This window comes from Ursus maritimus, unplaced genomic scaffold (genome assembly GCF_017311325.1).
Source record: "Ursus maritimus isolate PB19 unplaced genomic scaffold, ASM1731132v1 scaffold_3, whole genome shotgun sequence".
NCBI classification, from domain to species: domain Eukaryota; kingdom Metazoa; phylum Chordata; class Mammalia; order Carnivora; family Ursidae; genus Ursus; species Ursus maritimus.
Genome location: NW_024425563.1, coordinates 6,600,051 through 6,667,743, shown reverse-complemented (window position 1 = coordinate 6,667,743; position 67,693 = coordinate 6,600,051). Strand labels below are relative to the sequence as shown.

The window sequence follows — 67,693 nt, the reverse complement described above, 5'->3', positions numbered from 1 at the left end:
TCCTCCGCACTAGGGCGGCCTTCTCCGCGCGCGTGTCGCAGAGAGGAGCGAACGCACGGCTCCAAGCCCCGCGGGGCCTCCTTGCCCACCCCCCACTGGCCGAGCCGCCCTCTGCCCAGTGGCCGCTCGGTTGATGCTGGGGTGGGTGACCCGCTCAGAGTAGTGAAGTAAAGGTGCTCGCTGTTTTCCCACACCTCTGTCGGGAGTTTCGGAGAGGCCCAGCGTGTTCTAAGGCTGGATGAGACCAGAGTAGAAGCTAAGGGGTAGGGGTCACCCAGAGGCAGGGTGAAGCTTTGGCCCTGACTAGATAGACTCCTCCTTCCCAAGAAAGGGCAGAGAAGAAAAAGAGAAGGCATCTGGCATATTTCCTGCCCGCTTAAAGTTGCTAGCTTATCTACTTCGTGTAGTAGCAGTAGCATCGCCTGTAAGCATATTCCATAAACTTCCTTCAGGCTTGGGGCAGAAGGCTGTGACCTGGAAGAAGAGGTGGGAGAACGTGCTTGACGCTAGAGTTAAGTGGGTTGACAGGATTGCTAGAGCCCAGAGGCAGTGTCAAAAGACCAGCTTGGTTGTAGGCATTTGACTGGGAGACAGTGGCCGCCTCTTGTGACTAAGATCTTTCTGGATGTTTTTTTGTTGCCCACTTCCAGTTCTTGAGGATTGCTTCTTTGGCATGGAGAGAGTTCCTTCCACATATTTTCAAGTGTGTATTGAGTCTCTCCTTAAAAAAAAAAAAAAAAAAAAAAAAAAAGTTAATCAACATGTGGTCAATGGTTACTGTGGGGGAGTTGGTGGAATACAGGATAAACATGAAGTGGCCACATTTCCCTGAGGAGATCTCCCACAGATTTGACTTCAATGACTAGGACAAGCCTGGAAGGGTTGTCCCATAGACAAAAGAGGGAAAGGATGATGAGGTTATTTTCACACTGTAGCTTCTCCTGAAAAGGCTGGGAAGGACTGAGTTAACAGAAGAAGTTACTCTTTGCTTAAGCCTCTCTTCCACACACCCTCCCCTCCACAAGCTACAGTGATGCATTTAACAGTTGAAACAACCAAAGTAAACAGTCTAAGACAAATAAAGCTCAGCTGAACCTAAGATTGAAGGGAACTGTGTGCCAGCCTCATGTTAAGCACCACAGGGGATATCAAAGAAGTAAAGGAAATGGCCCTTATGCTTTAGTAATATCCCCTGTTTAGTTTTGAATGAACCTAGTCTGGGGAGCACAATGTAATGGGGAAGAAGGATCATAAACAAGTGGCATTGAAAATTGGACTTAGTAATTTGAGGTTGATTTCAAGCTATTCCATTTAGTTGTGGGCTTTCTTAGCTTTTGTTACCACATTTTATTTTATTTTTTGTTTTTGAGAGAGAGAGAGACAGAGCAAGCGGGGGAGGGGCAAAGGCAGAGGGAGAGAGAATCTTAAGCGGGCTCCATGCCCAGAGCCTGATGCAGGGCTAGATCTCACGACCCTGAGACCATGACCTGAGCTGAAATCAAGTCAGTTGTTTAATTGAGCCACCCAGGCACCCCTAGGCTTTCTTGGCTTTTAATGGGAGAAGAAAGAAATGCAAACATTTTGGGAGGTAGGGGAGAGATTTGATGTCCTGTTCAGGCCCAACCACTAATTGAAAACCCCGGGGACTGGAACTTTGACTCTTGATTCTAATCTTGATTGCAGGGTGTCTCAAAAAGATGCTCACCCTTCCCAGTGCGTGAGTTTTCTAACCTGGGAACTTAGAAGGTTATCCAAAGGTGAAATAAAGTGATTGCAAAACAAACTGGCAGTGTTAGATATCTTGCAAATGAGTGGCAGCAAGTAGGCTGGGTGGAATGCCTGTGCTGTTCTAAAGTTCCATTGGGAGTATATATATACATGTTTGGCTCAGGCCTGGGAGCCTGGGGGTCCACTTGAGGTAGTAGCTTGGTCTATTATGAGTATCTTCCTTTGGTGCTATTTTGTGATATTTATTAACTAAAAGCAGTCTTGGCCTGTTGGACTGGGTGTGGGGGGTATCTTGCTTGCCATTGGCAGAATAATGGATAAGAGTCAAAGACTTGCCCCCATCACTCTATCCCATTATCCTGTTTTATTTTCCTCCCAGTCCTTCTCACTATATAAGATTCTCATTTATTTATTCACATGTGTGCTGACTTTACTCTCTGCTATATCCCCAGCTAGAATAGTGGAGCTGCATCTGGCATTTCATAAGTTCTCAGTATTTTGGGGATGAGTGACTCAAAATAGAATCATTCCAGGAGCCCTTCTGCTACAGGGTGTGAATGCACTGAAGAACACCGCAGTCTGACGCCTCCTGTGCCCTCTGGGAGACATTTGATTTTTGGTGCTGCCAGCTAGGAGTATTTATTGTGTATGTATTTGCCGCCTCGGCATTTCTGGTTCCTACCCCTCTGTCTTTTCCATGGAAGTGATCATTCTGATCTCATTTTTCTCTGGACCCAGTTCTGTTATTGCACTTATATCATTGATGACTGTCACCTCCTGATGGATTTTAATTTCCCTGACAATATCGATTTTATTTTGCATGTCTTAGGATCACCATGCACCAAGCACAGAAGAAACAAATAATGAATGAAATAATTAAGCACCTATGAAAAACTTTCTGCATAATGTGGTAGGGGGAAGGGGTAGGTGATGGTGAAGGAGGTTATAAAATAAGCCAGTCAGCATAGGCTTCCTGGATACCTCCAGTTCCATGAGGGATGCAAAGGCTTCCTTGCTCAGGGGAAGGAGAAATGCTTAGACCAGGTAGTTAGGAAATCCCTCATGAAAGAGATGGAATGTGGATAGGACCCTGACAGTTGGATAGACTAAGTAGATAGGAGGAAATAGAGTCAGAGAATCTAAAGTTGGGTGTGTAGAGGGAGGAAAGGTGCAAAATATGTTAAATGATTGCAATTAATCTAATCTGTCTGCAGGAGAGATTCCAGGTGGGGCATTACATAGAGCTAAAGTTAGGAAGGTGGGTTAGGTTCAGATCCAGGGAACTTGGTGCCGGGCAAAGTCAGAGTTCTGCCCTATAGACAGTGGGAATCACTAAAATAGAACATCCAGAGATATTCTTTGCTTTATGTATAGATAAGAAATTTGTCTTATTCAAGATTGGTGTTTTCTTTACATTGAGGTCACTTGGAATCAAAAGGCTCTTGCCATAATATTGGTTAAAAGAGAAATACCAGAGTTAGGGCAGTCACTCTTGTTGGGAAGACACTTCTTTATCCTCTAAGGATTCAGTCCTGCCCATACTCTCCATCCTTGGGCATGCTGAAGCTAAAGTGATGGATCTCTTGGCTTTCATTATAAGCCCACCTGTTCCCTCAGTAGGAAAGGGGGAGGGGTGGGCATGAATAGGGAGTCCTGCTTGTCCTTGGTCACAAGTTTAACCTGTCCAAGTCGGAACAGCTTGCTCGCTAGTCCTGGTGTACAGTAATCATCCTGGAATCTGCCTTCAGTATAATCTCGAATGTTCTCTTCCCCCTTCCCCATGTTGGCTCCCTTAGATCATTTCTTATGTGTACCCCTTTCCTGTTTGACTGCCTTGTCTGTTGGAGCCCATCTTCCAGCAGGATTGTGGAAATATAATCACATTTTGCTTTGGAAGACACTCTGAGAGCAAATAGTTATTTAAAACATACACGTTTGGCAGGACAGTTCTATTTTTTTAACATTTTATTATTGAAATATAGTTGCCATATGATGTTATATTTGTTTCAGGTGTACAACATAGTGATTGGAGAATTCTATATATTACTCAGTGCTCACTGCAAGTGAGGTCACCATCTGCCACTGTACAACATCATTAAATATTGACTATATTCCCCATTCTGTATTGTTCACCCCGTGTAACTGGAAGTTTCTACCTCTTAATCCCTTTCACTTATTTCTCCCACCACCATCCCTCCTTCCCTCTGGCAACCATCAGTTTGTTCTCTGTGTTTATGAGTCTCTTTCAGTTTTTCTGTTAATTTGTTTTGTTTCTTAGATTCCTTATATAGTTAAAATCATATTCTATTTGTCTTTTTTGTCCGACTTATTTCACTTAGCATAATGCCCTCTAGGGTCCATCCATGTTGTCACAAATGGCAGGATCTCATTCTTTTTTATGGCTGATATGTATATATATACACACACACACACACACACACACACACACACACACACTTACATACATACATACATACATCTTCTTCATCCATTCATCTATCAATGGATCAATGGACACGGGTTGATTCCATATCTTGGCTATTGTAAATAATGCTTCAATAAGCATAGGGGTGCATATATATTTTTGAATTAATATTTTTGCTTTCTTTTTTTCTTAAGATTTTATTTTTTGACTGAGAGTACAGCAGGGGGAGGGGCAGAGAGAGGGAGAAGCAGGCTCCCTGCTCACAAATGTGGGGCTTGATTCCAAGACCCTGGGATCATGACCTGAGCCGAAGGCAGATGCTTAACTGACTGAGCCACCCAGGTGCCCCAGTACTTTTGCTTTCTTTGGGTTAATACCCAGTAGTGGAATTATGGATCATACAGTATTTCTATTTTTAATTTTTTGAGGACCCCCCCATACTGTTTTCCACAAGAGCTGCACCAATTGTACATGCCCACCAACAGTGCATGAGTGTTCTCTTTTCTCATCCTCACCAGTACTTGTTATTTCTTGTCCTTTTTTTTTTTTAAGATTTTTTAAATTTTTGAGTAATCTCTACACCCAATGTGGGGCTCGAACTCACAACCCCAAGATCAAGTCGCATGCTCTACTGGTTGAGCCAGCCAAGTCCCCGTGTTATTTCCTGTCTTTTTGATACTAGCCATTCTGACTGGTGTGAGGTGATATCTCATTGTGGTTTGATTTGCATTTCCCTGATGATTTTTGCATGTGCCTGTTGGCCATCTGTATGTCTTTTTTGGAAAAATGTCTATCCAAATCCTCTGTGCATTTTTTTAAAGAGTTTATTTATTTATTCGACAGAGATAGAGACAGCCAGCAAGAGAGGGAACACAAGCAGGGGGAGTGGGAGAGGAAGAAGCAGGCTTCCAGTGGAGGAGCCTGATGTGGGGCTCGATCCCACAACGCCGGGATCACACCCTGAGCCGAAGGCAGACGCCCAACCGCTGTGCCACCCAGGCGCCCTTCTCTGTGCATTTTTTAATTAGATTTTTTTTCTGGTGTTTACTAGTGTTAAGTTCTTTATATATTTTGGATATTAACCAGATATATCATTTACAAGATCTTCTCCCATTCAGCAGGTTGCTTTTTGTTTTGTTGATGGTTTCCTTCACTGTGCAAAAGCTTTTTTTGGTTATGGTCCCAGTAGTTTATTTTTGCTTTTATTTCCCTTGCCTGAGGAGACATCTGTAAATATGTTACTAAGGTTGATGTCCAAGAGATTACTGCGCATGTCTTGTCTTAGGAGTTTTATATGATTTCAGTTCTTGCGTTTAGGTCTTCCATCCATTTTGAAGATTTTCATGTATGGTGTAAGAAAGTTGTTTAGTTTCACTCTTTTGCATGTAGTTGTCCGGTTTTCCCAGCACCATTTATTGAAAAGTCTGCCTTTTCCCCATTGTTTATACTTGCCTCCTTTGTCATAAGTTAATTGACCGTGTATGAGAAGGTTTATTTCTGGGCTGTCTGTCCTGTTCTGTTGATCTATGTGTCTATTCTTTGTGCCAGTACCATACTGTTTAGATTACTATAGCCTTGTAGTATATCTTGAAGTCTGGGATTGTGATACCTCCAACTTTAGTCTTTTTTCTCAAGATTGCTTTGGTTATTCGAGGTCTTTTGTGGTTCCATACAAATTTTAGCATTATTTTTTCTAGTTCTGTGAAAAGTGCTGTTGGTTTCTTGATATGGATTACACTGAATCTGTAGATTGCTTTGGGTAATATGGACATTTTAACAATATTAATTCTTTCAATCCAAGAGCACGGTTTATCTTTCCATTTGTGTGTGTGTGTGTGTGTGTGTGTGTGTGTGTGATCTTTATTTCTTTCATCAATGTTGTACAGTTTTCTGTTCCTAGTATTTTATTATTTTTGGTTCAATTGTAAACGGAATTGTTTCCATAATTTCTCTTTCTGCTACTTTGTTATTAGTGTAGAGAAATGCAGTGGATTTCTGTATATTAATTTTGTATCCTGCAGCTTTACAGAATGCATTTATTAGTTCTAATAACTTTTTGGTGCAGTCTCTAGGGTTTTCTATATGTAGTATCATGTCATCTGCAAATAGTGACAGCTTTACTTCTTCCTTACCAATCTGGATGCCTTTTATTTTGTTTTCTTGTCTGATTGCTGTGGCTAAGACTTCCAGTACTACGTTGAACAATGGTGGTGAAAGTGGACATCCTTGTCTTGTTTCTGATCTTAGAGGAAAAGCTTTCAGTTTTTCATCATTGAGTATGATGTCAACTCCGGGTTTTTCATATGTGGCCTTTATTATGTTGAGGTATGTTCCCTCTAAACCTACTTTGTTGAGAGTTTTTATTGTGAATGGATGTTTATTTTGTCAAATGCTTTTTATGCATCTATTCTGATGATATGACTTTTATACTTCCTTTTTTTAATGTGATGGATCACATTGATTGATTTGTGAATATTTAACCATCCTTGCATCTCTGGAATAAATCCCACTTGATTGTGGTGAATTATATTTTTTAATGTATTGTTGAATTTGGTTTGCTAATATTTGTTGAGGATTTTTGCCTATGTTGATCAGGGATATTGGCCTGTAGTTTTGTTTTTTTGTGGTGTCTTTGTCTGGTTTTGGTTAGTGCTGCCCTCATAGAATGAACTGGGAGGTTTTCCTTCCTTTTCTATTTCTTAGAATTTTGAGAAGAATAGGTATTAACTCTTCTTTAAACATTTGGCAGAATTCACCTGTGAAGCCATCTGGTCCTGGAATTTCATTTTTCGGGAGTGGGTTTTTTTTTTTTTTAAGATTTATTTATTTATTCATTTATTTGAGAGAGAGAGAGAGAGGAGAGCGATTGAGAGAGAATATGAGTTGGAGGGAAAGGGTGGAGGGAGAGGGAGAAGCAGACTCCCCACCAAGTGGGGAGCCCTCTGTGGGGCTTGATCCCAGGACCCTGGGATCATGACCCAAGCCGAAGGCAGATGCCCAACTGACTGAGCCACTGGGTGCCCTGGGAGTTTTTAAATTACAGAATAAATTTCATTACTAGTAATCAGTCTATTCAAATTTTCTGTTTCTTCCTGATTCAGTTTTGGAAGATTGTATGTTTCTAGAAATTTATCCATTTCTTCTAGGTTTTTCAATTGTTGACATATAATTTTTCATAGTATTCTCTTATAATCCTTTCTATTTCTGTGGTATCCTTTGTTATTTCCCCTCTTTCATTTCTGATTTTATTTATTTGAGTCTTCTCTCTTTTTTTCTTGATGAGTTTGGCTGAAGGTTTATCAATTTTGTTTATCTTTTCAAAGAACCAGCTCTTGGTTTCATTGATCTTTTCTACTTTTTTTTTTTTTTGGTCTCTATTTCACTTATTTCTACTCTAGTCTTTATAATTTCATTTCTTTGGGCTTTGTTTATTCTTCTTTTTCTAGTTCCTTTAGATATAAGGTTAGATCATTTGAGATTTTTCTTGTTTCTTGAGGTAGGCCTGTATCGCTATAAACTTCCCTCTTAGACTGCTTTTGCTATGTCCCAAAGATTTTGGATCATTGTGTTTCCAAACCATTTTTATTTTTAAAACTGTTCATTCATACATATTTATAGACAAAAAACTGGAAGTTTACATACTGAATGTCAATAGTAATTCTTGTTTTAGTAAGGGGGTTGTGGGTGATCTTAAAACATTTTTTCTGTTCACTGTCTTAATTCTGCAGTGAACATGTATTGACTCATAAGAAAAGTACTCAGATTGTTTTTTTTAAGCATACAACTCAACAGTGACTGATAAGAATTATCTGTATTGTTTTTCTCAAGAAGCTTCTACTGTTGAAGTTAAAATAAGTTATTTCATGTGCTTGAAATCTGACCATAAAGGTACAAGGCAATTTTAGACAAATATACTAGAACTTGTCATAGATGGAAACGAATGTGTCCCTTTCACAATTGTCACTCTGGAAGGACTTCTACTTACCCCAAGATACTGATTCCCAAGATGTTGTTTTGCTTTGGTGGTGGGGAATTTATTTTTTGTTAATAATTTGTCTGTTGCTGGGTGAGGATGTGATTTTCTTGGATCTGCTTAGTTATTACTTTTTCATCTGCTTTTCTGTTTCCAAAATTGTATTGCTTTTGTCCCCTTGTTTTGTTTCCCACCCTAGTGGGGGTTTTGCTTTGGAGTGTTTTGGTGGGGGGGTGTCTTATAAATTCACAAGGAGGATGCACAATTCAGTGTACTTGTTTAATCTGCCATCTTACTTCAGTACTCCCCAAATATTTCCTGAACCCCGTACCCCTTTTTGGCAGAACAGAGCCACTTTACAAGCCCCATGGGGTATAGTTCTCCACTCTAAAGCTTTGCCTATCTTGATCGCTGATTTCATTGACAGACATAGTTCTGAATGACTTTCAACTGTTTCTAGGAATCAGATACAAACTCCTTACCAGGTTCAAGATTTTGCACAAGAATGTGCCGTAAGTTGTTGCTGAGGCCCTGGCTGAGAAGTCCTGGGGCAGGCAAAGAGCATGTTAGGGAAAGGATAATGGAATTCCTGAGTCAGCCTTCTTGATGACTCCTGTTTCGGTGCATGGCCCTTCCTAGAAGAGAGTCTCATTCCCACTGTGATTTGGACCCAGAAGGAGAGAGAGGTGGGGTGTAGGTCTTATATGGAGATGGACAATGCCCCTCCCCCAATCTGATAGGTTCCCAGAGTACAGGTGCCCTCAGGCGATCATGAACACAGGTGTGAAAGTCTAATATAAGGAGGAAGTTGGTGCTTAGCTGGTGTCATTTTTTCCTCCAGGCTCCTGTGACATTTGATGACATCACCGTATACTTGCTTCAGGAGGAATGGATGCTGCTGAGCCAGCAACAGAAGGAGATCTGTGGTTCTGACAAGCTGGTGGCACCACTAGGTATGGGCTCCTATTCACTTCCCCACCACCTGAATCTAGATCAGCATTCCAGACTGTATCCAACTGCGACATATTTGAGAATTTTCTGGACTCCTACCATTTTTTTCAGACCTGTTTACATTATTTATCTGCTCAGTCCCATATGTAACTTAACTGCATGTGGATTCATATCCTACCATTTCTCTTCTCCCCTTCAGTTGGCCTAGAGAAGTGGGGGAAGTCGGGCATGTCAAGGCTGGACCTTGATGTCTCACCATATCGTAGGGTGCCAGGTGGGAAGCCTCGCCTGTGGGTTTTGTTTCAGGTGCCCATAGGGCCCTGGAGGTCATGAATGGTGGTAGAAAGAGCATCATCTGATCTATGGGAATCTGCTCTGGGTCCCAGCCTCCACCATGTGACACTGGTGTGCCTTCGACCAAACTCTTTAACTTTTTTTTTTTTAAGATTTTATTTATTTAGAGAGAGAGTGCACACGCGCGCATGCACGTGAGCATGGAAGGAGAGGGAGCGAGAACCTCCAGCCGACTCCGTGCTGAGTGCAGAGCCTGATGCCAGGCTGGATCCCACAACCCTGAGATCATGACCTGAGCCGAAACAGAGTCAGACACTTAACTGACTGAGCCCCCCAGGGCCCCCCAACCCTCTCACTTTTTAAGCCTTGGTTTCCTTCAGAGGGCTGTCATAGAGCCTTAATGAGCTAAAACAACTTCAAACTTGGGACCCCTGTAGGTTTTTTTAATCTTTTCTGTTTTCTGAATGTCTTTTCTCTGCTTCTGGGTGAACTTTCGGTACCATGGACAGAGGTGATCATTGTTAAGCATGTGGGTACAACAGTTGTACTATTTTCTCACCTGCTGTGCCTTTCTCTTCTTGTCATCTTGGCCCCTGTCCAAGGCTAATGGGAGCCACAGTCTCAGCTCTCTGTGGGTGGAAGGATTGCAGCTGGGTTGGGTCTTCTCCCATGCCTGCCAAAACCAGTTTGAAAACTTCTGGTTCTTTTTTTTTTTTTTTTTTTTTTAAAGATTTTATTTATTTATTCGACAGAGATAGAGACAGCCAGCGAGAGAGGGAACACAAGCAGGGGGAATGGGAGAGGAAGAAGCAGGCTCATAGTGGAGGAGCCTGATGTGGGGCTCGATCCCGGAACGCCGGGATCACGCCCTGAGCCGAAGGCAGACGCTTAACCGCTGTGCCACCCAGGCGCCCCTGAAAACTTCTGGTTCTTTTAAACCAGAAATTGCAGAGTATTTAAAAATATTTTTTAAAAAAAATTTTTAAGTTTATTTAAGTAATCTCTACACCTAACATGGGGCTTGAACTCACAACCCCGAGATCAAGAGCCTCATGCTCTTCCAAATGAGCCAGCCAGGTGCCGTGGTTTCTTTATAATATTTAATAAGTTGTCAATATTTAATCCCTGGGAGCTTTCACATGGAATTATTTCTGGTTTTTCTTGAAAAATAGGACAGTCTGGCAGTACTGACCCTGCGTTCCACATGGTGGCCTCCCCCTTGTGGGGGAGCAGTGACTGCCCACACACATAGGCAGGTCACCACAGCCTCTCACCTGGCCCGGTTTCCTCAGTTACGTTATCGGTCTGACCCCTCTCAGCATTTGGGTTTATGAGCCTCTGTTCTGAACCAGTAGTTTTCCTACCTTTTTAGCTTCAAAAGGGGCACAGAGCCTTGCTTGTGCCCCTCATTGCATTCACTCAGACCCCCATTCTTTTGGAGGCCTCATGGATATCTGAGTTTCTCTGTCTGAGTTTCCAAACCACTATGCTAAAGCATCGAGATTCCTCCCTGTGTCCTTGACCAATTATCTTACAGTGCGGAGAGGATGTCCCAGGTAGACCCTTCCTTAATGTTGTGGTGTGACCTGGATCCAAGACTTCATAAGTGCTTCTCTCTGTTCCTGACTCAGGACCAACTATTGCCACCCCAGAGCTGTTCTATAAGTTTGAGCAAGGGCCAGAGCCATGGCTAGGCAATGTCCAGGGCCAGAGGAATGTCCTGAGCCACCAGCCAGGTAAGTGTGGGTCTGCACGGGAGGAGGGGTGCTAGCTGGAGAGAGGGAGCAGAAAGATGGGCACCAGGACTCCTGTCTCATCCTTGGCCTCTCCCTGTTCTCTGCCAACTCACACACGAATGCTGTCCTTCCCCAGCCACCACCTTATCTGAAATATGCACACACACCCCCAACATCGTTCTCCAACCTCTCCATCTCCCTTTATTTTATTTCTTCCTGAGAGTATATGTTGATTTATCTCTATATGCTAAGTTCCATGAAGGCATGACTTTGTCTTATTGACTCCTGTGGTCCCAGTGCTGAGAACAATGCCTGGTGCGCAGCGGTTACACAATAATCACTGAGTGAATGAACAGATATCTGCTAAGTTCTAGGGATTTATCTTGGCTTTTCTCCCCTGAGAAGCCTGTCCTGTTGAGGGACTGCCTTGGCTAGAGCCGAGCCAGATGACATCTTGTCCTTGGATGAGATGGTTGAGTGAAGCAGCCCCCACTGTAGAAGAAAAGGGAGGCAGAACGAGCTCTAATAGGAGCCGACTCACAGGCATCTGCTCTCCCCCGTGATCTGTCTCAGAGGGACCACAGGGAGCCTGAGACTTCAGAGATACTAATTTATTTTGTTTTCCAATGCTTGGCTCATTTTAAAAAATATTTTATTAATTTATTTGACACAGAAAGAGAAAGAGAGAGAGCAAGAGAGCGTGTGCACAAGCAGGGGGAGCAGCAGGCAGAGGGAGAGGGAGAAGCAGGCTTTCCACCGAGCGGGGAGCCTGACGCGGGGCTCCATCCCAGGACCCTGGGATCATGACCCAAGCCCAAGGCAGACGCTTAACCGGCTCCTAATTTTGACCCGGCTTTCTCTTTATCAGCCACTTTGGCTACAATTGGAGTAAATACTGTTGAGTCCCTGGCCACTGAGCATCTGCACTTACGTTGGTGCATGAGAAATGGCCCTGGAGGAGTTTAAAGCCACCTACCCTGCATTTCAACTAAGGAGTGAATAAAGAAACTTCTAGTTTAGTTTGAGGAAGAAAAATCTTAGTGAGTTCATGAGAGTTGTTGCCTCTTTGGAAGGGCTGTGGTGTGAGAGAGGACTTGTGTTTCTCTGGAGTGCTGAAGCAGCTACCCTGAGTGGAAGAAACTTAAAAGTGGATCGCAGCTTAAGGCAAACTCTGGGGACCAAAACCGTCTACACAGGAGGTAGATCGTACGCTTGCCCCAAACCATGTGAGCAAAGTGCAGATGTCTGTCTGGCAGGGGTACCGGAGAGGAGATTCCTGCTGAGGTTGGAGTTGCAGGATTTGGCTTTAATTATCTTCTTTAACCAACATTTTATTAAGTTCAGTGTTCTTACCCGTAAATAAGCTGGAACTCCTGGAGATGGTGCTGCTATCTTAGGTTGCAGAGATGAAACTGCAGAGGTCTCTTTTTGGCCAGGCGTATCTGCCCTTTAATCTTCAAAAAGGGAGAGATGCTTAAAGCTCACTTGATTTTCTTCTGGCTCAGGTGAGGTGGGCCTGGGGAGCTGGGGGTCTGAAAGAAGAGAATCCAAGTAGAGCCTGGGCCACTCTTGCATGTGATTTCCAGCTTTCATATTTGCTACACCGAGAGGCCTGTGAGGTGCAGTGGCTCTAACTATAGGATTTCAGAGCAGATGCCATCAGTCTCTTTTCTCTAAAGGGAAAAACAAGATGGGCTGCATGGAAGAAAGGGACTCTCGAAGTCCAGCCAGAGAAGCCAGACTGGACCTGCCCCCGCAGAAGAAAGCCTGTCTTTCTCACTTATGCACAGAGCATGGCAACACTGAGGTAGACTGTACAGGAAAAAGCAAAAAACCCTTGAAACCCCGCTCTATCCAGAAGTCTTGGTTTACACAGTTCCCGTGGCTGGTCATGAATGAGGAGCAGACGGCTCTCTTTTGCTCTGCTTGCCGTGAATACCCATCTGTGAGGGACAAACGGTCAAGATTAATAGAAGGTTATACAGGACCATTCAAGGTGGAGACTCTCAAATACCACGCCAAGAGCAAAGCTCACCTGTTCTGCGTCAATGCCTTGGCAGCACGGGACCCCATGTGGGCGGCCCGTTTCCAGAGCGTCCGAGGGGAATCTGGAGATGTCCTGGCCAGCCCGAAGCACCTCTTCACGGCAGACTACCCCATATTGTACCCCCCAGGGCCTCTGGGAGCCTATGATAACATGGCTCAGCTCCTGCCCAGCCCAAGAGCTGAACTGGAGGACCCGGGGGGGAATGGAGCAATTCCTACATTGTATCTAGACTGCATTTCTGAGTTGAGGCAAAAAGAAATTGTTGATGATGTCCACAGCTCCTCAAATGGGAACATTTTGTGTGATGACACTGCTGAACCCTGCAGCCAGGTAATGTGTTTGTAATAATCGCTGGGTCTCAAGGGGAAGGATTTCGTACTAGCAACAGCACATGTCACATGACGATGATGGGAAAATTATAATAGCCATACCCGCTGCGACCATTATAATGTTCCAGACCCTAACATGCTTACGGTGCACTAGGCGTTATGTGCTTTACTAGTGTTATCTCATTTATTTATTTAAAGATTTTCTTTCTTTATTTTAGAGAGAGAGCACGCAGGGGGAGGAGCAGAGGGAGAGAGAGAGAGAGAATCTCAAGCAGACTCCACACTGAGCATGGAGCCCCATTCAGGGCTCGACCTCACCACTCTGAGGTCATGACCTGAGCCGAAACCAAGAGTCCTTGCTTAACCAACTGCCCCACCCAGGCGACCTGTGTTATCTCATTTATTTAACACAACAGCCCTATTATTTTCATCTCCTTTCACAGATAACAAAACATAATTAGTGGGACAGAACGCTCCAGCTTCTGATATAAAGGAAACCTCTAAGTTTAGGACGATAATCTTTATCCAGAATCCAAAACAGTCACAAAACTCAGTAAATAATACGCGACCACGAAACAACCACAGAGCTCTTAATTAATTTCTAAAATGTTTTCAGCTTTAGCTTCAGAATCATGCAGCACTGCTACACACTGCACAATTTCCTCAGACACGTTGTTTTATGTAATGTTTTTGATGCCACTCTGAGGCCGTTGGAGCAACTCGGACAAAGTCTCTTGTTGGGAGGGCACAGACTATCAGGGGAACAGACGTGGCCAGAGCCCCCAGCTGGCCCCGCCCCTCCACTCCCTGCGCACGCGCACAGCAGGCCGGAGGCTCTAGCGCTCGCTCGAGGGTACCTTGTAAGTTCTTAGTTCCTCGCAAAGTTGGTCGTAAGGAACCTGTGTGAACTGGAATTTGGAGTAACGAGATCCTTCACCATTTCTCAACTATTTCGTATAAACAGGATTTTACTACAAACCATTTTGAGTGCCCCTCTGGTATTCCCATGAGAATAGCTCAGCTGTTCCTCTTCCCTCGTAAGGGCCCAGCTAAAGTTAGTAAGCTTGAATTTTTCCAGGAGCTAGAAAAGTGACGAAGCTCATTTCTCTTCATGTTCATGTTCCTTCTACTTTTTAGTATTAGAAGCTAATAAATTGGTCTAACCGTTTATAATTTGAATTCCTTTAGCAATAAGGCGTGTGTCAACCGAGTAACTGAATACAAGCATCTTTCGTTCTTCTGCACTACTGCTTCTTCCTTCCTCTCCCAGTGGGCAGTCTTCGCAGGTGCTAGAGGCAGACGGTCACCGTTGTAGGCACAGATGAGTAGAAGACACCCCCTTAGGACTGCGTAGGGCAAGGTGCAGTCATAATGCTCTGCCAGGACCCCTGTTCTTCAGCGCATTTTTATTTCCTCCTAAGAGACCTAGGATCAGACTGAGGCTCATTTTTTTTTTTACCTACTAACTCTGGGCCTCACAAATTTGCTTCTTTGACTTTCGGTGGATACATTAATTCCTCAGAGTTACATCTGGGCCTCTTGGCAAGCCTCCCAAGAGAAATTAGGCCTTGAGAAGGAACCTAAAAGTACCACGCTGGGCGTCTGGCATAAGAGGCCTGTTGAGTGACTGCTGCTCTTTGTTGCAGGATCCTTCTGAAGAGGGGCTGTTTGAGGAGGTTCCTGTGGTGTTTGAGGAGCTCCCGGTGGTGTTTGAGGATGTGGCGGTGTATTTCACCCGGGAGGAGTGGGGCATGCTAGTCAAGCGGCAGAAGGAGCTGTACAGAGACGTGATGCGGATGAATTATGAGCTGTTGGCTGCCCTGGGTAAAGATTCACGTAGACCTTTGTTCGCCACCATCGTCTGACATGGGAAACCCGCAAGGGCAGCTGTGGCTTGTGGTCATCTTCCCATTTCTGCCTTCTCCCTGTACATAGGCAGAGAGAGATGATATTTTTTGCCCCGCAGAACTCTCCCTGCTTTGAGATGCAGTACTTTATCCTCTCTTCATCCATATCTCCATCCATCATCACCTTCCACCAAACATCCATTGAATACGTCCTACGTGCCAGGTGAACACAAGCGAAGTAAGGTCTCTGCTTTCAGGGGGCTAGCAGGTTTTCGGGAGAGACAGACACTTGAATGAGAAACTCTGAAATAACACTAGCTCTGTAAAAGAAGTTCAGGAAAAGTGCCCTGAGGCTGCTAGAGAAGGGTGGTTTCATTTTGCGGGGCATTGGAGGGAGGGAGCAGGAAAGTCTTTACAGAGTCGGAGGACAGGACAAGTGGACAGGGAGAAGGAAGGCCATTGGGACATGACAGAGGGAGGGACGGGATGGGCAGAGGCCTGGAGGCGCCTCTCCTTCTTCTGTGCCAGGGCTGTTTCCTCGTGCCCAGGGGCCAGCAAGGGCGGGCTTGGCCGAGGTGTCACTAGAGGGGGCACTGGAGAAAGATGAACTTAATATAAGTGCTTGTTACCTTCTCAGAAGAGTGCTCGCTCTTGCATCTGCCTCTTCGTCTCTTTGCCTCCTGTTTCCGTCACATGCCCCCATACTCAGGGGGCATCAGAAGGGGAAGACAACTTTTCATCTTAGCTCTTGTTTGCCTACTAGCGTATCTGGTTACAGCAGCCTTCCAGAAGAGGCTGCTGTACGTGACTTAGGAATACAGCAGCAATCTGCATCGTGACTTCTACAAGATAAGAACCTAGAATATTTGTGATTTCACTGATGTCCTAGCCCTTGGTTTATACCGCCCTTTCGTGCACGGATAAGATATGGATTATTTTCTGCACATTCCTGACCTGTATGCTTGTTTTTATCATTGTTCATCATTTTTAAATGGCTCCCCAAACATTCAGATATGAGGTAAAAACCGATTTCTTTTATGACGATAGAGGTGTTTTCATCATGTCCTCGGCCCAGGGCGCTCGTACAAAGTACGCATTCAAAGTGCATCACTATCCCCAGCACTGTTTAAAAGCACTGAAAATGAAGGGAAATTCATTTTTAAGAAGTACACACCCACTTATAAAAAGTTGGCTCTTCCTTGAAAGGAAAGCACAGTAGTGATGTGCTTTGCCCTGGGGACCCCTGTGGAAAGGGGCAGGTGTCTGGTATTGACCACAGGGCGTCTCCTGATGCCAGGGCTGGCCATGCTCCATGGAAGCATTTGGTCAATTTCTTTTTAACTTAAGTGAGGAATGGGGAAATCTTCACTCCCTGGGGGAAATAAGGGACAGTTCAGTGTGGGTTACATTCTGTTTGGATGAACAACAAGTATAATCAGAGGAAGGGTAATTAAGTTTGCTTGAGTGTTGCAGGCAGGAGTCAGGGAAGGCTTTATAGAGAAGGAGGCTGTCCTCGTCAGTCGTCTGTGAGCCTAAAACAGGTACAGAAGTCTAGGAACAGAGTTTGTGTGTGTGATCCATTTTTGTGACTTTAATTAGGTCTCCAGCGATTATCCTTTAACTGCTGTCTGATTTAGACAGTTTTCATGTGTGAGGTATAAAACTTTAAGGAGCCTTCAGAATATAACTGGGGCCAAACACAAATGATTTGTATGTTTAAAAATGACCTTTTAAAGGGCATTGAGCTGATCACTGGGATATAAAACAGTATTGACAGTGCAGGGCTATTTGGCTTTGGCGAGTGTTTTTTCTCCCACACTTCATCCTCCTGTGGCAACCACTTTAAGAGCTGAGAATCAAATAGTATTTGGTGCTATCTTTCAATTAATTTTTTTACAAATAGGACTTCACCATGGAGTGAACTTAAATTTTGAAAAAGAAAACCCCATCAGAATTTTCACAGCCAAGAAAAGTTCGGTTGGCCTTTGAGCAAAATCTGTCCATTTTTAATGTTTCTTATATTTTGTCTTGAAATACTGTGATCTGCTTATCCTGGGTGTTTGGGAAGCTTTGTGTCTTTTATTCTAACTCCTGGAAATCAGAACAGTGGCTTCTGCCGGTCACTGAGTATCTACTGCGTGCGGGTCCTCTGTTGAGTCTCTTGTATATATATCCTCTCTAATCCTTAAATCAAACCTCTCAGGCCGGTAGTAGTAGTATTTGCAGATGAGAAAACAGACCTGGGAATCGCAGCCATCTAGCTGGACCACGGAGAAGCTGAAATGCTTTCTACTGTGTGCATTGCGTGTGCCTCACCCCCCTTAGCTTCCTGCTTGTGGATGTCTCCTGCCAACTGCACTCCCTCTCTTTCCGGTTCAAGATTTGTGCTAATTGTGGTGTTAATATAATAATAGTAATAGTAATAATATACCAGGTATAAGATGAGATTATTTAAGACTTCAAACAGTATAAGAATTTTCTGAAAGTCTCCACTCCCATGCCTAGGCCCCCTTGCAGGAGGTTGCCAGTTTGTCCAGCTCTTTCAGACCTTCTGTGCAGGTCACTGTTAGCCTGCCTCCGCGAGGACTGGCTGGAGAAAGGGGACTGGCTTCCTCCCNTGAACTCATGAACTCACATTGCTGCAGCTCAGCTCAGCTCAGGTGGCAGGGCTTCGGGGCTTTGGGGTCTGATGGTCTAGTGCTGTTGATTTCCTGTTGCTCGGATCCTTTGAGGAAACCCAGCTAATTCCTCCATTGCTCTTGTTAGGGTTTCCAGCTAGTAGATTTGTCCTTTTAGATTTTATAATTATTTTACTGGTTCTTAAAAAGACAGTCTCAATTTGATGTAGTCAGACTTAGTATTAATTTCTGTTGGGTTTTTGGCACTTAAATCACATAGACTGAAGCTTTTCAACAGATAGAATGTCTCCAGGGTAGGTGCACTCACCTGTCACACCCTCCTGGGCCTCACCAGCTGTCTTGTCAATAGCACTGAACCTGGAGGGGACGGTCGCTTTGTTTGTGGAGAAAAGAAGACGTGTGTGTTTTGTTTTTAGTGCTTTCCTATTACAGCCTTTTTTTTTTTTTTTTAACGTAGACTTGCTTATTTAGAGCTATTTACTTTATCATTCTATGGAGTCTCCGACTGTTCTTTCATTTCCATACTTTAAATTCTGGTTTTAGACTTTGGTTATATTTGATGACGTCTCTCACTTTCCCCCAGAAGGAAAACTCAATTAGATTCCATTGTTAAGAAACAAATATTTGTCAGAAACAAAAATAGACATGCCAGTAGAGGGACTTTGTGGAATCCCTTGTTTTTATTAGTAAAAGTGTCGTCACCTGCTAAGTGGCAGGTCGTGCACTTGAGGTGGGCCGTGCCTTTTCTACAGGTGAGGTCATCAGCTACAGCTAGACCTCACAGAGAGCTGGGGCCAGAAGTCACGCCTCTAGGTAGAAACCGGAACTGAGTGGGCGGGCCCTCAGTGAGAGATGAGCAAGAGTTCAAATGGCTCACATAATGTGTAGGGGGCCACTGCTGGATGGTGGGCCGTATGTGATGGGCTCCAAGTGGGGGCAGTGCAGGAGCTAGGAGAGAACCAAGGCAGGGTGCCAGGGCAGCTCTCTCCCAGTGATTCATGGGTATGGCCTGCCAACCTTTGGATGGCAATAGCCTGGAAGGGTTAGACGTCTGTGTTTGTGAGCCAAACCATTTTTAAGGACTTTTATGGAATGTGTGTGTGCATGTCTACGTGTGTGTGTGTGTGTGTGTGCGCACACACGCACACACACACACACATGCATGCACTTGCTATGGTTAGGTCCCCTCTGCCGTTTTTCCATTACTAAGACTTAGGAAAATCTGCTTGAAATTTCCCTCCGTCTCACTCATTCTGAACGGAACAAAAAGAAAAGGTTTTTGGCAACATTTTAGCCACAGCTTCCAAGAAGTCCAGTTGGGGTACAGAATTCCCGGGGCCAGTGTGGTGGTGGCGGGGCAGGCAGAGGTGGCCGATCCCCAGGGAGGATATAAACGAAGTGCACCGATTCGGGGCTATTCAGTCTTCTGTGTGTTTCCAGTTATTTACAAATATTTCTTCATAATTACTTTTTTAATATACATAGTTCTAACAAGACTTAAACCAAAAATGACAGTACCCTGTCCCACCTTTCTCTGTTGCTCGGTCCTCCTCCCCAGAGGCTCTTAGCTGCTTCCTCTAGTAATGTGCCTCTTGATTTCTAAGAGATACGCACAGACATGAGTTTCCAAAGAATGAGCCTCCTAGGGTGCACTCAGAAGACAGCTGTATTCTTTCCCATCACTACTTGTTTGGATCAGCTCTGTGCAGCTTTTTTTCCTTACCCTTTGGGTTGACAGAAGAAAATTCAGGGTGCTTTACTCGATATGAATATCGTATTGAGGAAGAAAGGAACTGTTCGCGAGCAGGGAGTCTTCAAACCCAAAGTGGTTAAGAGCTTGGCTCTCCACATTTAAAGCTCAGTTTATAAAATATGAACGAGGGAGTACTTTGGGTTTGTTTGTTTGTTTTTAATTGTAATTGGTTGCTAGGAATGTACATTCTTTTCAGGGTGGTAGCACTGTGTAAGTTTCCTTGCACGTAGCAGCTGGCTTGGAACTGTAGTCAGGTCGTACTGTCATGAAGAAAGCGTCGGTTTTAAGGCCAGCATCCCCATGTAGGCGAAATGAGGGCTGTTTAAGATTTGATTATGTGATTATGAGTGTTTGGCCTGAGGCTCTATTCAAACTGTGGCCTCCATTCTGGCTTCTCTTTAGCAGGCGAAATCAGTTGCCACACAATGAATTATCACAAATCCAGTGGCTAAATGTTTAACTCGTTTATTATCTCACAGTTCTGGAGGTCAGAAGTCCAGATGGGCTCAGGTGGGTTCTCTGCTTAGGGTCTCGTGTGGCCAAAGTCAGGGTGTCCCTCAGACTGGCCTCTTACCAAGAGGCTCTGGGAAGAAATCACTGCCAACCGCACTCAGGTCGTTGGCAGAATTCAGTTCCTTTCGGTTGTAGGACAGGTCCCGTTTGCTTGCTGGCTTTCCACCAGGGATCATTCTCAGCTCCTACAGGCTGCTCTCACGTCCCCCCAACTTGGCCTTCTCCATCCTCAGTCCAGCAGCCATGTGTCGAATCCTGCTGGTGCTTTGAAGATCCAACTGGCCCTGCTTTTATTTTATTTTATTTTTTTTTTATTTTATTTTTTTAAAGATTTTATTTATTTATGTGACAGAGAGACAGCCAGCGAGAGAGGGAACACAGCAAGCGAGTGAGAGAGGAAGAAGCAGGCTCCCAGCAGAGGAGCCCGATGTGGGACTCGATCCCGGAACGCCGGGATCACGCCCTGAGCCGAAGGCAGACGCTTTAACGACTGCGCTACCCAGGCGCCCCGGCCCTGCTTTTAAAGGGCTGATGTGGTCAGGTGAAGTCACCCAGAGAGCCTCTCTTTCGCCATGTCCATGTAACGTCTCAGAATTATGGCTGTGGTGTCAGGTCACAGGTTCAAACCAGACTGCAAGGGGCAGGGGTGAGGAGGGCCCGGGTCACAGAAGCTCATGTTAGAATTCTGCGTACCCCAGAAGAGAATGTCCTTTTTCTTGAATGATATGCTCAGGAGTACTTAGGGATAAACGGGGTATGAAAACAATTTCCTCTCAATGGTTTAGAAAAATACTGCATCTATATTATGTATATATTATTCATACACACATACAGAGGAGAGGAGGGGGGAAGGGGAGGGCACATGAATGCATGAGCATGATACAGCAAATGGGACAAAATGTAAATGATTGGAGTTCCTCATATTATTATTGAAACTTTAAAAAAAATTTAAATTTTTTATTATTGAAACTTTTTAAAAAAATTTTTATTTATTTATTTGACAGAGAGAGAGAGAAAGAGAGCACAATCAGGGGGAGGGGCAGAGGCAGAGGGAGAAGCAGGCTCCCCGCAGAGCAGGGAACCCGAGGTGGGGCTCCATCCCAGGACCCTGGGATCATGACCTGAGCCGAAGGCAGACCCTTAAGCGACTGAGCTACCCAGGCACCCTATTGAAACTTTTTAGTAAGTTTTAAATGCTACAAAAGTGTACACTCTCCCCCCAAATTCGGAAACAAAAGTGTAGTCTTTGTGTAGCAGTCAAAAATCGGGACTTCAGCTAAATCTGAAGTTTCTCGCCTCTCCTACCTCACCCTGGCCCAGGTGTGGAATCTGGAATGCCGAGGTAAGAAGGTGGGAGTTCTCCTCCTCCTCCCCTCTGCCCCCAGCTGGTTCCAGGACTTCTGCTGTGTCCTCACTGGTAACAGTGGTGGGTGAGTGGGGAGGAGAGGTACGACAAGGGTTTGACCTGGCATCCACCTGTGGCTGGGATCGTGGAAAGCTGATTCTCTGGGTGAGTGTGGGTTCTCCGTTCCCCCCCATCACTCACTGCAGTCCCCTCCACACCAGTGACTGTCTGCTTTGGCAGTTAGCCCCATGTGGGCTCATTCTTGGGCTGCCAACAGACAGTCAGGGGCAGAGCCCCTTGAAGTGATTCCGGGCTTCTCTTTCCCTCAGGGTCCATGTTTGGACCACAGAAAACATATCCTTTGGTCCGACAGACCCTGGGAATGTAGGCTGTTTCCAACATGGCCACCATGAAGGAGCCCATCAGTCAGATTCTGCCTTTAGTCTTCTGCAGGCCTGGATTCATGAGGAGCCCCAAAGCCCAGGGGTAAAGGTCAGGATATCATTCCCATTAGGCTTAAGGTCCCAGGAGAGCAGCCCATGCCACCGCTTCCATAGTGTGGGGGTGCTCACAATACACTTGACATCTCTTTCCAGAAACTTCTCTCATATCCAGCTTCCTGACCTCTTCACTCCCAGTGCTCCGACTCCTTTGTGTTGAGAGCTAGGGTCACAGCCCCGTGTTTTGGCCACCCTCATTTCCAAGGCGGGCCTTGGTGGTCTAGCTTTGGGATGGGGGACAGTTGGCTCCTATCTTTTTGGACCTTGAGCCGAAACAGGCAGGCAGACTCACTTTAATTTCCTGTTGCATATGTTTATTGCTGTTCCTGATTTGTTGATTTTACATTGATATTCTTTCTTGATTCCTACCATGGAAGATGAAGATCCAGCCTTCTTCCGTCACCCTGGGCCCCCACTCTGTCCCTCCACCCTCTCAGAACTAGTACATCACACTTTCTTGATTAATTCAGTGTAGATTGTTTGCCTAATTATGGTTACGTATTACTTATTTCTGATCAAAGTGACATATTATGATGATTTTCCTTTTGTTGCAGGATGTTCCCCCCCCGAACTGAAATATTTTCTTATTATTTTGCTAGTTTTCTGTCCTCTCAACAATTCTTTTCCAACTCTTCTGAGGAATTATAAAACTCCTCTGAAGAGTCTTTTCCCCGTGGTCAGGCATCCCGTGACGGATCAATTTCACTCTTTTCTGGGGACGTCCATTATCAGGCCTTTCTGCTCTGTCTAAGCTGGTTATTCTTTAGGCCTGCACAGCTGTGGTCTCATGCTTTCCTTTGTCCCACTCCCGTTCCCTGGCTCTATGTCTTCTTCCAGGTTTATATCTTCATTTCGTTGGAGCTCATCTTCCAGTAACTTCCTAAGAAATGGTGCATGGGAGGACATGCCTTATTCTGCCCTTGCAATTGGAAGCCTGGTTGGACAGAGAGTTCTAGGTTGGAAATCATTTTCCTCAGTATTTTGAAAGCATTACCTTTAGGTTTTACTGGTGCTGAGGAGAAGTCTAAATGCTTTTTTATAACTAAATCTTTGAATACAGCCTATTTTTTCTACTCTGAAAGGCTTTAAGATCTAAGTCCAGTGTTCTGAAGTGTTTAATATCAGTGATTTTTCACTTCTTGTCCTGGGCGTCTGGTGCTTCCCTTCCATTTGAAAACTCAAGTTTTCCAGTTTGGGGAAGTGTTCTTGTACAATTTTTCGTATCGATTTTTCTTTCTTCAAGAAAGTCCCATTTGTTAGATATTGGATTTCCTCAGTTGAACTTCTGGTTCTATTTAATTTTTTTTCTTCTCTATTTTCTGCTTCTGTCTTTTTCATTCTACTTTCTTGGAGATTTTCTCAAGTTTCTTTTCTTTTAAAGATTTTATTTATTTATTTGACAGAGAGAGAGCCCGCGAGAGAGGGAACACAGGCAGAGGGAGTGGGAGAGGAAGAAGCAGGCTCATAGCGGAGGAGCCTGATGTGGGGCTTGATCCCAGGACTCTGGGATCATGCCCTGAGCCGAAGGCAGATGCTTAATGACTGCGCCACCCAGGCTCCCCTCAAGTTTATTTTCTTGAATGTTTTAATTTCTTCTATCATATTTTAAAAGATTTTATTTATTTGAGAGAAAGAGAGAGCACACTGGGGAAGGAGCAGAGGGAGAGGAAGAGGGAGATAATCTCTAGCAGACTCTGTGCTGAGCACAGAGCCCCACATAGGACTTGATCCCATGACCCCGAGATCACAACCTGAGCCAAAAAAAAAAAGTCGGAAGCCTAACCGACTGAGCCACCCAGGCGCCACTCTTCTATCTTATTTTTAATCTCAAAGCCCCTGTTGGTCCTTTTGCAGATGACTCTCACGACTTTTCTCTCTGGGAACACGAATTCTGGTGTTTTTGAGTTCTGCTTTGTTCCCTGCAGTTTCTGTAGTTCCTCCGATCCCTTTCCCTACTGGTTTCATGTCAGAGGCTTGTCTTCATTCAGGTTTAAGAGTAAAGCCTTGAGAAACCTGGCTGGCAGCTCTGCGTGGTGCCTGGGGCTCATCACGGAGTAGCTTTCTCCGCCGGTCTCGCTGAAGAGCCTGCAGAAGTCAGTGTCTCGTGGGCCTTTGGGGCAGGAGAGGATGGGAAGGGGCAATTCTGTTTCTCCAAAGGAGTCTTGCCCCAGCGGCCGAGCCTGTGTCCTTGGAGTTGAGTAGCGCACCTTTCAGAACACAGACTTTCTTCATCACTGCAGCCCTTCTTCCTCTTCCACTCTCCCCACTCTCCCCGGGTCCGGAACATTCCTGGTTCAGTTTTTCTGAGAACTAAATCTCCATTCTCCTCCTCGGGTGAGGGTGGGTCAGGGTTGCAGGTTCTCAGGTTTCCTGGAGTAGGTGGGAGGCCCCAGGCTCCCTGCAGACTGGGCGCCCGCCCTTTCCCGCCTGTTCCTTACCCACCACCTTCTGCCACTCCTGGCGCTTCCAGTCCCAGAGTCTTTGGGGGATTCTGCAATCGGACTCGCTTCTTTCTCCTCGCTGCCCCCTTTGCCAGCATTTGCTGTTCAGCTCTGTTCGTTCTCTTTTATCTCCTTTCCTTCTTCCAAAAATGTATTAACGTTTCTTTGTATTATTATTATTATTCCTTGGCCCTCATCTTAGAGATGTTTGAAGAAGGGTATGTGTTCAGTCTACCACAGCTTAACAATTATTTAATTATATTTGTATTAGTGGTAAATACATGGATGCACACACACATATAACAAATATAAATATATACATGGATTCAAGTGATCCAAAAGACGCAGGGCGGCAATAATGACCATGGCCCAGAAGCACCCACGGTTAGCTGCTCCGTATCCTCCCACGGAAGGTTCATGCGCACGGTCACACGCTTACCAACGAATATAAGTAGACATTGATGGATTTTATTTTATTTTATTTATTTTATTATTTTATTTTTTGGATTTTATTTTAAATCAAGAAAGCAATTTCTTTTCATACCCCTGTGAATATTCATATCTTAAATAAAGGGCAGTGCTTAACCCAAAGGCATGAATCTCTTCTAGTCGGACTGAAGGTTCCACGGCAGGTGGTGGACATTTTTAAGGGGCCTTTCAAGTCTCGTGTGGCTCTCTTCGTCATCCCTGCCCTCTCCTCCTGTTGCACCCCGTGTCCCCCCCATGTCCACCTCCCTCCAGACACACTCAGCTGACTCCTGGCTCCCGTGGCTGGCCTGCAGAGCTAAGGACGTTATTTATTCTGGCTAAGGGGTGCACCTGAATCTGACTGCCTTTTGGGTTTTAGGAGTAGACTGGCACACAAGATGGGAATATTTTCATCATGGCCCTGGCTGAATAGACTTTATGAAGAGATAGAGGCTGAACTGAACATTTCCGTTTCCACGAATAGCTTCGGGCGGGCTATCTGACTTGATGGTCCATAGCAGTGACCCCAGTGTGACTCTCCGTCCCTGCAACAGGGCCTGCTGCTGCCAAGCCAGACTTGATCTCAAAACTGGAACGTCGAGCTGCACCCTGGATTAAGGACCCAAACGGGCCGAAGTGGGGGAAAGGTCGTCCTCCAGGTGAGTCTTGGCCTACTGAGTTTTGAAGGGCACATGCCGTCGCCCTGTGGCCGTGGCAAGTCATCCAGTGTCCACTCGGCCATCCCGGTGCTGCTCCTGTTGTGACCCGGGCCTTGTATCAGGCTCTGCTGGACAAAGAGGAATAAGAAACTAACTCTGCCCTCTGAGTGTCAAATAGGGAAACAGGGACAGTATGGGCAAAAGGAGGCCCTTTGATGAGCAGAAGTGCTAATGGGACCTGTGGCAGAGCTGACAGGGGAGGCGTGGGAGGCCCTGGTTGTGAGGAGCTGTGTGACCCGTGGGCCTGTGAGCCGCCCTTCTTCCCTCCTCTTCCGGTTTCCAGTGGCAGCACCACTGGTCTGTGAGAGCTTGCTGTTTTGTGTATCTCAGTCACGGGCTTACTGGCTGGTAGCTGCAGTGTAGACTGCTCTACCTCCCTTCTTTCCAAGGCTCAGAAGAAGACTTACAGATGTTTAGCCTCATTTCTTTGTGCTGCCTCAAAAGAGGATTAAAGTCACCTGTTTATCTAATAGCATTTATGGCCAAGGTGGCTAATTAAGCTTATTAGCAGCTGATGTCACATGATCCCAGGGTAGCTGTGTGGATAGAGACGGGGAGCCCGCAAGGATTAGCACACACCTCTTCGGGAGCAAGCTAACTTACATAGATAATAACGGGAAAGGGTTTAAAGAGAAATCACTAATGATCTCTAGAAAGGTGGGCCACATTCAACTCCGCTTTGCATAAGGGATACTCAGTAAATTGGGATGTCTTAACTGATGGGCGACTGCAGAGTTCTGGGCAGCAAAACCAAGCTCATTTTTATTTGTTCCAAAGGGAAGGAGAAGATGGTGGCTATAAGAGAGTCAGACACACAAGCCTTGGCTATGGGATCTGCAGTGCTTCCAGATCCTTCTACAGAGACCTGTAGCTCCTACTGTAATTCCAGCCTCTGTGAAGTCAAAGTAGATGGCCCTGGGAAAATCAAGAGGACTTACAGACCCCGTTCCATTCAGAGGTCATGGTTCGGGCAGTTCCCATGGTTAGTAATTGACCCAAAGGAGACCAAGCTCTTCTGCTCAGCTTGCAAAGAAAGACCGAGTCTCCACGACAAATCGTCCCGGTTAGTGCGAGGTTACACGGGGCCTTTTAAAGTGGAGACTTTAAAGTACCACGAGGTCAGCAAAGCACACAAGCTGTGTGTCAACACTGTTGAGATCAAGGAAGACGCCCCTCCAGCTGCCCTGGTCCCAGAGATCTCCAGCGACCTGATGGCAAACATGGAGCACTTCTTCAACGCCGCCTACTCCATCGCGTACCACTCGAGGCCTCTGAATGACTTTGAGAAGATCCTGCAACTCCTCCAAAGCACCGGGACCATGATTTTGGGCAAGTACCGCAATCGCACCGCATGCACTCAGTTCATCAAGTACATCTCAGAGACTCTGAAGAAGGAGATCCTCGAGGATGTCCGGAGCTCCCCCTGTGTGAGCGTGCTGCTGGACAGCTCCACGGACGCCTCGGGCCAGTCGTGTGTGGGGATCTACCTCCGCTACTTCAAGGGCACGGAGGTGAAAGAGTCGTACATCACTTTGGCCCCTCTCTACAGTGAGACGGTCGATGGCTACTTTGAGACCATCGTCTCTGCGCTGGATGAACTGGACATCCCCTTCCGGAAGCCCGGCTGGGTGGTGGGCCTGGGAACCGATGGCTCCGCCATGCTGAGCTGCAGAGGAGGCCTTGTGGAAAAGTTCCAAGAGGTCATCCCCCGGCTGCTGCCCGTCCACTGTGTCGCCCACCGGCTGCACCTGGCTGTGGTAGACGCGTGTGGGGGTATCGATCTGGTGAAGAAGTGTGACCGGCACATTCGAACGGTCTTCAAGTTTTATCAGTCCTCCAACAAGAGGCTGAATGAGCTGCAGGAAGGTGCGGCTCCCCTGGAGCAGGAGATCATCCGCCTCAAGGACCTGAACGCCGTCAGGTGGGTGGCCAGCAAGAGGCGCACGCTGAACGCGCTCCTGGTGAGCTGGCCGGGCCTGGCTCGGCACCTCCAGGGCGTGGCGGAAGCGGGCGGCCAGACCGGGCACCGGGCCAGAGGCGTGCTGAAGCTGATGAAGAGCTTCCACTTCGTCAAGTTCTGCCACTTCCTGTTGGACTTCCTGAGCATCTACAGGCCTCTGTCCGAGGTGTGCCAGAAGGAGATCGCGCTGATCACAGAGGTGAACGCCACGCTGGGACGGGCCTACGGAGCCCTGGAGACCCTCCGTCACCAGGCGGGGCCCAAAGAGGAGGAGTTCAACGCCGGCTTCCGGGATGGGCGGCTGCACGGCATCTGCCTGGACAGAGTGGAGCTGGCGGAGCAGCGCTTCCGGGCCGACCGGGAAAGGATGATCCTGACGGGCATCGAGTACCTCCGGCAGCGGTTTGACTCGGCCCGGCCCCCGCAGCTCAAGAACATGGAGGTGTTTGACACCGTGGCCTGGCCCAGTGGGATTGAACTGGCCAGCTTTGGGAACGAGGATATCCTTGCCCTCGCCAGATACTTTGCGCTCTCGCTCCCCGCAGGCTACAGCGAGGCCGCGCTCCTGGAGGAGTGGCTGGGCCTGAAAGCCGTCGGCAGGAACCTCCCGTTCTCCATGCTGTGTAAGAACACCCTGGCCCAGCACTACCGCTTCCCCCTGCTTAGCAGGCTCATGGCGGTGGTGGTCTGTGTGCCCGTCTCCACCTCCTGCTGTGAGCGGGGCTTCAGTGCCATGAACCGGATCAGGACCGAGGAGAGGACCAAGCTCTCCAACGAGGTGATCAACATGCTCCTGATGACAGCGGTGAACGGGGTGGCGGTCACGGAGTACGACCCCCAGCCTGCCATCCAGCACTGGTACCTGACCTCCTCAGGCCGGCGGTTCAGCCACGTCCACGCGTGCGCCCCAGTGCCGCCCTGCTCCCAGGCCCGTAAGTACACGAGACGGAGTCCCCAGGCATGGGACAGCAGAGGAAAACAGTCTTCTCTTCCCAATCGCATGCTGACCTTGGGGTCTGGGAGAGTCTGGCGATGGCAGCCATCACCAGAGTCTTGGTCTCGGGTATCCCCAGTGGGTGCTCGAGATGTGACGCGTACCCTCAAGGAGCTTCTGATCCAGCGAGGGAGGCAGGACACACACACGCACGCACACGCACACGGGCACACACACACACAGTGCAGGCAGTGGGGCATAGTGCTAGGAGCACGAATTTTCGGAGCCAGTCTGCCCAGGCTTAAATTCTGGCTCTGCTGACTAGTGTGTGATATTGGGCCAGTTCATCTCATTGTGCTTTGGTTTTTCTGTGGCAAAGGGCACAGCATCTGGCACGTGATGCCAGTGGCACTCCGTAAAGGTCCAGCCCACGGCTAGAAGTAACCAGAGCACAGGACAAGCTAGGGCAGGGACAGCACATTCTCCGTGGGCCTGGGTAGACTTTTTCGGGAGGGAAGAGGTCAGTGCAGGTCAGAGGGGCCACGTAGAAGGTACTAGGTGGAGGAGAGGCTTGGGGCATGCCGGGTGGGGAGGCATCTGTGAGGAGCACAGCCTCACAGTCCCCTCGGAGCGCTGGGCTGGAGGGGAAGTTAGGTTACGTGGCAGGTGAGTTACTGAGTCTTCGGCAAGACATTTTCCTTTTTTCAAGTAGTCACCGAAAACCAAAGAGGTTCTCCAGGCTGATCACGCTGTACTTCCCAGTGACAGCAGTGAAGTTTCTTCCTTGACACCTTCAAATTGCTGGTCTCCTTCCAGTGCCTGTGCTTTCATGGGTGACCTGCCGCCAGGGCTGTGCTCAGCAGTGGCCTGGGCCTCAGGATTGACAGAGGCTCCATAGGAAGCAGGGCGGCCCCGGACCCATTGCTGGGCGGAGGGGGTGGGGGGGATCGAACTGGAGAGGAGTGACGGGGAGGCCGAGGTGGGGAGCCAGGCGGTGCATCCTTCACCCATGCATTTGCTGTGGGAGCTGCTCCCCACGTCCGGCCCTGTGAGGGTGAGGGAGAAAGAGGCTCTCAGGTGTGTTCTCATTGGGGCAGTGGGGCTGGTATGTCTGAAGCAACGAGAGGACACCACCCGATTTGCTATGATAAGGCCGTCCTTCCCAGGCAGGGTTGTCAATGTCTGCACTGTCGTCACTGAGGGCCGGATCATTCCTCGTTGGGAGGCCTGGCCTGTGTGTCGTAGGGTCTTCAACATCCTTGACCTGTACCCCTTACATACTCACTGGGTCCCCCTAGCACTCACCCAGCTGTAGCGATCGTAAGTGTCTCTAGGTATTGCCCCCTGTCCCCTGGAGGGCAGAGTCGCCCCAGGTGAGACCCGCGCCCCAGGGTGAGAGAAGACCAGAGCAGGACTAGATCCGGCCTGCCGAGAGCAGCCCTCGGCCCGTCTCGTCTGTTCTGTGTGCCTTTTCTCACCGAGCATACCTTGGGATGCAGTTGGACATGGGAAGGGGATCATCAGCCAGTCTGTTTTCCCCTTGGTGTAATTGTGGGTTCTCTTTCCTCTCGCACAAGGAGCGGGGCTCAGGAAGGAGAAGATGGGGGCGCTCTATATGCAGGAGGCTGTGACCCAGAAGCCACCTGTTCCATCCTACAGGGAGCCAGCAGAGATCCTAAAGGACTGCATCATGGACACTCCCGACAGACTCCTGTACCCCCATACCAGCCAAGAAGCCCCCGAGCTGTCCTGATCGAGAGCTCACTAGGGATCGCCTTGAAGACCCCCCTGCTGTCCTGCCTCTTGGAATCGTGGTGACAGGCTGTTCGCAGAATCTAGACTGCCCTAGAATCTTCATCTGGGGGGACTCTCTAAGCACCAGGAAGTGGGCAGTGACAAGAGAGTTAAGCCCACCTCCCAGAGAGGCAGGGTAATCAGGAGCACAAGCCTGTTTACCAAGGCCCCTCTCTAAGCAGCGGTGACCTCACAGCACTGAGATAGGCAGACGGGGTCCTATCTCAAACTCATCTTTAAGGTGCTTCAGGAAGTGATCCTATCAGGAAAGATTTCACCCCATGTTCTGGTAGCGAGAGGACTTCTCTGCCGTGGGAGAGACTGTGGGGGGGAGGAGCTTCAAGGAGCATCCCAGTCCCCTGGGTGGTTGGGGAGCATTCCAGGGAGGCTGCCCACAGCCGCAGTGGCACGGAGGAGGCACCTGGTGAGGGACGGAGGATGACCAGGCTCTGGGGACAACTGGCCTGGCTCTGGGATCTGTCACCATGGCTCCATGGCAGACACAGGGAAGCTTCAACTCCAAACAGGAGACTCGCAGCAGAGAATTTCCCTACCTCGCCCCAGGGCCTCCCTTAGGATGAGGCCAGCAACACCCTCTGCGCAAAGCACTCAAGAGACGCCATCGTCCTGTAGCCCCGGGACGGTGGACAAGAGTCTTTCTGGGAGGGAGCCTGCTGCTTCTCACGGTAGCAGCACTTCCGTGTGGCTGCGCCAGTGCTGGACGTGAGCCCGGGTGGACTCGTCCATGCTTGCCCTGCGGAGGCTTGGGACCCAGCCCCAGCTCTGCTGCAGGCAGAGGTTCAACCATAATCCCTTCCTCTTTTCTGCGCCTCAGTTTCCCTCTCCATGACATGCAGCAGAGAATTCAAGTGCCTGCTGGCTCCTGGTCTGCCGCAGGACGGACAGCGCCTCCAGCTCCCTGAAAAACAGACCTCGGGCGGCACAGAGTGGACTTAGCTGCCTCCGGCCCTTGTTCTTGTCCCTTGCCACCTATGTCCTTACTGTGGGAAGAGGTACTCCCTAAGTGTGCCACTCTTCCCGAAGTTGCTCTGAGACCCAGCTGGGGAATCACTAGGGGTGCTTGATACCTGCCTGATCAGAGCCACGGGACTGGGCTCAGGGGTGGGCCGTTGTCCGCAGGATCCTCCAGGAACTTTGTGAGCGCACTCAAACTTGAGGACCCCCACCCCACCTTTTCTGCCTCCTAGAAGTAAAGCACTTTTCCCTCCAGGGCAGCTTTATTTTGACAGGTTCCTAGGCTGCCTATCTGGTGGGGATGATGTGGGGCCTAGGTCCCGCCTTTTTGACCCTGGGAAACGGGGAGGTTAGAGGGAAGGGCTTCTTTGCCCCCTGCCTTTTGCGTTTTAGACAGGCAGGAAGTGGTGCTGCGTCCCAGCCTCGCACCTGGGGTCCCCGCCCTGTGATGCAAGTACAAGTTGTCTGGCCCTCAGCCAGCAGTCTGTCCTCTTCCCAGTCCCGGGGGGTGGGGTATGCTGGGATCCTGTGTCCCCCTGGTTCCCGATATATCGATTCTCCCTTCCTGCCACCCACCCTTAGCACTTAGCCTTAGTGCCATCACCTTCCTGTTTGCTTTAGCTGCAGGCCAGGAATTCACTCTTCACTATCTGCCTTTTATTTAGCCTGTGGAAATGTCTCTCCCAGCCCCGGGGTCTGGGATCTGAGGTATAGCTTGCAGCTACAGCTCTGGCCACACGTGGAGGTGGGAGCCCAGGCCTCCCTTCCCCATTCACATAAGGTTCTATGGGGAGTTAGGAGTCTGCCCGAGGCTAGGTGTTGTGGGTGTGAATTGGTGGGATGGAAGAGAGAAAGACCCTTCAAAGTGGGGGTTGTCACCCCCACCCTATTCCTAGATTCCAAATTGAGGTGACTTTCTGGCATGCCCATGGCCTCTTCCATTCTTTAAGAACCCTCAGAGCATGAGGCCAGTCCCTCAAGCAGTGACGTGTGTGAGCTCCGCACACACAATTCCCTGTGCCGCTCTAGGCACGGAGGTGGAGGCCAAGTAGGGAAGCATCCAGCTTCCATATCCATGTACTGAGGAAGCCTCCAATGCCAGCTTTTGAGAAGATCAGACCCCTTGGAGGGGCGACTGAAAATGCTGTTTATTGTAGAGATTTGCACTATCTACGTTTCTCATGGGGCTCAGGCATGCTAGCTAATGACAAGAGGACTACCCACCTTTTTGTGCAGGACCCAGGGCTGACACGGTGAGCGCCCTTACCGGAGACTATTACACAGCCTGAACTCTTTGTTTTGTTTCAAGACACTTGCCACGTTTCAAATCCAGGGCCTGGAGATACCCTTGTTGGATAGCCGTCCTGTTTTTGCCTCACAAACAAGCTGAAGGGCACAGGGAATAGAAGGAGCAAGCCTTTGGCCAGAGACTTGGCTCTGTCTCCACCCTCCTTCCCTTCCTGTAATCTTCATTAGCATCTCCACGTTCTGATCCGGGCATTCCCCCCCTCCCTACACCCACCTCATAACTGCTGCCCACAGGGTCTGACGTTCTGGGTTAACCGGCATTATAACCGATGGTTTGATTCCAGTAGCCATAGAGACCAGGCGGGAGGGAGGGACCTCAGCCCCCTGTCCTCGCCAGACACCTTAGCGTAACCCACTCCAGACCTTTTGCTTCTCTCTCAAGCCCATGTGGAGTTCCTAGGGCGCTAAGTATTTGGCAAGACGGTGTGAAGATTGGCCAATTGCCTCGTGCAGGTGTCTGTCAGCCAAGGATACTCAGGGTGATTGGCAAGGGGATGTCCTCTCCTCTTCTGGTTTCAAAGATGTGCAAATGAGGTTTATAAAACCATGTTTGATTCTCAGCCTTTTGCTACCTGAATAAAGCAGAGTTTATTTCGACATATGCCTCTGTCCTGTAAGTCCCGGGGGTCAAAGCGAACTAAATCCGGCGGCTCGAAAGCCCGCCCCCGTCGGAGTGACGCGCTCGCGCCTGCGCGGGAGCGACTGTGCGCGCTCCCCCGGGCCGCCCGGTCCTGCTGCGCATGCTCGGCGCCCACTGCCCGGTCCGAACCCGCGCTCCTGAGCATCTGCAGTTCGGCCGTGCACCCCAGCCTGGGCATCCGGCCCCAGCCATGACGGCTCATTCTTTCGCCCTCCCGGTCATCATCTTCACCACGTTCTGGGGCCTCATCGGCATCGCCGGGCCCTGGTTCGTGCCGAAAGGACCCAACCGCGGGTAAGGATGGCGCGCGGGCCCGGCCTCCCTGCGGACCCCTCCCCGGGCGGCGGTCGGCGGTCGGCGGTGCAGCGAGCCTTGGGCCGAGGCAAGCCCCACGTCGCACTCCTGCTTGTCCGCACTGGCCGCGTTCATCTCGGAACAGGCAGGCGGTCGGGGCCAAAGGGCAGAGCCCGTGGTGCTTTAGAAAGGTGGCGAGCCCACTGACACCGGAGGCAGTTAAGGGTCCCCTCACCTCCAGCCAGTGAAGCCAGAGGCCATGGCCGGCGCCTAATGGGGTTTATGCACCCCTCACCAGCAGTGACCTTGAGCGAATGTTACTGCTTCAAGCCTCACTTTCTTCATAGGTAAAATGTGGATGATGCTGATACCTGCTTTTAAGGCTGCTATGAGGGTTACCCGAGATAATGCTTGTAAAACTCTTACCAGCGCACGGCGCATATTATGTATTGAATAATTTTTAGCCGGTATTGGTTTTTGAAGGACCCTTGGCAGATCTCTGCATCTGTTGCACCATTTAGCGGCGTCTGCATCATACTATCCTCTGTTACCAAGTGCTGTCTCCTCTTGATTACAAATTCCTCTGGGTGGAAGATCTTCACTATAGACCTCCACGCCCAGCACGGGACTAGCCTTCAAGGCTTAGTAATGTTCAAAGAATGGATCGGGTGTAATTTCCCTGGCACTGACTTTCAGGTGCTTTAGACCAGGGGCCCTGGGACCTGGCTTGGATTAGGTTTAGCTTTGGCTGGAGGCTGCTTGGACGTATGGGAGCGGTCTCTGTTCTTCAAGATCTGCAGGGCCGGGGTCCCACAGCATCACTTTGTGAACCATTTTTTAGTGTCTCACCTCTCCTGCAAACCCTGGTGAGTTTTGTCTAACGGAAGGCTCTCCTGCTGCATTTTAAGCTTCTGTCTCCAGTGCTCTTTGTGTGGACACTGGTAGCTAGTCCCTGCTCCCTTTATAACCACTCACACTGCCTCAGAAGTGGCTCGTGGTCTCCTTGCCTCTTGCCAGCTTCTGTTTTCCATCCCCTTCCCCAGTGAAGTTTGCATTCCAGAGACACTGCACAGTGGGTTGGTGCAGATGCAGCTGGGGGTGGGAGTGGCGCTGCATTAAGATGGGGAAAGAGTGGGTGTGGACAAGGGAGATGAAAGGAGTTCGGAACACAACTTAGATATGGGCAAGGTGGGTTTCCCCCTGAGGTGACCCTTAGAGTTTTTATCTTCCATCTTGCAATTCTCACCCTGAATAGAACTTGGCCTCCTGTGCTCATTTGGCCTCAGGAAGGCCGGCAGGCAAGGGGCCGACACCAGGAGCTCTTTCTTTGGCCCTGGCCAGGCCTCCGGAGGGTGCTGGTTCCACCCATCCTGACCTGACGCCCTCTTCCATTGCAGAGTGACCATCACCATGCTGGTAGCCACCGCGGTCTGCTGTTACCTCTTGTAAGTACTGCCTCCTGGCTCAAAATCCCCTCCTCTCCCCAGCCCTGCTCTCCCCTCCATCCCGGTGGTCACAGATTCCACTTTTGAAAGGCTGAGTCTATAAAGCCTAGGAGAGAAGGCGGTTTGAGATGGCAGAGAGAGCGATGGGCTGGAAATCGTGGACTCTGGGGTCTGCTTCCAAACGGGTCACCTGAACAGGCTTTGTCCCGTCCATGGGCTGCGGAGAAGTGAATGCAGTGGGCCAGCGCAGTCCGGGCATCAGAATCTCCTGGAGAGATCGTAAAACACAGCTTTTAGGGCCAAGCCCTAGACCCACTCGACCGCAGTTTTCAAGGGCTGCACTTAGGAGTTCATATATTTGATACGTGCTCGCAGGTGTCTGATGCGGCTGGTTTTGAACCACCAGATGGGTGGGAGTCTTCAAACTTAGGACGGGGGCCCTGGGGATATCAAAGAAGAGTTCCAGGGGATTCAAGGACCTGGACAGGGTGAGGGAGTCAATGTCCAGGTCCCAAATATCCAGATGTTCTCTTCCTAAAACTGCCATTCACCATAGCCCCTGCCCCGTTACGAAAAAAGACACCCCTCCTTCCACCCCCAGTCCTTTCACGTCACCTTGCTCCACGTTTTCATCATCCTGCCTGCCAAACCAGGGAATAAGTCCAAGTTCTGGCTTTGAGGGAAGCATCTCCCGTGAGCAGTCAAGCCACGAAGCCTATATGGCTTCCCATCCTCCTGGGTCCCATACACTCTTTTTATGGCTCACGCTTGGCATCGTTGGGGTGTTCGGAATTCGGAAGAGTCCAAATAGGACAGGTAACAGTGATGAGCTACTGATTGTTTAGAAGGTGACAGATCGTTTTAGAAGTAACTGGAATAACACTTCGATAAATAAAAGTGACTGGAATATTTCTCAAGACTGCCAAATTTTTCAAAATACATAGCATAAGGCCCACACTTAAAGAAAATGTACGCAATTGCTTTCAAATCTGGGGTGTGTTTTGTAGTTAAAACCTGCTTTATCTGATTGGATCACGAGCTATTTATTCCTATTAGCCAGTTCCCTCCTTTCACTTTATCTAATGTTAAATATTTTCTACCTCCTATTAACAACAAAAAAATAAAACTCATCAAAAACAATGATGATTCTTAGGTGTCCACTTACGTACATGGGAGTGTACGGTCTTTCAGAATTCTCCCCAGACAGAGCGTCTCTAAGGCCGGTTATGCTGTTCCTCAGTCCTTCGGGGCCTGGCAGAGTGTCCCTATCGGTCCCAGGAAGGGCCTCGAGGGGCTGGGGTTTGCTGGCTCAGAGACCAGGACAGAGCAGGTGGTGGCTGGGAACGGGCTCGGGCTGTGCGTAATTACAAACACCGAATGGACGTCTGGGCAGGGGAGGCTGGCCGCAGAGCAGGTGCAGAAAGGCAGAAAGATGGGGCAGCTTAAGAGAATGCTAGGCCTGGAAATTATGTGTACAAAACATCAGCTCGGGGATAATGTGGATGATAGGCAGGTTATGATTTCTGACAGCTTCCTGGGCGTCAGCCACGTGACGGGCTGTCGTGGGGGCACTCGGGTGCAAGAGCTGGAGCCATGGGCAGAACCAGATAGAGCACACCGGTGCCTGTGTCAGGCGTGGAAGCCGTGCTCCTCTAGGGTCTTTGGGGGCCTGCTGCCGTGGGCACACAGAGTCGTGCCAGTGGGGCCCGGCCCCCCACCCCCAAATGTGCAGCCTGCCGGCGGTCCCTGGAAAGCTCCTGTCCTGTCCCCGGCAGGCCTCAGTGGGGCTTTCTGGTCATCAGCCCTCCACAGGAGGTGGCTCCTTCATCTTGCTATTAAATGTTGGTGATTCTGACGTGCTTCTCGTCGGACCTGTGCTGTCCTGCTCCCAGGTGCGGGCTGGGGGCGGCCTAGACCAGAGATGTACTAGGGCACAGCCGGGAGTCACTGTCCGTGTGCCTCTGGAGGCCGCCTTACTTCTTCTGTCATCCCAGAGCCCAGCCCCAACTCGGGTCTCCTCAATGGACAAAACATCGAGCCAAACCAAACCTAAGCCCAAAGCCACAAGGCCCAGGCCACGCTCGTGCGCTGGCTAGGGTGTGGGTGGCTTCACGGGGCCCTTCGCTCCCAAACACGCACCCTCCACCTGCTGGCTTGGCCACGTGACCAGAGGAAGTGCGTGGGGTGCAGAGGTGGGGTCCTCCTGTGTCCTGGCTTACCCCCACTGTGCTGTCCTCGGCAGCTGGCTCATCACTATCCTGGCTCAGCTGAATCCCCTTTTCGGGCCGCAGCTGAAGAATGAGACCATCTGGTACGTGCGTTTCCTGTGGGAGTGACCGCCGCCACTTCGGCCGCAGGTACTGAGGGCCCAGGCCCTGCGGGTGGGAAAGGGCACTGCTGTGTAGGAAGAGAGCAGGCAAGGCAGTCATGAGAGTTCACGTTTGCTTTATTTTATTCTGTTTTTTATTTGAGAGACAGCACAAGCCAGGGGGGCCAGGGTTGGGAGAGGCAGAGGGAGAAGGAGAAGCAGGGAGCCCGACGTGGGGCTCGATCCCAGGGCTCTGGGATCGTGACCTGAGCCGAAGGCAGACGCTTAACTCACTGAGCCACCCAGGCGCCCCAAGAGTTCATGTTCGGATTCAGGCACTCGTTTACTTGGCAAAAAAAGAAAAAGGTGCAGAGTACCTAATACTCCTCCTGCCTGGTATCCTGTAGGGTGAGTCATGGTGGTCAGTTGGCGGGCTGCAGAGGGGTGGCCGGGGATGCAGAATCTCTTCAGAGGTAGGGGGTGTTGGGGCACAGGGGCCATGAGACGCTAACTGGACGGAGGGACAGCCGAAGTGAGCCAAGTGGCCAGGGCAGAGACAGGGACAAGGAGGTTCTCCAGGGGGGGTGTAGGAAGGGGCGGTGAGACGGGATCTCCACGGCAAGGAGCTGACCCCTTCATGGGATGTGCTTTTCAGGTGCCCCAGCTCTCCGGATGACTTTGGCTGTCCTGTCCCCGACGACCCCTCTGTCCCCACCCTCACAGCTGTATCTGGGTCCCTCCATGGCTTCCTCCCCCAGGATCTGCCTGGTGCCAGCAGCTCCTGCCTTCTCCATCCAGGGGGCGGCCCGAAGCTGAGTCAGGCTGGAGCAGAAGGTCTCCAGCCCTCAACTCCCCCTGCCCCTCCCAAGTAGACCCCAGCTGGGAGCTGACAGGGGTGGGACCTGTCTTTTACCAGTGAGGCAGCCCCAGGAAGTCTGCGTGTCCTGTGGAGAAGGGGTGTCCAGCCCGGGATGCTCCAAGCCTGGGCTGGGCTGGGCTGGGCTGGACCTGGGAGAAAGCCCCGGATGGGGAGTCCGCTGGTTCCCTTCAGCTCTGTCACTGTCCTCCTGCGCGACCCTGGGAAGCATCTCTGGCTCCTCTGAGAGACGGAGAGACCTATTAGGGTGTCACAAAGGCCTTTCCTGGGATTCTTTAATTTTCGGACACATAGAGATGGGAAATTTTTGAGAAAGTTGAAGTGAGTAATGGAAAAACACTCCCACACAAAAAGCAACATAGTGATTTGGGTCAGGATTGAAACCAATCTGTTTAGGATTCTTTACGGTTGTGAAGTCACGTCAGTGGGCTTGCTTGGAAAACCGTGTCTCCTTAGACTATCCTGTTCCACCTTCCTCCCTTGTCCTGGTCCCTCCTCTGTGAATAAGCTCCCCGCTGCCTGGGGGCTCAGTCTGAGCACTGCGGCCTGGATTCCCTCATTTGAGTGTAGTGGGCGTGGATTTCAGAGCCCCCCAACCCCATAGCAGCAGCTTGGTCGCCTGGAGTTAGGATGAGAGAGACAAGTGGGGGTGAGGTGTGGGCGCTGCTGTGGCCCACTGGGCCCATCCTAGCCCCCAAGGGCAGCACCAGACCTGTCCGCCCGGAGTGGCCTGAGCTCTGTGCTGGGACGGTGAGGGCGGAGGAGCACCAGGCCTGACGAGGCCTGGAAGGCAGAACGTGCAGGCCTCAGACCAGAGGGGACCCAGGACTCCCGCCCGAGCCCTCACTCCTCCCGGGAGAGTTGAGGTTGAGACCTCAGGCAACCCCCACCCCCACCACATTGCCTCCCTGGGGGAAGGCGCCAATCTTGAATATTTATTGAGTGTATTTATGTGATTAACATTCCATTTAGTGGGCATTACTTCAGAACAGTGGTCGATTGCGATATGTCTCACGTAGATTTCCTGGTTCTGGGCTTGGCCTGTTGCTCAGAGCTCTGACTGGGGTCTCCCTTTGACATCCCACCTCACCCACCTTTCAGACTCCCTTCCCGTCCTGCCCTCTGTGGGCCTCCTGGAGTGGGGGATGCTGAGTGTGGGTTGTACTGAAAACCTGATCCACGTCCAGTGGCTCATGAGTGGTGGCCAAGTCCTGGCTGAGGCCGAGTTTGCTGGCTGCTCCCGTATGCTCAGTGGGTGGGTGGGGGGCACCGGGCTGGACGCTTGGAGCTGCGGATCATGGACACTGCAAACGACATTCTCCTGAGACCTGAAGGAGAAGACACGGCATCCCTGATTCTGCCCAGAAACAGTCCTGGCAGAGGGAAGACTCAGGATGGTTCAAGTGGAACTCTGACCACCACTCATCTGTACCCCAGATACAGCACACAGCTCCTGAGGCTGAATAATAAAGCAGGTCCCCCAGATCTCCAGAGCGTGTCCTGCCTCGTTCCTAAATGCCTGAGTGCACCATCTGCCTGTTCCCCGGCCCCTGGGCAGTGACCAGCCTCCTGCAGGACGCTGGCATTCCAGGGCCAGGGAGCGTGGTTCCCGGGTGGAAGTGTAAGAGGATTCTGGGGGCAGGGAGAGGCACTGGGACAAATGAGGGACCAGACCATCACAGGCCTGGACACTGGCTAAAGAGCTTGCATCGATCCGAAGGGCAATGCAAAACCACAAAAGCAGAGTGACGTGACCCTATTTGATTTCTGGAATGATTTCTATAGGACAGGAGCCTGTCGATAGGGCACCGGAGGACAGTGGTGGTGAGGACGGAGGCGAGTGGGCAGATGGCAGGTCTGGTTAGGGCTGAAGGTGACCGGCCTGTGGGCTGCGGGAGAGGGAGACGTGGGTGTGGGTGCAGACTGCTCTGGCTGGGGGACCCAGTAGTGAGCAATAGATCAGGAAGTCCCTGGTCCTGGTGGCTGGCTGGGCTCCGTGAGGGGCCACAGAGGAGCAGGTTTCAGAGGGGAAATGGTGGCCTGCAGTTTCTTTGTCTCCTGGTGCATCTGGTGTGTCCAGGGCATCCGTGTGGAGATGTCCAGTGAGTGGTTAGGTAAGGGGTTTGGAAAGTTGAGGGTCTTTAGCATAAAATAATGGATGGTCCCTGAGGCCATGGGGTGGAGTGCAGTATGACACAAGGCTGGGAAAGAACCTTCAGGAACCCCAGTGACCACAGGGTGGGCAGATGGAGATACAAGGGGTTCTCGAGGAGGCAGGAGGGGAGCTGGGTGCCTGTAACTGTCACCGAGTTCCCGGAAGTGGTTTAAGAGGAGGGAAGGTCCAGGGCATCCGAGGGCCCCTCCCAAGAAGTCAAGGGGGAGGGGAGAAAGAAAGCGACAGCAGGACCCTCTGAAAGACCTAGGGAGGTAAAGGGAATGGTACAAGGAAGGGACTTCTTGGGTCGCTTTTCCTGGGTCCCTGCAGGTCAGGCCCTGGGCTTGGGGACCCATCCCGTAAGGCTGTATGGCATCTCCATCCCTGCTACTGTAACTTAAGCTCAGCACAGCCTTCTGGGACCCCTGCTCCCCCAGCAGCTCCCCCCTTAGGGCCTCAGGTCCGGGAGGCTGAAGATCATTGGCCCGGGTCAACCAGGGTTGGGGCGGGGGGGGGGGCAACATATGGTTGATTCCCCCACTCGGTTTCCCTTCCCCGGCTTCTCAGTTTCCCTGGTGTTGGACGGCTGCAGCTCCTCTCAGACTCCCCCAGGTTGTGTGTCCGTCCCTCTGTTCAGGTGGAGTCCTGGGGAGCATCCCCTGCTCTCCAGGCCACCTCGGAGCCTCTCGGGGCTGGCAGCTCCCTCCCCAGCTCAGTGACTTCCCCACCTATTCCTTCCCTTCTTCCTGCACAGCCTTTCAGGGACAGAGGAGAGCAGCTGAGAGCATGGGTGCACGACTCCCTCCCAGGATCTGATGCCCACCCCTCAACCACTTGGTGAGGATTGCGTTCCTATCAATGCTTTCATCCCCCCACCCAAGGCAGAAACCACAATGTGAGCAGGATTTGTCAAACAGGAACATACATCGGTTAAAGCGGGGAAAGCAGGTTTTATTCTGAGACCACTGACAGCAAGGAAAATCTGAGCTCTGTCCCATCAGCACTGAGTTGAGGGGCAGTTTAAAGGGAGGATGAGGGAGGAGGGAGAGGGGCTAAACGGGGGCTCAGGTAGAGTCAGCAAGGTGAGAAATCACAAAGGGCTGGTCAGTGGAAGTGCCGCTAGGCCAGCTGTGTCTCCCACAGAGACTGGGAGCAAGACCCGATTCCTCCTGATTTCATTTTGGAGGAACAGGGTTCAGGTCCTCGAGAAATACCTTACTGGATTGCGGGAGATCTATACACGTATGTCTCGCAGGGACAGAGGAAGGAGTCATGACTGTAAGCGTTTTTTTAGTAAATGCTTTAAGAAAGGGCAGAGGGCAGAAGGCCGCAGATCTGTGGTCAGGTACTGGCTAGAACGGACAGTAAATTCTTCGGACAGCCCAGAGCTTTTTCAGACAAGAGCTCGATGGGGCTAGGCTGTTCCAGGGATCCAGCCTTAGGCTGTCTGAAGCCATACTAGCTTGGCTGAATCTCTTAATGCCGGGTCTGGATCGAAGCATTATGTGCCGAGATCAGTTCTTTTGCAGTTAGTTTCAAGCATCCGCTGCCCGCCACATGGGAAGCAGAGCAATTAACGTCAGCCTCAGACAGAGACTCTTGGAGAACTTACACGAAGCAAAAGATGCCTACGAATCGGCAGTGGCAGAGAGTGGGCTACCCCTGCACCATGCCTAGTGGCAGAGTGGGAAGGGAAACAGCGTCTGAGACCACCCTGGGACCGGACAAGCCCAGAGAGAAGAGCAAAGGCAGCCAAGGTAAGCTAGGCTGCACACACACAGGGTGGCCGACAGAGGGCAGTGCTCCAACGACGCTCTACAACTCCGGAGACCCCTTTATGCCACCACTGGGGACGCCTCCAACGGATGTTAGAGGTTGCGGCCTCAGAACATGGCTGTTGGTGGGGGGCAGGGACAATTCTCCAGAGGAGACCACAGCCTGGATGAAATGTCCTTCAAGGATATGTAAGAATGACCACGGCTAACGTTTACTGAGCAGTTGCCACCTGGTGCCAGGCACTGCTTGGCAAAACCAGAGGACAAGGAGCTAAGGAAACTTGCCAACTGAATGCTGCTCTGATGCCAGCCTTCCCAGCAATCTTGTGAGCCCTTTTCCCACCTCAGCATCCCCGAGAGATCTGGCATATTCCCGTCCATAGAAGGGACATCCCTCAGCCCAGATTTGGAATGGGGGAGAGGAGATACAGACAGAATGTACCTTTACTGCAGGCCACAGAGTTGCCCCTCCTCGATGAAGACCCTAACGGAAGCCCCTTGGTGAGTTTTAGTTGCTTGGAACAGAATTAGAATAGTTAATAACCATGGGAATGTGAGGAGCAGAGGGGAAAGCCAGTGGGAATGGTTATAAATTCCATGTCTGTGTGCTGGAAGTGACCTTTGTTTACAAACCTTGGGGTTTCCCGGAACAAAGTCAGTTGGCAGCCACCACAGTTTTGCTTCACATGTAATACCAGAAAAGTGAGGGCAGTTCTGGCTTGATAAACTGAGTGGTTGATTCTAGAGTAGTGGTTCCCAACACAGGACTGGGGAGGACTTTGCCCCCATTTCAAAGTTCAAATTCCTATTTCACTGTTAGTTGAGTGAAAATTACTTAATCTTTATGATCTTCAGTTTTATTGCTCAGTTGGTGTAGTAGTAATAGTGCCTGCCTCATAGAGATTGTGAATATGAGCCGAGAGAATGGGTGAAAGCGACAGTCTCACCAGTAAGTGGGGGCTATTAATCAGCTATTACGTTACTTTAATATACGTTAGTTCTGTGCCACTCTTTATTCTGCCAGGATCTCACTGCTTTTGCCTGTTTTTGTCCCATCACGGACGGACACCATGATGATCCACTTTGTGGAAAAGGCAGTGACGAGCACTGTGAGCAATCTGATATATAAGCTAGGGCCTGGGAACTGAGGGCCATGAAAGATACCTGGGGCCTGTTTATGTATCTGTATTTCTGTTTCCTGTCAAATGTCCATGACATAACTTACACATGCAGTATCAATGAAAACACTGAAGTTTGGGGGGGGGGTGGCGGTTATTAGAATACATATGCTTATTCTAAAGTTCTCAGGAAAAAATAAACATGGCAAGAAATAACCAGGAAATTACGGGGGGGGGGGAACCAGTATTAAGAAGGATACTGCCAGATATTTGAAAGTATGATGAAAGTCACGATTTGCAAAGCCACAGAAATGGAAACAATGGTGCTGGCACATAAACAACTCTGAGACATGGAGAGAATCAAGAAAGACTAAAAATGACTGCATGAAGTGTAAAGATGTGTTCTCTTGTTGCAGAGGTCCTAGTTTTAGCCCAGACTGGAGGACCGGACCAGCCTGGAGTTGATTTGCTTGGGGCCAGAGGAGGAGCGCTGGAAAGAGAGGAAAAAACCGAGACCACCCCTGGGAAGATGAATAGGTAGGACTGCCCAAGGCCCAATCATGACCCCAGCCTCCGTTCTTCTATCCGTCTGACTCTAAAGGTGGAAAGCTGGTCAAGGTAGCCTGCGAGACAAGACGTGGGCACTTTGGTGGGGGAAGGGACGGTCCGTCTCTGCTCAGCCCAGGGAACGCGGCCACTGTGGCCCCGGAACAATTCAGTTTGGGGAGGTGGTAAAGAGCGCCCCAGGGGACGCGGGCACGGACGCCCCTTGGTCGTGGGCGAGGCCTTCGCGGCTTCAGCAAGCAGCGGGAAACTGCCCCGGGAGACACCCTAGGAGGGCTTCCTGACAGGCCGGGTGAGCCTTCGAGGCTGGAAGAGACTCCCCAACAAGAGGACCACTACAGTTTTTGCGGGCCCTTCTGTCTGCGCGTGCGCGCCAGACGCGGGTCCCGCCCGGACAGGAAGGGACCCTGGAGATCAGTTAGCGGTGGAAGACTAACACCAATACGCCAGCGTTATTAAACTAGCACGGAGGAGACCCAATCACCGGGAGAATAACTTGCGACTTCCGGCCGAGCAGACGGTGCAACCCCTTCGCTTCCGGCCGCGGCCGCCCGCGCCTGCGCACTGGGGGCTAGTCGACCCCTGGAGGAGCGTACCATCCGCAGGCTGAGAGGTGAGTGGGTGAGGGTCGCTCCCGGAAGTAGCCCTTGCGCGTCCCGGAACTCGAGCCCCCTCCCCCGGCTCCGCTGGGCCTTTGGCGCCTTCCGGAGGCTCCCGCAGTGGCTAACTGGGGAAACGCGGTGGCCGGCTGGGCGGCGGCTGGTTACTGACGGCCGCGGTGGGGTTGTCGGCTGCGGCGGGAAACGCACCTGGCTTCGCAGCTTCGCGTGCCTGGTCTCAGCGGGCCTAGGTAAGCCGGGGAGGGGGCGTTTCGGTGCCACTTCACGGACTGGGACGCCGAGGCTCGGGGGACCCGGGCGCCCTGGCCTGCCCCCCCCCCCGCCCCTCGGACTGCCCGGCTGCGTCCCTCCCAGGCTAGGCGCCCCTTTCCAGTGCCCCGCGCCTAAAACACGCCCGGTGAGGCAGCCTGTACTGGACTGTTCGTGTCCAGCACCGCTCTGTGCCAAGAACTGCCCCGGAACACTCACTTAACAAGCCTAGGAGGTGGGCGCTGTTATCCCTGTGGTGTAGATGAAAAAGCCGAGGCACGCTGGTGCAGGATCAGAGCTGTTGCGTGGCAGCCAGGATTTCAGCCCACGTACACCGGCCGTGGACTTCATACTCTCAATCCGTTATGGAAAGCAGCCTCACAGAAAGGAGCAAAGGGTTCTCCTGGGGTATATTTTAAAACAGGTCTCATTTTATGTCCCTTTTGCATAATGGGAAATCCAGTGATGCAGGATTATTGCTTAAAACATTTCCTTTAGGGTTTGCAAGTAGCCACATTTGCATGTGGGTCAAAACCCAAAAATATATAGTAGTTGGCTCTGCTCTTTTCCTTCCACATGTGCCTCTCCTCCCATTCTTCTCACCACCTTTCCTCTCCTCACAGGTGAGTGGGTGGGGGGATGAGAAGCCCAGGAGACTTGAGGGCCCAGCAAGCCCTTTGCAATCTCCTGGGGTCTGGGATGGATAGACAGTGCAGGAGCTGAGACAGGAGGGGGACCGGGCCGTGAAAACTCGGAGAAAGGTGTGGCATAGTTATGGGATGCCCCGGGTGGGCAGAGCTGTGCACAAGGCTCTGGGGTGAGGCAGTCACGAGAGCAGTAGAGAAGTGGCTCCTTTCCTTCTGGGTGTGCACATGGAAAAAGGGCTGCTAAGAGTGGTTAGAAGGAAACCCCTAATCCATGCAGCTGGCACACGCGTCAGTGCTGAGGCACCTCCCAGCTCGGGCTCAGCCAGGAGGCTGTTGCCTCTGGAGATGCACAGCTTCCCCCTTGGAAATCTGTAGCCTCAAGGGCATGAACTGCCTCACTTTCTTCCCCCACCCGCACTCAAGGGCTTGCCTGGCACCACAGCCTTCCTTCCTTCCTTCTTTGCTCTCAGAAAAAATAGATTCTTTCTCATCTCCAAAGATAAACCTGCTCACCGCCTATGCCCTGCACCCCTGACCCTGTATCTGTCACATGTACTTGTAAAGATTTGTTCCAGAAGAACCTCAAGTCAGTATATTCAAAAGTGAACTGCGTTGGTAAATGGCATCACGAGGGAGTCCCTCTCTATCCCCTGATTCTCCTCCACATCTGAACTCAGGCACAGTCTGCCTTCTGGATAGCTCTCCAAACTGTCCCTGCTGCCCTCGTCCCTCTGCCGTTACCTGCTCCAGTCCTCCTCACCTCCTGCTTCCCAGTGCTGTGCCCGCTTCCTGGGGCCCTGCGGCGGCACTCTGCCTGCTGCCTGCTAGGTACCTCGGGGCTCCATCTTGTAGGTGTCCTCAGATGTGCGTTTGTCATTAATGCGAGAAATGTCACCGGTACCTTCTTACTAATAAAGTACTGGAGTTTGGGAATGATTTTCTTTCCAAATTTTACATTTTAGATTCATGTAGAGGCTCTCCACGGTGTCAGCCTCACAGTCATCATCCCGGTGTGCTTCGGTGGAAGGGAGAGCGGTGGTCTGACCGTCGCTGCCGGTGATTGCACAAGACCCCAGATCTACCCAGGGAGTCCGTCTGGAGTTGAGGATCCTGAAGTGTAGCCTAAGGTAAGTGACCTCTCACAAGACAGAATCTTAAGTCCAATGTCACAGATTCAGTTTATCCGTAGGTCAGCCTGAGGCCCGGCCTCCACGGCACACACACAGCTTGCCTCGTTCTGGTGCCACGGGCCCACTTCCAAGTTGTCTTCTTGTCCTGAGCCCCGAGCGCCGGCTGGGCGCTTCCTCTCCTGTATTTGTGTCTTTAGGGCACAGTGCTGGCTGATAGTAGGTATCTGACGAATTCTTGTTAAATAGTCAAGTGGATGGAGAGTATCTGCAGAGAACAGATGTGCGGACGGGACAAGGCTAATTGGAGAACAGAACGGGGTTGGTGTGGCCCCGGCTGCAGTCCTAATGCACGGGTTTTTCCCTTTCCTGGGCTGTCGCCAGTGAGGCAGGTCTGGCGCAGGCCCAGTTTCATAGCCTGCTCCGAGTTCTCAGTGGGGACGATGCCTACAGACTGCTTCCGGAGGCCCGCGGCCAGCTCTCCTCTCCCACTGTGTCACTGATTATCACGCTCCTACTCTGGATTTCCAATTCTTCCACCATAAAGTCAGAGCTGAGGTAAGCCCGCTCCAGTTCTGACATCTCAGGGCACTTCTGGGACCAGAACGGTGTCTCCCATCTTATCGGAGACCTCGTCCAGCCCATCCGCAGTGTCCTGTGGAGGTCATATGTTTGGTGTGGCAGCTGAGTTCCTGGGCAGTGGGCCCGAGGTGATGCCTCTGGTCATTCTGAGGCTTTCCCAGCTGGAGGGGGCTCAGCACGAGCATCACGTTGCCCACCCTCCTCCCCGGGCAGAATCTTCAGCAGTGGGCTTGTCACCTGTAAAGGCAGTCCTGCCATCCCTGGTGCTTCTTAATGTTTAACATCACTCAGTGTCAGAACGTGCTGGTTTTACATCTCGTTGAGCCTATATGTCATTCTGGCGTGAAGAGACAAAGCCCACTTGCTTTCTGATGTGTGTGGTGGGGCTGTTAGTTCACCTTCCTCTGAATCTCCCTTTGTCCAGAGAAATGCATTCAAGCACTGAGCTTTACCTTTCCTTTCCTTCCCTTTCCACATACTTCTCTTCTGACTTCTTCGTGTTTCTTTTCTGTTGTGCCTCAATCTGAATGTGACCTAATCTCTAGGAGAACGAGCAGGGGAAGGGAATTCAGGATTGTGCCTCGGCTTGGGGTCGGAGCATCTGAACAAACAGCTGTCCCGTTGACGAGATTGCGGTGACTGTAGGAAAAGCAGGCGGAAGAGGGGAAGCTGAAGAGAAGGCTTTGAGCCAGACAGAGGCTCGTGTGTCAGTGTGTGAACGCAGTCCCAGTCGGAGAGGGTGTGCAGAACGAGAAATGGGGCTTGGGAAGGAACAGGCGGGAGGAAGAGAGACCAGACCAGAGAATGCAAAGGAGTTGCAGGTGAGAGGAAAACCAAGAACATGTGGTGCCGAGGGCCACAGGGAGATAGGGTTCCAGACGGAGGACGTGGGCCGGCACCCCAGCGCTTGCCAAGAAGTCCATTGGAGGAGGTGCCAAGGGGGACACTGGTGGCCTTGGCAAGAGCAGTGTCAGGGAGTGTGGAGGCCAGAGCCAGAGGAGCAGGCTTCGAGGGGGGTGGGAGGTGAGGAAGTGTGAGCAGCCCTTTGGGAGTCTCTCTGGGATGGAGAGGGGAGTGGCAGGACACTAGGGGGCATGAGTTGCTGGCATTAAGGGGCTCTCCTGTTCTGTGCTCCTGTCCCGTGTTTCCTGGTGCAGGCTGCCTTCTAGGGAAAGAATTTCAAAAGATCTAGCGAGGCCACTGGCTGCATCGCTGCCTAGTACCGAGCGTCATAACCTATTTCTGGTGCCCTGCTGGTGACAGGTTCAGGCCAGGTGTGCGGGATGCAGAGACCTAGGCTCTGCTCCCTCCTGCACCTTTTCCACGGAAACCTGCCTGACTTCTTGGCGAGGTCATTCCCCTCCTTGGGGTCTCACAGCTGCAAGTGGCGCTCCTTCCCACCTGCATGGCCGCCCTAGCTTTCCATGACATGAGCATGAGTCTTTTATTCCCATCTGTCTCACCAGGCAGCCTGGAGGCCATGCGCACACAGGGGCTTTGCCTGTCTTACCGTGTATCTGCCACAAAGGAAACTTGCCAAGTGCCTGCTAGGTTCTCAGTAAACATGGAAAGGAAAGAGAGAAGCCTCAGTTAGCCTGGCACAGATGGCCGTTGAGCCTGCTGGGGTATGGAGGGCTGTGGGGATTCCTGTTGAGGGCCTCTCTGTCCCGTCTGCAGAAGCGAATGCCAGCCTTCGCCAAGGAGGTTGTGGTCCTGAGAGTTTTGTCCTGGGGCTGATTTCCTAGGATCTCACTATGCCTGCATCCTCTGCTCGCTCCTATCCCCTCCCGGCCTTACCTCCCCCTTCATGGTCCCCAAAGGTCAGTAGGGCAGCTGAGAGCCATTCTTTTCATCTTGCTTTGCAGCCTGGGCCTGTCTTCTCATTTCCCCCAAGTTCCCAAGCATGTTGGAAGTAGAAAAACTCAGGAAGCCCCCCAAGAGACATACACCTTCAGGATCAGCGGGGCAGGACCCGCCTGTGCGTGCTGACTCCTCCGTGACCAGACCGAGGAGCCCGGCTGCTCCCCTGGCTTCTCCCAGCTCCAAGTTTCACACCAGAGCTAACAGTACCTCTCATGAACTTGGCTGGGGTGCTGGGGAATGCCTGCTGGAGACCGAGGTTAAACTAGAGTTTGTAGATATAGAAGAGAAGGCTGTCAGTGGCCACAGGAAAATCAGATCCTCTGTCTCCCCAAAGGGGAGTGAGAGGGATCTGCCCCTACAGAGGAAGAGACCTCACTCCCTCCCCAGTTCCGTGTCGGTCCCTTCACCTGATCAAGTTTTCCTGGAGGAGCAGAAAGAAGGCACCGTGGGCCTCCATGTCCACAGCAAGAAGAGAAAAGCCTGCTCCCTGGGGAGCCCCGATCTTCACCCAGCTGCCTCCCGTACAAAGTGCCTGGCCAGCCCTGGGCGGAATAAGCCAAAGGGAGACTCTGGCCTCTATAACTTCAAATCTGTGCTTGGGCAGGAGCCCCCTGGGCAGCCCGTGAAGAAGGTGTCCAAACAGAAGGCACGTGGACAGAGAGAGGAGGGGGAGCCGACACTAAAGAAGTCAAGAGACCCAGTGCTTAGCTCTGGCCAGTTCCCCTCTACCCTGGTGCCAGTCGAGGCGGCCAGTTCGGACAGGTCCGAGGTGGGCCAGCCTAGTGAGAGCGAGAAGGTAAAGCAGGCTGACATCCTCATAGCCCATCTGGCCAGGGAGGTGCGGCGCCTCAAGAAGTGGAAGAAGAGGCATTTGCTCGCTGCTGTCGGGGAGACATCATCCCTGGGGGGCCTCCAGAGGCTGCCCTGCCTCAAGAAGCTGGTTAGAACTCTAAAGGCAGAGACGAAGGGCTGGGCTTTCCCCAGGCGTTCCCCCGGCCCTCTGGATGCCGCAGCTCGCAAGCCCGCGTCAGATGTCCGGCAGTTGTTTACCATCAACTGCAAGAATGTCTGCCACGTCACCTGCACTGTGTGTCATGCCAGCATCAGACAGGGTAAATGGAAGGGGCATTTCCAAACCTCAGGCCTGGTCCGTCAGTTGGTGAGTAAGCATGGGCTGGAGAGAGAGAGAAGGCCGACTGTAGCCAGCCCAGGGGAGAAGAGGGGAGGGACCGAGGAGAAAAAGCACCAGGGCCCCCCCGCCAGCGCCACTACCCTTGGCCCCGAGGGGCTCCCATCGTCAGGACACTGCCCCGATGCCTCTGCTTTGGAAGACAGTGACCAGCAGCTGGCCCTGGGCAGGCCTGAGCAGCTGTTCCTGGCTCCAGCACTCTTGCCTGCCTCCACCAAAGATGAGCATGCCGCTCTCCCACTGGCGGTCACGGAGGGCCAGTGTGGCACCTACGCCCCCAGCCCGCCCCGAACACAGGCCTGGAACCACAGCATCACAGAGTTGCTCAGTAGCCTGGCATTGCCACTGTCCTTTGTTTCGTCCCCGCCTTTCAGAAGGTTTATGGCCCAGGCAGACCCTTGCTACCACGTGCCGCCTCTGGCCTTCTTCTCTGATAAAGCCTTGCCGCTGCTCCATGAAGCAGTCGACGAGCAGGTGTGTCGGGAGATGCAGCAGGCCAAGGGCGGCTGCGTGCACCTCACTGTGTCCACTGCTGCCCAGGATGCAGTTGTGGACTATGTGGCCGTCACTGCCCACTGGGGAGCGATAGGGCCGGGCAGCCGGCAGGTGGCGTCGGAGAGCCCAAGAAAGCAAGCTGTGCTCTGGGTTCGAGGCCTGGCCCGGGAAAGCACCCCAGAGGAGAGGCAGCAGGAGCTGCGGGAGCAGGTCCGCCTGTGGCTCAGCCGCAGCTCCCTGCGACCAGGCTTCCTGGTATCAGGCAGCTGCCTTAGCCTGGAGCAGGCAGGGAGGACGGAGGGCTACACCTGCCTCCCCTGCTTTGCCCACTGCCTGGACTCCCTGGTGACAAACTTCCTGTGTCACCATCAGAGCGTCCAGATCCTCCTGGGTACAGTCAGGGCCATCTGCAGCCATTTCCAAGGCTCTGCAGGGGCCCGGCAGCTCCTGACCCAGCTGCAGCGGCAGTGCGGCCTCCCGGCCCACCAGCCCTTTTGGGAGCTCTCAGACCACTGGGTGTCCGCCCACCGCTTGATGGAGTGGCTGGTGGAGCAGCGGCGGCCGCTGCAGCAGTACGAGGAGAAGCAGCAGCTGGGCAAGGCCGGCACGGCCCTGTCGGCGGTGTTCTGGAGCCTGACGGACAGTCTGGTCACACTCCTGCAGCCCTTCCGGACGGTGCTCCAGGAGGCGAGCGCCGCGCGGGCTTCCCTGAGTCAGGTGCTGCCACAGCTCCGCTACCTGCACATCTTCCTGGAGCAGGTTCACGGGCACTTCGAGGAGCAGGGCGGTGCGGAGGCGGGTGCCGCTGTCCGGCTGGCCAAGGGGTTGGCCCTGCAGCTCTCCACAGACTGCCAGCTCAACGAGCTCTTCCACCGCAAGGAGTTCGTGCTGGCGACCCTGCTGGACCCCCGCTTCAAGGGCAAGATCGAAGCCATCCTGCCCACGGGGGCCGACATCGACCACTGGAGGCAAGTCCTTGTGTACAAGGTGAAGGAGATTATGGTGTCTGAATGCTCCTTGCCTCCCTCGCTCTCCCTGCACGGCCCGGAGACCATGTGTGCGGGCGCCACCCTGAGTGACAGAGGAGCCGGGAGCCTCGGGGCTGAAGAGAAGGGCTGGAAAGAGCCCACGCAGAGAAGCGGCTCTGGGTCTCTGCTGCTCAGCCAGAGGGAGAGGAGCTTGCTGGAGCAGCTGGAAAGTGTGGGGCTGCTGGCGTCTGAGAGAAGCGGAGCCTCCCTCTCCACCGAGAGCCACCTGGCCAGCGTCATCGTCAAGAAGTACCTGCGTGAGAATGAGGCGATTGGCGCCCAGGACGACCCGCTGGTGTACTGGGAGAAGAAGCAGGAGGTCTGGCCAGCCCTGGCAAGACTGGCTACGGTCTATCTGTCCTGTCCCCCAACAGGGGCCTTCTCTGAAAGTGTCTGTGCCTCCCTGGACAGCCCTGCCTTTGTGGAGCACGGCGCCCCTGTCCCAGTGGAGACCGTTGAGCGTCTCCTCTACTTGAAGACCAACCTGGAGAATTTCCCCAACTACACCGCCCCTCCCCTCCTCTTCCCCCGTGGAGACCTGGCTGAGGGGGAGCAGACAGCGAGGCACACCTCCGCCTGACTCCCTGCAAGTCCGCCTGTGGGAACTCTGCCTGGGCTCAGCGGGGAGAGCAGAATGCGCATTCTATAGCGTTCGACAGGGAGGGCCGGAGTCCTCCGTTTGGAAGGAATAGGGACAGTTTCTCAGTTCTTGACAGGTTGCCTTTTCCCCCCAGGGAGATGTTGTTTTCCATCCACCAGTGGCTTAATTTATTTCTAGCAGTTTGTGCATAGGAAAGGGTAACTCTGTCCAGAAGGGACTGTAAGTTGCACCACACCGTTGTCTAAGCCACAGAGCCCTTCTGCAGTATGGGTGGGTAGTAAGGGCCCGTGCAGCTTGTCCACGTATGTTGCATGCCCTTAAGAGCCCTGCTTTCTCAAAAAGTGATGAAGGACAAGGAGAGGCATGGCTGCTGGCCCATGGGAGATCTTAGCCACCTAGGGCCTGGTAAGCTGTGGAAGCTTTTTCCGCAGTTGCTTTCACTGGAGAAGAAAGAAGCCCAGAGGTAGAGTAGCTGTGTTAAGAGGGAAGCGTATGCACACAGGCACATACCAGCGTTCTTGGGGTCCGTTTTTTCTCGTGGATCCCAGTGTGGTCAGAGCACCCCAGCTGATGGGACCGCCCAGCCGGAGAGGAGGTGTGAGTTGAGGACTGCTGATGGACCTAGTTCTCAGAACAGCCTTCTAGCCCATGGTTTGTTTCCAGACTGCTGGAGACCCTGGGGTTTCTTCCTTTCTACAGCAAAAGCAGTCTCCGAAAGAGCTTCACGGCCTATCCGGGCTCTAGGTAGCTACGTTTATGTCCCACCTGCAGGGCCCACCCCTCCCCTTCTCCCTGGTCACTTGTAAAGTACAAATCCCCTACCTGGAAGCAAGAAAGGATGTCTGTCAGACGCACTGGTGCCAGACTGCCCAGAGTGCCTTCAGGGCAGGGTCAAGAACTGAGTGTGCGAGCCCCAGGAGCCAGTGGGATCAGGTGCGGAAAGGGAGAGGCTGGAGGATCCGGGGCAGGCCTGTCACCCCGCCCATGATGCAAGCCAGGCTCTCCTGAGGTGCTCAGGCGCCAGGAAGGGGGCTCTGAGAGGGAAGGTCGGTAGGCAGAGGTGGGGCAAGGCACTCGAGGTAAGTTGTGCTTGGGTCCTGGCTGTGGGGGCGAGCCCGGGAAGGGTTGGCAGTCATGTGTCACTGTGAGTGATTCACTGTAGGATATTTGGAAGTTACTGAGAATGAAAGGAAGCAGGAAAAATTAACCATAATCCTTACACTCAGACAGCCTTGTTAATACTTGGACATGTTTCCTTTATTTAACTTTGGGATTATACTCTCTGTCCTGTTGAATATGTTGTATTTTCATAATTACCACATCTTCTGTCTTAAATAAAGCTTTGTAAAGGTCATATGTTATGGTTGGAGTAGCATGATTTAAAGTCTGGCCTCCAAATTGCTTAGGTCACATCTCCCTGCCCCCCCACCCCCCACCCCAAGCTGTTTTAGGCTCCCCTGTGACGGGGGGTGGTGAGGCTCGTCTGGGGGTGGGGCCTGGACGATGGCTGCACCTCTTACGTCCCCAACTGTAAATCAAGTGCAGTTGGGTGGTAAGGTCAGAGCATGGCCCTGGGCCCCTCTGTGCTGCTCTCAGACACTCGGCATCCTGTACCTCCCTCCCAGATTCTGACTCAGTAGGTGGGGTGGGAGGCAGGAATGTGAGGTGCCCTTAAGTCGCCCTGAGGTGGGGGGGGGCATGTTGCTCTGTACTGCGGTCCCCTGAGCTGTTCCTGCTGGGTGGCGTCACTGAGCTGGCTCTGCAGTGTTGGCAGGCGAGGAGGGCTAGGCAGCAGGGTTGGGAGCATGTGGGAGTCGGGGGAGTGGAAGAGGGTGACAGAGAAGCCTTCTGGTCCCAAGCAGTAGCTCTGGGCGGGAGCAGGGACATTTGTCAATGTTTGGAGACATTTGACTGTCACGGCTCGTTGGTGGGATTGCTCTTGTCCTCTTGTGGGTGGCAAACAGGGACGTTGCCGAACACTCTACAAGGCACAGGATAACCCGCACCACAAAGATGGCCCCGCTCTTGAGTGCCAGTAGTGCGGAGGTAAAGAGCCTGATCTGCGCTGTGGCTGTTGGGGGGGACGTGGGCCGGAGGAGGGATCTCCAGGGTCCCTGCAGCAGCAGGTGACTGCGCATTAACCCTCTCTCCGGGGACGGAGCCCTGGCCGGCTCATGGGCATCATTTTCCGGCCCACTCCCTAGGTAGGTAAACTGAGACTCAGCAAAGGCGGTCCCGAACAAGGGAAGACAGGCCTCCCGCCGGGACGCCGAGTGTCGGCTGTGCCTTCATCATAGTCTAGTCTCATCCACGTAACCATTGCCAGTTGGCAGACACACGCGGGACCTGGAGCTTCTGTGCACTGCTTCCCACGGGAGGAGCAGGATGGGAGGACTCTGGTTCCGTAGAGAGGGACGCGGCAGCAGTCGGGTGCGGAGGAGCCATTCCGTCCTTCCCTGCTCCGTGCTGCCGGCCTGTGTGAGTGGGGTTTGCAGGGCGTCCGGTCGTGCCCACACCTGCCTGGATGAGGCGTGCAGATGTCAGATAAGGTGGGACCGGGAGCGGAGCAGAGGTCCATCCGCTGGAGAATCCGTGTTTCACCTTGGTGACTATGCAGTGCTGTCAGCGGCGAGGGCCCCGGGGCCCAGGGCAGGAGGTGCAGAGTCCTGAGCTGGAGGGCTGCGCGTCCCCTGCCAGGCAGGGCTTTGGGGCACGGAAGTCCCGATTTCCAGTGAATGTGCTCTTGGCTCCTCTGTTTCCTCTTCTGCAAAAAGGGTTCCTCCCAGCTTTTATGTGGGAACACGTTACGGTTCCCTCCCTTCTCCTCATCCCCACCCTGTTCTGGTCCCCTGGTCCTTTCCTGCCACAGCAGCCACTCCATCCAGATGGTCACAGAGGTCACTGAGCCTGGGTTCCTCAGTGCATCACTCCCTAACTGTCACGCTTGGCCTGTGGGCTTGCCTCCGCCTGACACTGCTACCCAGCGGCCTCATCTCAGTCCAGTGGGCATTTTCATGCAGCGTGCCTCACTGTGTCCTCACCCGCCTCCCTCTGGCTGCTCGTCAGTGCCCTCCATTCAGCCTCCTAAACGTTGGTGTTCTCTCGATGTCAGTCCGTGACTGCTCCTTTTCACTGGACGCCAGGGCCTCCTGACCACTTTCACCCCCAGAATAGTGTGTGGCTATTAATAGTGGGAGGCTGTTCATCATCCTGGAGAGAGGCCTGCAAATACTTAAAGACGTCTGTGTCCCCCCGAAAGGCGAGCCCAGGGAGCCGCACGTTACCCCCGGTGCCTCTGCAGGTAACGCTTGAATCCCTTCAGCCTAGAGCTCCAGCTGCCTCTGAGGCCCAATGCACATGGTCCCTCAAACTGGACGTCTTCTTGCCCCCTTGCCTGCCTGTGTGTCACGTGCTGGAGAAGGGATCCCCTGCATCCAGTAACGTGACCGGATCCTTGGAAGTTGTTCTAGAGTCTGGAGAGCGCTCCTCTCCAGCGCTCACCACCTTCGGTGAAGCCCTTGTCTCTCTAGAGCGTTTATGGCAGGCTTCTAGCGCCTATGCCCTTCTTGCACCCCTCCCCCCCATGGGCAGCAGCTTTAATGCCCTCTTGCTGCTGACAAAATCCCTAGCAGATCCCATTCGAATACAGTGACCCAGACTTCTTAGTGGATGCCTCAAATCGCTTTTGGAAAGAAATGAAGTAGAAATGAAGGGGTGTTGCAGACTAGGGGGGAGCTAGGTTAGGACACGGGGACCCCCTTCTCAGAGATGGGGGAGGGGTGTGGGGAGGGAGAGGAATTCTCTGGGCCTGGTTTCCTTGGAGAGGGAAATAAAAAGTGGTGTGGATTATGTAAATGCAGACTTAGGACTCGTTGATTCCCCTGGAGCCCACGTTTTATAAACAGCAGGAGTGAATAGTCCCATGGTTCTTTGCAGGCGTCACCCTGCCTGGCCTAGGCCTGGCCGGAGTCTGCAGGGCTGGGAGGCTGCCACTTGGAGCAGAGGTCCCTTCTTGTTTTCCTCTCTGCTGAAACCTTGACCCCTCTGTGGGCAGCATTGCCGCTGTCCTTCCCCCAGGCCTCCTCCCTCGCACTAGCACCTGGCCTCATGCCCGCAGCCACCAGAGCCTGGAAAGGCCCTCCCTCCCCTGCCCCGCAGCCACTGGAGACTGGAAAGGCACTCCCTCCCCTGCCTTTCGGGACCTAGGTGCCAGCCAGGTCCTTCCCTCCAGCATGGCTTCTTTGCCTGGCCTTCTGCCCCGCTTGCCTTCTCTGGCTAACCCTAGCCCCTGTGCCAGGCACACAGGGATTGACGCCCTTCTGTTGTCGCCAGAGTGAAGAGCTAGTTGTGGCGGGCGCTGGGGCTAAGGGCAGACAGCCGGGGCCGCGGGACTGCCCATGCTGCCACCTCCTCTGGGGCCTTCACTGTCCCTTTCCTCCCCTGACCTCAGTCTCCCCATCTGGGCGGAGAGCTGAGCCTCCAGGCCCCATGACCACAAGCCGAGGTTACAAGTTGCCCCACGCAATCTGGAAACCATTTTGAATTCATTGCTCATGTTTAAAAAAAAACATTGAGTCAAGAACATTTTTGAGAACGAAGTGAGGCCCAGCACGCGTCCTTCTTGTCTGCATATGGAAGGGGACAGAAGAGGTTGTTGATGGTGGTGACCTGTTAGCTGTTCAGGAATTAATTGAAATGGTTAAAAAGAAACACCTCAGAATTAATAAGGAGAGATCATGAGCGGGTACCGAAAAAGGAAAATGAAGAGATTTTGCCTCCCGGTGCAGATACGGAAAATGGGAAGAATCGGTTACATGGCACCCGAATTCCATCCAGTGTAGCCATAGCTGCTGGAGCTGTGTCAGGGGCCCCCCTTAGGTGGGGCCTGAGCTTGGCCCATCTTCCTCAGGAGGGCTCTGTGTCCTCGGGTCTGGCCGGGCCACCTCGGTCTCTGCCGCCACCGTGGGAGAGGCTGGGCGGTGCCTCATGCCGTCGTCTGCTGCGGGGTCAGGAGGGGCTCAGGAGAGGCCCACTTACTGTGTGATTGTCTCTCCGTAGGAGCCCGCTGGCTCTCGAGCAGGGGTGTCGGAAATAGGCCTCCAACGCTGGCCCAGGCAGAGCGGAAGGTGCCTTTTTCGGGGCGAGCCGTCAGCCAACCCCCAGTGGTGCCCACGTCCCCGTGCCAGAACCACCAGGGCCCAGGCCTCTTGGACTGACTTCATCCGATGGAGCCCCAGGGTGAGAAGCCGGCAGAGGCGGACGGGGTGCGCGTCACGCCCCAGCTGCTCAAATCTCGCTCGGGTGAGTTCGCCCTGGAGTCCATCCTGCTGCTGAAGCTTCGGGGCCTGGGGCTGGTGGACCTGGGCTGCCTGGGGGAGTGCCTGGGGCTCGAGTGGCTGGACCTGTCGGGCAACGCGCTCACCCAGCTGGGCCCGCTGGCCTCCCTGCGCCAGCTGGTGGTGCTCAGCGTGGCCGACAACCGGCTGACGGGGCTGGAGCCGCTGGCCGCCTGCGAGAGCCTGCAGAGCCTCAACGCTGCGGGCAACCTGCTGGCCACCCCCGGCCAGCTGCAGTGTCTGGCCGGCCTTCGGGGCCTAGAGTACCTGCGGCTGCGGGACCCTCTGGCCCGGCTCAGCAACCCGCTGTGCACCAGCCCCTCCTACTGGGCTGCCGTCAGAGAGCTTCTGCCGGGCCTGAAGGTCCTCGATGGCGAGCGTGTGACCGGGCGGGGCAGTGAGTTCTACCAGCTGTGCCGGGACCTGGACAGCTCCCTGCGCCCCAGCTCCAGCCCTGGCCCCAGAGCCACGGAGGCCCAGCCCTGGGTAGAGCCGGGCTACTGGGAGTCGTGGCCCACCCGGAGCAGCTCTATCCTGGAGGAGGCCTGCCGGCAGTTCCAGGACACCCTACAGGAGTGCCACGATCTGGACCGCCAGGCCAACGACAGCCTGGCCCAGGCTGAGCAGGCGCTCAGCCCTGCCGGCACCACCTCGTCCTTTGTGTTTTGAGTGTGCCGTGGCCTGTGACAGCTGGGCACACTGTGGTCTGGCTGTCCAAGTCTGCTCCCCGCCCCCCCCCGCCCCGGTTTGGTGTGTGTCTTCAGTTCAGTTTCAACACACAGGCCACAGGGCCTGCAAACCCGGCTCTTTGTTTCTCTGTGTTGCTAAGAGCAGCTCCCTCCCTCCCGCTTCTAGGGGAAAATTCCATATCCTCCCTGCACACAGTTCAAGGGCACGCCTCCCCAGTGGCCTCTAGCAGGTGTAAGGGCCCTGCTCAAGCAGCTGGCCCAGCGTGAGGCCATCCCGCCACCTCCACCGTGAGCCTGGGGAGGAGGCCCCGTGTGCAGCCCATCCACAGCTGCTGCCACCTCTGGCCGCTCCGTCCGAGGCTCAGTGGAACAGAGTTGCTTCTTCCTAAGGCTAGAGGTGAGAAAGGCAGGGAGGGGGTGTGTGCTGGCCCAGCCGGTCCTGGTAGAGGAGGTGGCAGAGCCCAGAAGCTGGCGTTACCCACCTCCCAAAGTTGCCTGTCCCAGTGACCCTCTGCTGTGGTGGCCCCATCCTGTGTCACCCTGGAGCCCTCGCTGCCCGTTCTCACCCACGCTGATCCCTATTAAATCTTTTGTTCTAATAAGCATCACTGCCTGTCATTTTCCTGGGTGAGCTTTGTTTTCCCAAGCCCAAGCGCCTGAGCGCCTGAAGGCAAGACGAGGCCTCTGCGGGCCCCTCGTCTCTCCTGCTTCCCCTGCTTCCCCAGCGTTGGGCAGGAAGTCTCCTGCTCCCCCTGGGGCTCTGCTCCTCCTGCAAGAGCTTACTCCTACAGCGGAGCTGAGGGGAAGGGGGCATGCGAGAGGAGGAGAGAACGAGTCTGGGAGAGCAGTTTATTAGCTCTGGGATGATGGGATTGTCCTCCCTGGGCTCAGGGACGGCAGGTCAGTCTTTCACCGGTTACCTCCTGCAGCTGTCCGGGAAGCAGGATAAAATTCTAGAGGAAAGGAATAAGAAACCTAAGATTTGGGTGTGAGAGAGGCTATTTGGGTCGGTCCAAGCTCTTTTCCCAGGCTCTGAAGGCTTCCCCCACCACCGCCCTCAGCTTCCATCCCCAAACACGCGAGCGCTGTCCCAGCTCCGTTCTGTCCCCCTTGTCCTGGGCACCTACCGTCAGGCCTCAGCTGGGGGGCAGGGCCTTGAAGAAGGCAAACTGTCCTGGGAAGTAGTAGCTGTGGGGGTCCTCGCCGGCGCGCTCCACCCTGCCGCACTGGGCCTCCTGGTGCTCCTCGGGCTCCTGCCAGCGCCAGCCGCTGCTCAGGCCCGGGGGGCAAGCAGTGCCCGGGCAGGGTGTCCCTGCGGACGGTGCCTGCATCCTCTGTGTCTCCCATTGCCACATCCCTTAGGGAATAGTGGGGCCAGGCCCAGAGCCCCTCCTCGCCCCTCCTTACCGCTCCTCATCCCTCCCACCCTTGTTGCCCCTCCCAGCTTCCTCACCCCCTCCTGGTCCCTCCTCATCCCTCACCTCCTCCTCTCTCCTCCCCTCTTTTCTCATACCCCCTTGCCCCTCCTCACCCCACCCACCCTCCTCGCCCTCTATACACCTCAGTCTGTGCTTCTGACCTCTCCCACAGACCTAGCTTCTCCATCTTGCCAGCCTCTTCCCCAGCCTCCCCACCTCCTCCTCTGCCCACTCTTACCCGGTGAACCTGCGTGTGTATGGGGCAGTGGACCATCCGGCCGAGGACTTTATCTGCAGAGTTCAGCTTGATGCAGGCCAGGCATTTCCGCTTCCTCTGGGGAGGGGAGCATGGGGCCAGGAGAGGAAAGAGGTCAGGGCCGGCATGCGGCCCCATCAGAGTGGAAGCTGGGGGCTACCTGCCACGGGGGCCGGCTCCCCTGGCAGGCCCTAGAGCAGAGAGGTGAGGGGTCATGCAGGCCATCTGGCTTCTGGCGCAGCCCATCTGGGGACTGGGAGATTTCAGATATCAACCCATCCTGCAGTTTTCAAACTATGGAATATGTGTGTAGGCAGGACTCCTTCCCCAGATGGGTTCTCCCCACCTGACTTCACCTCGAGCCACTCTGCTGGTCTGTTATATTTATTTGCATGTTCTTAAAAGATTTGACATGAACACAAGGGTCCTGACATGAAGTCTGGAAAAATCACTGATAGAATCCAGTCCTTCCCTTAACAGACGGAGGGAACAGGCCTTCAAAGAACCTACTGAGTCACAGGCTGGTGCTTGGAACAGCTGGGACTGGGGACTCCCCCACAGCAGTGGCTATGCCCCCAAGGGGGCCGGTTACAGTCAAGCCCTGTTATGAGTCAGCCCAGGCTGGGCCATCTCTACTTGAGGACTCACAGAAAGTGAGGAATTCACCAGGCCTGGGGTGGGGGCCAGCCAAACCCCATGCCGTGGGCGTCCTCCACCACTGACCTGAAGCCTGAGAGAGGAGGAGGCCGGGTGGGAGGAGGACTCTCTCTGAAGAACGTATGTCCTCAGAGTAGCCCAGCCCTGGCCACCCACAGCATCACAGCCCAGGCTCAGACTGAGCCAGCTCAGTGTGGGCTCTCTTCCTAAACCCCAGTTACATACCCTTGCACTGAGCAAATGCCCCATCTCTGCCCCCACCCCACCCCGCGCATGCACACACACACACACACACACACACACACACACACACAGGACTTCACTCACCCCGTTGGGCTTAATTTTGCACTCTGCTTTCTTCCAGTCCTTCTTCCGGCAGCTTGTCTGCTGGAGCTTAAATTCCAGCCTCACAAAGGTCCCTGCGGGGAAGGGCTGCCCACAGACAGAGAAAGGCCAGCAGCCAGCTGAGCGATTCCTGGACGTGACCTGTCCCTCCTCCCAACCCCCCCTACCCAGTGAAACAGCACATCTGAGAAGGGGCCTGGGATGTTGGCCTCTCCCTGGAGAACTGGGTACTCATCGAGCGCAAGTGCTTTCCGCACCTGCTTCCTGGGAACATGCTTGTGGCCCTAACCCTCTTCCCTCGCCAGGCGATGCCGCTAACCGTTTCCGTGGCACTGTCCACACCGGTCTCCTTGAAGGCCCACTGAACGGGCGGGTGATTGTGAAATTCTTCCAGGGCCACCTGCAGGCCCCGCTGCTGCGCCGCTGTGAGCTCGGCTCTGCCCAGGCCCACCGCTCCCAGCCACAGGGCCAGAGGCATCAGCAGCTGCCACATGGCGTCACCTCTGTCACCCCGGCCCTGCCAAGAGTGTTCAGTCCTCAGCTCTTCAGGCCAGCCAGCGGAGCCACCAACTCCCTGGCCCAGTAGCTGGGGGGGAGTGTAGGGGAGGGTGCCTGACAGAGCTCTGGGCTGAGGTTGGAGGGACAGGAAGTGGCCCTTCAGTCAGATCCCCCCTGGTATTCCCCTGGTCCTTGCTCTCCTCCCTACCCTGCCCCCCACTGTTCCCTGGGCCCAGCTCAGCCCATGTTTGGCCTTGTCCTGGGTAGGTGCTGAGTTGGCTTTTGTCCTCGGGCCAACAGCCTGGGAAGCCCTCCTGTTGCCCACTCTCACCCTTCCGCCTCACCCTTTTCTGGCCCATTCTTTCTCCCCCACTGTGTCTCTGATCCCCTTTCCTGCCCGCTGCCCTCAGAGCCCCCCTCGGTGTCCCCCACCTCAGCCTCTCCAGGTCTGCTTGTCCCCCAGCACTCTGAGCCTGTGGGCTCCCTCCAGTTCTGGGAAACCTGGCTCTGGCACCCCCTTTGTCCCCCAAGGCTAACTCAAGGGGGAGGGGCAGGATATAGAATGGAGGGCAGCTGGAGGCCGAATATTTTTGGGAGGACGTAAACACATGGGAGGGGCCCAGAGCGGGGTGGGAACCGGGAGGATGTTTAACCCTCCCTGTGCTGGGGCTGCTCCTGATTGTGCCCCTGACCCTAGACGCTGGGGTCTCACTTCAGCCCCATCATGGCTTTCTTCTTTAGGCAGCCTCTCCCTCCCTTAACTTCTTTCGTGGGGCCGTTCCCACCACCCCTCTCCTAGCCTTTCTGATCCTGTCCCCTAATCCATGACTGGGGTTGCTTGAGGCATGGACGCACCCCAAGAACTCTGTGTGGACTGGTGGTCTTAGGACCAGAAAGCTACAGATGTGGAAATGGAGGCCCCCCACAGTGAGAGACATCAGGGTGTTGCCTTATGACAAGGCCTTACAGACGGGTTGACAGATCTCACCCTTGGAGCTGCCCCATTTGGCCTGTCTCCTTCCAACCAGCTGCCTCCCTGGCCCACTCTCCCCTCCTCACCTCCTGTCCTGTGTCTTGGGGTCTCTGCTTCGCTGCTTCCCGTGGCTGACTCTAGGCCAGGCTGTCAGCCTCTTCCTGCACCCCCCCACCTCCGGTCGGCCCCCATCTCCTCCCATTCCCACCCCCTGGGCCCCTCCAGCTCCCAGCCCGCCCAAGGCTCCTCCCCACCCCATTAGGACCGGCCTCCTGGCAGCCAGCCCTCTGAGACCTCCCTCCCATCCACCCACAGGCCTCCCAGCCACAATCTTGCTGTCAGACCTTGACCCCTACCTACCCGGGCCGATCCTGGCTAACCCTGGCCAAGCTGTCCTCCCCTCCCCCTCCCCCTGACCAAAGAGCCCAAGCATTTGGTGGTCTTGGCCCAGTCTCTCCTCCATGGGATGTGGGGCTGCCCTGCCTCCTCCCCCGTCCCTGCCACCCCAGTGCTGCCTCTGAAGGGCTGCCCTCTTTGGCTCCTCCTGGGTGACCAGTCCCCAGCATCCTCACCCACACATTTCAGGAAAGTCTCACCAGAAATACAGACATCTTCAAACCCAGTGAGACCTTGAGGAATCATTCGACCCCTTCCCCTGCCTCCCAAGCCCTAAAACCACACGGAGAAGGAAGGCATCCCTGTCGGAGATGCATCTGGTATCCAACGACCTCGATAAGCAGCACACGTGTTCAGCCTTGATCCTGCGTGTCCCATCCTTGGTGGTGAGAGATCCAGGGGTCTCACGGGGGTGTTGGGAGCCTGCAGGCACAGCAGAAGGGTGTGATGGAATTCATGAGGCTAGCGTGGGGTGGGGGGAAACTGTCCAAATATTGCTCAACTCCGTGCATCCTGCCACCTCCCTGGCTCCAGGCCCCACGCGAATGGCCCCAAACAGGGTCTCATTTACCTTCCCAAATCCCCAGCGACTGATGGCTGATGATTGGCGCAGATTTTCTCCCCGTCCCTATTCACCCCGGCCATGGATCTCCACAGGGAGCTGACAGCTTCCTTTGCGATGTGCTCTGGGGGCACCAGAAAGACGCTTGGACGACTACCATGGTTCCTTCCGTGCCGTCTTGTAGAACGCGTCATGGGTCTCGTCGGTGGGTGTCTCCTCTCCCATCTTCTTTCTCCTTGTGAATTTATACTTTCTTATTCATTTACCATTGTTCTGATGGAGTTTTGGGAGGGAGTAGGGATAAACACGTGTGTGATCTGCCATGTTTAATCAGAGTCTATGAGTTACTAAAGAAGAAAAATCACTATCTCGCTACTATTTAGGTATAGTATATATATAATTATATATAATATTATATGTATAAAACTGTGTGCCCCTAAAATTTCTATGTTGAGATCATAACCCCAAGTACCTCCAGAATGTGACTGTATTTGGAGGTTTGGACTTTAAAGAGGTAATTGAGGTAAAATGAGGTCAGATGGGGGGTGAAGAGGAAGGACCGATCCAATATGACTAGTGTCCTTATAAGAAGAGATCAGGACACAGAGGGAGGACTGTGTGAAGACACAGGGAAAAGACAGCCACCGACAAGCCAAGGAGAGTAGCTTCAGAAGAACCAACCCTGCCAACACCTTGATATCGGACTTTTGGGCTCAAGAATTGGGAGAATAAGTTTCTCTTGTTTAGACCACCCAGTGTGGACAGTGCTAGCAAAACTACACACACACACAGAGGAGACCCTTTCCTAAGACTAATCAGGTGCTTTGTGATCAAAAGAATGAGGCTAGAATGGCTAATACTAAGTTGAAAAAAATCAAAATGGCCTTTTCGAGAATAAATATATGAATCCTATATTTATCTGGAAAAAAACGTATAAGAAATCAGGATGCCTTTTGTAATGTTTCAACATGGCAGGAAATGAAACTTGAATTTTCATTAGAGGACGTATCTTAACACTAACATATCATTAACGTTTTGAAATTTATAATAACTCTTTCAAGAAAATTCAGCAAACTAATAAGAGGAATTTGCATCTTTATGAAGTACATTTAAACAGTCAGCTTCATGGATGCAAAAATATTTTCCTAAATCAAAGTGGTTGGAAGGCAGGCAGATACCAGGCTGAAGGTCCATCAGATCTCACGGAGTCCGGGAAGCCTTGCTCAGGGATCTACCACTAGATGGAGACAGTGGGCACAGGCTAGGTCCTTCACGCCGCCAGTTCTCTGCCAGTTTTTTCAAATAACAGGCAGTGGAATTATTATTATTTTGGGAGAGAGAGAGAAGGAGCGAGCAGGGAGGGACAGAGGGAGAGGGAGAGAGAGAATCCCAAGCAGCCTCCACACCCAGCTCAGAGCCTGATGCAGGGCTCAGTCTCACAGCCCCGAGATCATGACCTGAGCCAAAATCAGAGTCAGAGGCTTCATTCAACTGACGAAGCCACCCAGGCAGCCCAAGAATTATTTTTCTTACATAGTTGTGGTAGCCTATGGTCGCTTTTTGATTCCTGGTTTAACTGTAAGAACTTCTTTTAACTCCATCCGACCCATACATCATGCTAATTCGTTGCAGTGCTTTTATCTGCCATTCGCCCATTCGTTAGAACTGCTCCCCGGCGCAGGCGCAGATAATAAGCAGCATCTCCGCCAGTGGCAGGCGCGTAGAGCAGTTTAGATGCTGCGAAATTACACACTTCCCAAATGTTCTTTTGAGAATGAATTTTATTTTGTATATTGTTTGTCAGATGTAGTAATGTAATAGAATGTTACCATGTGTAGTCAAACGTGCTATATTGTTGTCACTTCTAATAACATCCCCGAAATAAACCTTCTTAAATCATGTTCAGAGGAAACTCTCTTCTCATGTTTGAAGACAGCTGAGGCCAACCACTTCTGAGCACATTCGAGACCTCAGCGGCCAGCTCTGAAGGCACCAAATTTAACTGTGACCCAGATTGGGTCTTGGAGCCCTTGAGGAGGCTCTGAGTTGAAACCAAGTTTACATTCTGACTCACCACGTGAGGTTATCTGAGAAGGGTCTGCGCAGGCGCGAGCTAGGGTTGGAGGTGGCATTTCTGTGCCGTGGCGACGCGGACAGAGGGCGTTTGTGCACAGCGGCACGTGCCACCAGCGACAATGAAGCACTTGCAACTACCCCTGCTTCTGCCAAACTGCGAAGACCCCACAGAGGTTCCGTTTAGAATTTCCCTGGTGTTTCCAAATCAAGCTTGGCTTTTAGATTTTAAACCAAGAATGGATACACACAAGGCTTCTCAATCCATCTTTTGAATTAAGTTGAGGAAGACACAACTGATGCCAGTCTGGAGTAGAAAAAGACGTAGCATCATAATCATAGATGAGATTGGACTTTGAAAGGGTAAAAATGTCGATCTCTAGGTAAAGTCAAGTACCTTCTCTCTTGGCTGAGACGCTGCAATGGTTTGTGGCCGCATTTCCTGGTGGCATAGGGTCCCGAGAGCAAATCACCAAGCAGTGGTAACCGTGGTCTCCAGAGTGTCGGGCGCCCTCCTCCCCCTGAGCTGTGGTCCCCTCAGAGCCAGAAGTTCCTCAAAGGTGCTCGCATTCCTGTCATTCTAGAATAATGTTCCAGATAAAAGAATGTTAGATAAAAGAATGCTGCCTACAGTCAGAGTCCTTGAAGGAGGAGAGCTACAGACTCAAGTTTTCTTCTAAATGTCTTCTTCTTTGCCTCACTCACATACTGACTGGAATTCTCCTATGAGGAAAAGTGGTATTTTTCTCTCACCCGAAGGTCTATCAGACTCCCACCCTCTGCTTAACAAGCAGGGAAGAGACTTTGAAGTTTGCGAGTAAACGATGGTCCGGACTGTGTGGTCTAATCCAGTTCTCTCCCCGTGGGCTCAAGCTCTCCCATGTCCTTATTCATTTGGCCCACGGACACTTGCTGAGTTCCTGTCACGGACCTGACGCCCTTCTAGAAGCTGGCTGCAGTAGAAAAGACAGGCCAGATCCCTGCTTTCCGGCGACATGAGCTACGCACAGCAGTAAAGTAGGGGAGCTAGGAGGGGATGGGGTCGGAGTAGGTGGTGGGCTGATGACGACCCAAATCCCTGCTCAGGTCCCAGTGGTTGCAGTCTGTGAATGTTACCTTATATGGCAAAGGGGACTGCGGATGTGAGCTGGCTAAGAGCTTTGAAATGGGGAGATCACGTTGGGGAACTATAACTGAAAACAAAATCTCCTACCAACCCAGAAAGCTCTCTGCAAAGGCAGAAAAGAAAGAAAACAGTTTTATTATCCAATAAGCACGAAAGCAGAAAGAGAGGCGCATCACAGGCAGCCCGCTGAGAGATCAGGAAAGCAGAAGGAGATCTCCCTGGTTCCACAGCGCAGCAGATGCCGCCCGCTGTACACGGTCTCCAGCTAGAGCCTAACTCGTCCTCAGCAAGAGGACTTGCGTCACCCGGAGTTCATCCTAAACTCACCTGGCCATTGGGGTGGCCGCCTGTGTTTGCTAATTGCCTTGCTCCCAAAGAACAGGGCGCGTCTCCTATCTTTAGGACAGGAGACAGTTCTGCAGCTTGGAGCCGGGCGCCCGCGGAAGTCAGGCCCCCACCCACGCTCCCGTGGGTCCCTGTCTTCCTCGGTGTTTACATTTCAAGGAGGTGGCTCCCAGGGCCTTGGAGGGAGGGGGGGTGTGTGTAAAATGAACGCGTGTGGTCTTCAGCCACCAGATCTGAGGTGGCTTGTCACGGCAGCCACGGGAGACTCCTGCGGGTGGGGGTGCGGAGAGGAGAGGCTCACTGGGAAGCTCGTTTTGAGGGGAGGATCCTTGAGCCCGAATCAGAAGGAAGCAATGAGTGAACGCTATAAAGATCTGCAGGTAGAGCTTTCTAGGCAGAGGGAACAGCCTCCGCAAAGGCCTTTGGGGGGACCGGGCTACTGAGGCTGGGCAGCGTCCAGCCGGACCTCGGAGGCGCCCAGTACAGAGGCTGGTGCGGTCAGACCAGGTGGAACCTTAGAAGCCCCAGCAGCCGTCTGCGGGGTTCTCAAACAGAACTGCGCTGTGTTTAAGAGGACCATGCTGGCCCAGGCTGGGGAGGGCCTGGGGCGGCGGGAGGGGCTGCACAGGGCTGGCGGCAGGGGGGCGCAGCCGGGAGGCAGCCAGGTACTCTACCTGGTTTCCTTTTGACCAACCCTGTGCTTTTCCTTTTAGAAGAACAGACTCCTGGAACTAGATATGCAACAGCAGAGAGTCTGGTGCAG

General features: G+C 52.3%; 6 protein-coding genes across 9 annotated transcripts in view; 5 read left to right on the top strand and 1 right to left on the bottom strand.

Moving 5' to 3' along the window:
• Positions 1 to 16,283, top strand: part of LOC103669058 (zinc finger protein 862) — a 16,673-nt gene extending 390 nt beyond the window's left edge. Inside the window, exons 2-5 of the mRNA XM_040643842.1 lie at positions 8,968 to 9,079; positions 11,003 to 11,107; positions 12,787 to 13,484; positions 15,130 to 16,283. Coding sequence (XP_040499776.1) covers positions 8,968 to 9,079; positions 11,003 to 11,107; positions 12,787 to 13,484; positions 15,130 to 15,348 — 1,134 coding nt within the window. The 3' untranslated portion in view covers positions 15,349 to 16,283. The remainder of the gene's footprint in view (positions 1 to 8,967; positions 9,080 to 11,002; positions 11,108 to 12,786; positions 13,485 to 15,129) is intronic.
• An 11,463-nt stretch (positions 16,284 to 27,746) lies between these two features.
• On the top strand, positions 27,747 to 33,276 carry LOC121105786 (zinc finger protein 862-like). Its single transcript, XM_040643844.1, has 2 exons — positions 27,747 to 28,600; positions 30,180 to 33,276. Exons 1-2 carry the CDS (start codon positions 27,760 to 27,762, stop codon positions 30,353 to 30,355), a joined length of 1,017 nt encoding a protein of 338 aa, XP_040499778.1. The 5' UTR covers positions 27,747 to 27,759; the 3' UTR covers positions 30,356 to 33,276.
• A 122-nt stretch (positions 33,277 to 33,398) lies between these two features.
• On the top strand, positions 33,399 to 39,734 carry ATP6V0E2 (ATPase H+ transporting V0 subunit e2). Its single transcript, XM_040643846.1, has 4 exons — positions 33,399 to 33,613; positions 35,011 to 35,058; positions 37,301 to 37,415; positions 38,022 to 39,734. Exons 1-3 carry the CDS (start codon positions 33,420 to 33,422, stop codon positions 37,392 to 37,394), a joined length of 336 nt encoding a protein of 111 aa, XP_040499780.1. The 5' UTR covers positions 33,399 to 33,419; the 3' UTR covers positions 37,395 to 37,415; positions 38,022 to 39,734.
• A 4,621-nt stretch (positions 39,735 to 44,355) lies between these two features.
• Positions 44,356 to 58,886, top strand: LRRC61 (leucine rich repeat containing 61). 3 transcript variants are annotated; one of them, XM_008697262.2, is made up of 4 exons: positions 44,356 to 44,468; positions 46,334 to 46,498; positions 46,883 to 47,056; positions 57,315 to 58,886. In XM_008697262.2, exon 4 carries the CDS (start codon positions 57,482 to 57,484, stop codon positions 58,259 to 58,261), a length of 780 nt encoding a protein of 259 aa, XP_008695484.1. In that variant the 5' UTR covers positions 44,356 to 44,468; positions 46,334 to 46,498; positions 46,883 to 47,056; positions 57,315 to 57,481; the 3' UTR covers positions 58,262 to 58,886. The 3 variants fall into 3 exon arrangements, with proteins under 3 accessions (XP_008695484.1, XP_008695483.1, XP_040499779.1); XM_008697261.2 differs by lacking the exon at positions 46,883 to 47,056 and having other exon boundaries at positions 44,357 to 44,468; XM_040643845.1 differs by lacking the exons at positions 44,356 to 44,468; positions 46,883 to 47,056 and adding an exon at positions 44,562 to 44,705.
• On the top strand, positions 48,857 to 53,610 carry ZBED6CL (ZBED6 C-terminal like). The gene has a single exon (XM_040643820.1). It carries the CDS (start codon positions 48,984 to 48,986, stop codon positions 52,233 to 52,235), a length of 3,252 nt encoding a protein of 1,083 aa, XP_040499754.1. The 5' UTR covers positions 48,857 to 48,983; the 3' UTR covers positions 52,236 to 53,610.
• A 230-nt stretch (positions 58,887 to 59,116) lies between the features above and the next one.
• RARRES2 (retinoic acid receptor responder 2) lies at positions 59,117 to 62,598 on the bottom strand. 2 transcript variants are annotated; one of them, XM_008697259.2, is made up of 6 exons: positions 62,515 to 62,598; positions 61,277 to 61,474; positions 60,940 to 61,044; positions 59,938 to 60,033; positions 59,409 to 59,534; positions 59,117 to 59,234 (listed from the first exon to the last, which is right to left on the bottom strand). In XM_008697259.2, exons 2-5 carry the CDS (start codon positions 61,448 to 61,450, stop codon positions 59,418 to 59,420), a joined length of 492 nt encoding a protein of 163 aa, XP_008695481.1. In that variant the 5' UTR covers positions 61,451 to 61,474; positions 62,515 to 62,598; the 3' UTR covers positions 59,117 to 59,234; positions 59,409 to 59,417. The 2 variants fall into 2 exon arrangements, with proteins under 2 accessions (XP_008695481.1, XP_008695482.1); XM_008697260.2 differs by lacking the exon at positions 62,515 to 62,598 and adding an exon at positions 61,888 to 61,975.
• Positions 62,599 to 67,693: the final 5,095 nt, after the last annotated feature.

Coding starts and splice junctions, on each gene's coding strand:
- LRRC61 (XM_008697262.2), top strand. CDS start 57,482: ATGGAGCCCCAGGGTGAGAAGCCGGCAGAGGCGGACGGGGTGCGCGTC.
- RARRES2 (XM_008697259.2), bottom strand. CDS start 61,450: ATGTGGCAGCTGCTGATGCCTCTGGCCCTGTGGCTGGGAGCGGTGGGC. Junction 61,045..61,276: donor TGGACAGTGCCACGGAAACG/GTTAGCGGCATC, acceptor GTCTGTGGGCAG/CCCTTCCCCGCAGGGACCTT. Junction 60,034..60,939: donor GCAAAATTAAGCCCAACGGG/GTGAGTGAAGTC, acceptor TCCCCTCCCCAG/AGGAAGCGGAAATGCCTGGC.
- LOC121105786 (XM_040643844.1), top strand. CDS start 27,760: ATGAAGAGCTTCCACTTCGTCAAGTTCTGCCACTTCCTGTTGGACTTC. Junction 28,601..30,179: donor GCCGCCCTGCTCCCAGGCCC/GTAAGTACACGA, acceptor CTCTCGCACAAG/GAGCGGGGCTCAGGAAGGAG.
- ZBED6CL (XM_040643820.1), top strand. CDS start 48,984: ATGTTGGAAGTAGAAAAACTCAGGAAGCCCCCCAAGAGACATACACCT.
- ATP6V0E2 (XM_040643846.1), top strand. CDS start 33,420: ATGCTCGGCGCCCACTGCCCGGTCCGAACCCGCGCTCCTGAGCATCTG. Junction 33,614..35,010: donor CCGAAAGGACCCAACCGCGG/GTAAGGATGGCG, acceptor CTTCCATTGCAG/AGTGACCATCACCATGCTGG. Junction 35,059..37,300: donor GCGGTCTGCTGTTACCTCTT/GTAAGTACTGCC, acceptor TGTCCTCGGCAG/CTGGCTCATCACTATCCTGG.